Source organism: Erinaceus europaeus, chromosome 2 (assembly GCF_950295315.1).
Source record: "Erinaceus europaeus chromosome 2, mEriEur2.1, whole genome shotgun sequence".
NCBI lineage: Eukaryota > Metazoa > Chordata > Mammalia > Eulipotyphla > Erinaceidae > Erinaceus > Erinaceus europaeus.
In genome coordinates, this window is record NC_080163.1 from 8,296,557 (window position 1) to 8,368,645 (window position 72,089).

Here is a 72,089-nt window from a genome sequence, read left to right on the forward strand (position 1 = left end):
TCTCTCACACCCAGGTTTTTTTTTTTTACCAGATCAGTGCTCATCTGTTAATTATGGTGGTGCGGGGGATTGAACCTGGGACTTTGGAGCCTCAGGTATGAGAATCTGTTTTTGTGACCGTTATGCTACCTAACCACCACCTAAACCCATGGTTTATATTAAGTCATTAACACATTTTGAATGCAGAAATGGTTTCAGGGTTTAAGAGATACCATAATGGTTATGCAAACAGATGCTAGTCTTTATATTTTTAATTTTAATTTATGTCTTACATATTTAAATGAGAGAGGGAGAGACTGGGGGAGCAAAGAGGAGAGAGAAAGCAGACACTAACTTGTTGCATAATAATTATGCTGTTAGATAACCTAATTGTATGAAAGTTTAAGCGTTATAACAAACACAACATTGACAAGACATTTAACTGTTTATGTATTGCAAGAAGGTATTGAATAGTTAAGAACTTCATTATAACATATGAAGTACCAGGAATCTAAATTTGTACATTAGAATTAAAAATTTATACTGCTTGGCTATTTAAAAAATATATTTTTTATTATCTCTCCATCCACACTTTGGAATTTTGTTCTACTTAGTTTTCAAGGTTACTTTACTATCAGATGTGTATCTTTGAGTTAAGTTCCTAAACATTGGATTACCGAGTTTTTAATGACCTTATGAAATGTTGAGAATTTCCCTTGATAGAGGCTAAGAGTTAAATGTGGGTTGGCTCCATAACACAGACATTGTCATCGTGGTTTCTGATGGAAGGGGAAGGCTTACTATTTGTAGTCAGAAGCCCTCAGGACTACAGCTACTGTTACTCCCCTTGGCTCTCAGCCCCTAGATCCTCACCTCACTTTCCAGTGCCGTTAAGTACAGACTTGGTGAACAGGGAGCTCTGGGCAGTCCTGGTGAAAAATGAGCAAATATCTGCACCTTAGTGCTGGGAAATTGTGCAGATGCAGTCACATCTGTCATGTTGTGCCCTCAGGGCACTTTTGATTCCCTGGGATAGTTGGAGTGCTTTGGTTACTCCTCCCCCTTCCCATTCTGGTGAGAGCTATTCCCATAAAAGCCCTTCTTCTTCTGCACCTCATTCTCTTGCCCACCTTTCACTTAGATGATTAGACCAGGGAAGGTTGCTGTGTGAGGCGGCCATTTTTGTTACCTCCACGTGGCCCAAGCTATTTCTCTCTCAACCAACTCTGAGGTACCAGCGCAAATAAAGGACTGAGTTCCCTTTCTGCTCCAAACCTCCTTTTTCTGTGTCCTGCCACTGCAAGTGACACCTCAGGAACATAAATCGAAATTTCTTTTTAATTTTACTATTTCATTTTATCAGAGCATGGCTAAACTCTGGGTTATGGTGGTGCAGGGGATTGAACCAGAAACTTAGAGCCTTAGGCATGAGAGTGTCTTTGCATAACCATTATGCTATCTACTGTAATAATAATAATAATAAACTTCTGGGAGTCAGGGTGTAGTGCAGTGGGCTATGGGAAGGTGGTGCAAAGCACAAGGACCAGCATAAGGATCCCGGTTAGAGCCCTGGTTCCCCACCTGCAGGGGAGTTGCTTCACAAGAGGTGAAACAGGTCTGCAGATGTCTATCTTTCTTCCCATCTTTCTCCTCCTCTCTCCATTTGCATATGTCCTATCCAACAACAATGACAACAATAACTACAAAAATAGAACAACAAGGGCAACAAATTCGAATAATTAAATAAAATAACTATTTAAAAAACTCCTTAGTATAGCTCAAAGATAACCAAAGTATGAGACCTGAGGTCACATGGAAGGGAGGAAGTTCCATTTACTTTAGGTTAACAGGCAGATTCCCACCAGATCTGCACACACTTGGCCCCCAGCACCCAGCTTTTATCAGTTTCACACTGGGTGTGACACAAGCTGATTGGTTAGAAACCATGTCCATCAAGGTGCTGACAATAAAAGAGAAAGCAGGCTGGTTGCCATCACAGTCGACCACTAAGATGCTGGAATGCAGAAATAATCCTCTACCAGGAGCCTATAGATTTTTCTTTTCATCTACCACTGCCTTATTTTTCGTTTCTTTTTCTTTTTTTTTTTTCTCTTGCAGGTATCTATCTTTCTCTCCCCCTCTCTGTCTTCCCCTCCTCTCTCCATATCTCTCTGTTTTATCAAGAAATAACACCAATGATAATGATAACAATAACATCAACAACAAGGGCAAGAACTGGGAAAGGATGGCCTCCAACAGGGAATGGACTTGTAGTACAGTCACCGAGCCCCAGCAATAACCTTGGAGGCAAAAAGAGAAAAAAAAATAATGTAAGGAAATGTGGGAGACAGGAAAAAGGCAACACTCCATTAGGGCTTTGTCAATCCAAGGATGTCGGGAGTGACATGGGAAAGAACATCATGCCTTCTGTTGTACCCACATCATCCTGCTTGTGGCCATTAGCGTCAAGAACACTAGCAAGTGTATCTAGACTCAACCTTGGCTTTTTGCTAGCTACTGAACAGACCAAAACACACAGAGGAGGCTTGCTGATAAAAGGAACTACCTGAACTTTTGTAACTGCTTGCTTATTCTTTAACCGATGATGTGAAGGATATATACATGTATTATTCTAAATAAAGTTTGCTGTGCTGTGTCTTTGGCATAAGCCCTCCCTACCCATCAGCTCTAGTTCCTCCTCCCAGGACCTTTTGTCTTGTCCCCAAGAAGGAATCAGAGACTAGAAGGAAATAAATATGGGGGGGGGGCAGGTTGTGGCACAGCAGGTTAAGCACACATGGCAGGAAGTGCAAGGACCAAGACCTGTATTAGGATCCAGGTTCAAACCCCTGGCTTCCCACCTGCAAGGGTGTCACTTCACAAGAAGTAAAGCAAGTCTGTAGGTATTTGTCTTTATCTCCCGCCTCTCTGTCTTGCCTCCTCTCTCTATTTCTCTCTTTCCTATCCAACAACACTGACATCAATAAAAGCAATAATAACAACCAAAAATTTTTTTTAATTTCTTTATTGGGGAATTAATGTTTTTACATTCAACAGTAAATATAATAGTTTGTATATGCATAATAGTCCCCAGTTTCCCATATAACAATACAACCCCAACTAGATCCTCTGTCATCCTTCTTGGACCTGTATTCTCCCCACCCACCCACCCCAGAGTCTTTTACTTTGTTGTGATACGCCAATTCCATTTCAGGTTCTACTTGTGTTTTTTTTAAAAAATTTTTTTATTATTTATTTATTCCATTTTGTTGTCTTTGTTGTTATTGATGTTGTCATTGTAGGATAGAACAGAGAGAAATGGAGAGAGGAGGGATAGACAGAAAGGAGGAGAGAAAGACAGACACCTGCAGACCTGCTTCATCGCCTGTGCAGTGACTCCCCTGCAGGTGGGGAGCCGGGGGCTCGAACCGGGATCCATATGCTGGTTCTTGAGCTTTGTACTACGTGCGCTTAACCCGCTGCGCTACCACCTGACTCCCAACATGAATTTTTCAAGGTCCATCCAAGATCGGCTGAAAACGGTGAAGTCACCATTTTTTACAGCTGAGTAGTATTCCATTGTGTATATAGACCACAACTTGCTCAGCCACTCATCTGTTGTTGGACACCTGGGTTGCTTCCAGGTTTTGGCTATTACAAATTGTGGTGCCAAGAACATATGTGTACACAGGTCTTTTTGGATGGATGTGTTGGGTTCCTTAGGATATATCCCCAGGAGAGGAATTGCAGGGTCATAGGGTAGGTCCATTTCTAGCCTGCTGAGAGTTCTCCAGACTGTTCTCCACAGAGGTTGGACCAATTTACATTCTCACCAGCAGTGTAGGAGGGTTCCTTTGACCCCACACCCTCTCCAGCATTTGCTGCTATTACCTTTTCTGATGTATGACATTCTCACAGGAGTGAAGTGATATCTCATTGTTGTCTTGATTTGCATTTCTCTGACAATCAGAGACTTGGAACATTTTTTCATGTGATTCTTGGCCTTCTGGATCTCTTCTGTGGTGAATATTCTGCCCATGTCCTCCCCCCATTTTTGGATGGGGTTATTTGTTGTCTTGTTATTGAGTTTGGCAAGTTCTTTATATATGTTAGTTATTAAACTCTTATCTGATGTATGGCATGTAAAGATTTTCTCCCATTCTGTGAGGGGTCTCTTGGTTTGGGTAGTGGTTTCTTTTGCTGTGAAGAAGCTTTCTAATTTCATGTAGTCCCATAGGTTTATACTTGCCTTAGTCTTCTTTGTAATTGGATTCATTTCATTGAAGATGTCTTTAAAATTTATGCAGAAAAGAGTTCTCTAAGTATCTGATAGTTTGTGGTCTAACATCCAAGTCCTTGATCCACTTGGAATTTACTTTTGTATTTGGTGAAATACAGTGGTTCAGTTTCATTCTTCTGCATGTTTCAACCCATTGTTTCCAACACCATTTGTTGAAGAGACTCTGCTTTCCCCATTTAATAATCTGGGTCCCTTTGTCAAAGATTAGATGTCCAAAGGTGTGGGGGTCAGCTCTTGTTTCTAGTGATGTTGGGGACTGAAGCTAGGACTTCAGAGCCTGGGCAAGATAGTCTTCTGAACGACCCATTAACTCTCACATACACTCTCCTGCCACATCACTGGCCTTGCTTCAACAGTCTACATCTAACCTGTTTCTTTTTCTTTTTTTTTATTTAAGAAAGGATTAATTAACAAAACCATAGGGTAGGAGGGGTACAACTCCACACAATTCCCACGGCCCAATCTCCATATCCCACCCCCTCCCCAATAGCTTTCCCATTCTCTATCCCTCTGGGAGCATGGACCCAGGGTCATTGTGGGTTGCAGAAGGTAGAAGGTCTGGCTTCTGTAATTGCTTCCCCGCTGAACATGGGCGTTGACTGGTCGGTCCATACTCCCAGTCTGCCTCTCTCTTTCCCTAGTAGGGTGGGTCTCTGGGGAAGCTGAGCTCCAGGACACATTGGTGGGGTCTTCAATCCAGGGAAGTCTGGCCGGCATCCTGATGACACCTGGAACCTGGTGACTGAAAAGAGAGTTAACATACAAAACATACGGGATGATCTCACTCTCAGGCTGAAGTTGAAAAACAAGATTAGAAAAGAAAACACAAGTCGAACCTGAAGTGGAATTGGAGTATTACACCAAAGTAAAAGACTCTGGGGTGGGTGGGTGGGTGGGGAGAATACAGGTCCATGAAAAATGATGAATGAAAAATGATGAACCAAAACTATTTTAAAAGGGCAACAAAAGGGAAAAATGCCCCCAGGAGCACTGGGTTTGTGTTGCAGACACAGAGCTCCAGCAATAAACCTGGAGGCAAAAAAAAAAAAAAAAGAAAGAAATACAAAGAGAAGAGAGGGAGACTAGAGCTATACTCAGCTCTAACTAATGCTGGTGCTAATGTTTAAACCTGGGACCTTTGGAATCTCAGAAATTTAAGTCTTTTTGCAGACTCATTATGCTATCTCCAATACCTGGAAGGGGGACAGTCTTTAATATCCCCACTATAAGTCAGCCTGTCAAAGGCAAAATTAGGCAAACAGTAAAATAATAGTAGAAGATGAGAAAAGGGATGAACAACAGAATACTTTAACGGAGAAACTAGGTTTGTGTGATGCAGTATCGGCAGGTACATGTGACTGTAGATTTCCCCAAATTCATCGAATTTAAACCTAAAATAAAATATGAATCAGTGGCCTAGGAGGTGGTGCAGTGCATGAAGCATTGTACTCTCAATCACAAGGTCCTGAGTACAGTCATTGGCAGCATGTGTACCAGAGTGATATCTGGTTCTTTCTTTCTCCTCTTACTAAGAAATAAATAAAATAGGGAGGCGGGTGGTAGTGCAGGGGGTTAAGCACATGAGACTTAAAGAACAAGGACCTGTGTAAGGATCTGGGTTCAAGCCCCCTGCTCCCCACCTGCAAAGGAGTCACTTTACAGGGAGTGAAGCAGGTCTGCAGGTGTCTTTCTCTCCCCTCACTTTTTACCCCTCCTTTCTCAATTTTTCTCTGTCATATCCAACAACAACAACAATAATAACTACAATAAAATAACAAGGGCAAAAAATGGAAATAAATTTTAAAAAATTAAAAAGAAAGAAAGAAAATATTTTTAAAAAATGATGCATCAGGAGTGATTATTATGTAGTCATATAGGTTCACCATTTTTTCTTTATTTTTTCCCTCCTATGGCAGTAGAGTTATTGATGTGGCTAAAAGCTGGCACTAAAAAGCTGCAACTCCCAGAAGTCATGCCCGTTTTCCTCTCTCTCTCTCTCCTCTCTTCATTTTATTTTATATGGCAGAGAGAAATTGAGATGTGAAAGATAGGGGATAGTGAAAGACATGTAGGTCAGCTTCACCCCAAATGAAGCTTCTCCCTAAAGGTGGGAAATGAAGGCTTGAACATGAGTCCATGTATAGTGACCTGTGTACTCAACCGGCTTGACCACCATCTGTCCCCCAGACTTATCATTTTCATGAGTGTTTATGTCACTCTGGTATACATGACAGGAAGTTTATGGGGGGTGGGTGGTAGATAACATAATGGTTATGCAGAGAGATTCTAATACCTAAGGATCCTAAGTCTCAGGTTCAGTCTCCTGCACCACCATAAACCAGATTGAGTAGTGCTCTGGGAAGAAAATAAATAAAGAAAGAGAGAGAGAGAGAGAATGTAAGTAAGGAGGGAGGGAGAAGGAGAGAGCATGCAGGTGATAGATGTACATAGCATAGTGGTTATATCAAAAGATTGAGCCTCATGTCTGAGACTTCGAAGTCCCAGGTTCAGTCTACTGCACAACCTTAAACCAGAGCTGCTCAGTGCTCTGGGGGTGAAAAAAATCATTGGACATTTGTACTACAGAATACTTTGCTTTGAGCCTATTTCTGCCTCCCCAAGGGACACTTAACAAGAGGCAAAGCAGGTATACAGGCATCTATCTTTCTCTCTTCCTCTCTACTTCCCATTCTAAATATATCTATCCTAGCATATAAAAAGGGGTAAAATGGCAACCCAGAGCAGTGGATTGATTGTTTTTTAATTTTTTTAATTATCTTTATTTATTAGAGAAATTGAGAGGGAAGGGGGTGATAGAGAGGGAGCAAGACAGAGAGACACCTGGAGCCATGCTTTATCTCTCATGAAGCTTTCCTGCTGCAGGTGGGAACCAGGGACTTGATCCCAGGTCTTTGCACACTATATATGCACTTAACAAGCTGTGCCACCAACTGGCCCCAGCAGTGAATTTATAGTGCCTGCTCCTTGAAAGCAAAAAGTACACAATAGTCTGCAGTGACTCTTCATCTACACTATTCCAGTCTTTAGGTCCATGATTGCTCAACAATTAGTTTGGTTTTGTATGTTAACTCTCTTTTCAGCCACCAAGTTCCAGATGCTAACTTGATGCCAAGGGGACATCCCTGGATAGACAACCCCACCAATGTGTCCTGGAACTCCTTTTACCCAGATTCCCCAACCTACAAGGGAAAGAGAGAGGCAGGCTGGGAGTATGGATGGACCAGTCAACACCCATGTTCAACGTGGAAGCAAATACAGAAGTCAGACCTTCCACCTTATGCATACCACAATGACCCTGGGTCCATACTCCCAGAGGCTTAAATAATAGGAAAGCTGGGAGCCTGGCAGGAGTGCCGTGGGTTAAGCTCAGGTGGTGCTAAAGCACAAGGACCAGATTTATGATCCTGGTTCCAGCCCAGCTCCCCACCTGTAGGGGAATCACTTCACAGATGGTGAAGCATGTCTGCAGGTGTCTGTCTTTCCCTCCCCCTCTCTGTCTTCCTCTCCTCTCTCCATTTCTCTCTGTCCTACCCAACAAGTACAACATCAATAACATCAACAATAACTACAACAAACAATGGGTTGGAACATGCAGAAGAATGAAACTGAATCACTGTTTTTCACCGAATACAAAAGTAAATTCCAAGTGGATCAAGGTCTTGGATGTTAGACCCCAAACTATCAAATACTTAGAGGAATTTATTGGCAGAACTCTTTTCCACATACATCTTAAAGACATTTTCAATGAAACGAATCCAGTTACAAAGAAGACTAAGGCAAGTATAAACCTATGGGACTACATCAAATTAAAAAGCTTCTTCACAGCAAAATAAACCACTACCCAAACCAAGAGACCCCTCACAGAATGGGAGAAGATCTTTACATGCCATACATCAGATAAGAGTTTAATAACCAACATATATAAAGAGCTTGCCAAACTCAACAACAAGACAACAAATAACCCCATCCAAAAATGGGGGGAGGACTTGGACAGAATATTCACCACAGAAGAGATCCAAAAGGCCAAGAAACACATGAAAAAATGCTCCAAGTCTCTGATTGTCAGAGAAATGCAAATCAAGACAACAATGAGATATCACTTCACTCCTGTGAGAATGTCATACATCAGAAAAGGTAACATCAGCAAATGCTGGGGAGGGTGTGGGGTCAAAGCAACCCTCCTGCACTGCTGGTGGGAATGTAAATTGGTCCAACCTCTGTGGAGAACAGTCTGGAGAACTCTCAGCAGGCTAGAAATGGACCTACCCTATGACCCTGCAATTTCTCTCCTGGGGATATATCCTAAGGAACCCAACACATCCATCCAAAAAGATCTGTATGGGAGTCGGGCTGTAGCACAGCAGGTTAAGCGCAGGTGGCACAAAGCACAAGGACCGGCATAAGGATCCCGGTTCGAACCCTGGCTCCTCACCTGCAGGGGAGTCGCTTCACAGGCGGTGAAGCAGGTCTGCAGGTGTCTATCTTTCTCTCCTCCTCTCTGTCTTCCCCTCCTCTCTCCGTTTCTCTCTGTCCTATCCAACAACGATGACAACAACAATAATAACTACAACAATAAAACAACAAGGGCAACAAAAGGGAATGAATAAATAAAACAAAATAAAATATCTGTATACACATATGTTCTTGGCAGCACAATTTGTAATAGCCAAAACCTGGAAGCAACCCAGGTGTCCAACAACAGATGAGTGGCTGAGCAAGTTGTGGTCTATATACACAATGGAATACTACTCAGCTGTAAAAAATGGTGACTTCACCGTTTTCAGCCGATCTTGGATGGACCATGAAAAAATCATGTTGAGTGAAATAAGTCAGGAACAGAAGGATGAATATGGGATGATCTCACTTTCAGGCAGAAGTTGAAAAACAATATCAGAAAAGAAAACACAAGTAGAACCTGAACTGGAACTAGCGTATTGCACCAAAGTAAAAGACTCTGGGGTGGGTGAGTGGGGATAATACAGGTCCATGAAGGATGATAAATGACATAGTGGGGTTGTATTATTAAATGGGGAACTGGGGAATGTTATGCATGGACAAACTACTGTATTTATTGTTGAATGTAAAACATTAATTCCCCAATAAAGAAATAAATTAAAAAAATAACTACAACAATAAAACTACAAGGCAACAAAAGGGAAAAATAAATGGAAAAAAAGAAAGAAAGATGCTACTTAAGGGCAGGAGAGACAGTCTGTGGCTTTGCAAAAAAAAAAAAAACTTTATAAAAAAAGACTAGGAAAGCTATCAGGAAAAGGGATGGGATATGGAGTTCTGGTTTAGGGAATTGTGCAGAGTTGTACCCCTCTTATCTTACAGTTTTCTTAATACCTCCCTTTTTAAATAAATAAATATAATTTTTAACCAGGCTGGTTTTGGTACAGTGACAGGCAAGGGATTCAGTTCAGGTGGCTTAAAATGGGGGGCATTGTGCTCCCTGCACACTGATGGCACAACCACAGTCAGAAGTCCTCTTCTTGCTCAGGATCAGCAAGTTGTCCCTGCAGTTACAGTGCCTTCTGGGAGCCACCAGGGGCAGGCTGCTCCCTGGACTGAGGTTGCACTAGGGGAAATGTGCCTTCAACCCTTAGGAACTGCAATCCTGACACTCAGGAAGGTCCCATTAAGAATACTCCTCTGGTGCTGACACTACAGATGGAGGCGTTCATCCCTCAGTCCTGCTGCCCAGGCTAATGGGCCAGCCTGGCCCATCAGAGCCCGGCTGGTCTCAGATCTATCTTCCAGAGACTCTGTTCCACTTGCCTTGTCTGTGACCTTACTTCTCACACCCAGTTTCTAACACCCAGTTTTTTTTTTAACCAGAACACTGTTCACCTGTGGCTTATGGTGGTGTGGGGGATTGAACCTTGGACTTTGGAGCCTCAAGCATGAGAGTCTGTTTGTATAGCCATTACGCTATCTACCTTCTGCATACACCCAGGGTTTATATTAAATTGTTAACAGATTTTAAATGCAGAAATGATTTCAGGGTGGAAGAGATAGCATAATGTTTATGCAAACAGATGCTAGTCTTTCTATTTTTAATTTTAATTTACGTCTTATATATTTTAATGAGAGAGGGAGAGACTGGGGTACCAAAGTTGAGAGAAAAACCAGACACTAACTTGTTGCATAATAATTATGCTATCTCTTAGATAACCCAATTGTATGAAAGTTTAAGCATTATAACAAATACAATATTGACAAGATATTTATTTATGTATTGCAAGAAGTTATTGTATAGTTAAGAACTTCATGATAACATATGCACTCAGGAATCTAAATTTGTACATTAGAATTAGAATTGATACTGCAAAAAATTGATACTGCATGTGTATTTGGAAAAAAGCAGGGCGGGGGAGATATCATAATGGTTATGCAAACAGATTCTCATGCCTAGGGCTCCAAAGTCCCAGGTTCAATCCCCCACACCACCATAAGCCAGAGCTGAGCAGTGCTCTGATGTTTCTCTCCCCTCTCCATCTCTCTCAAAAATAAAATAAATAAAATATTAAAAAACACAATCATATTTATTCTCTCCACATCCACACTCAAATGTTGTTTTACTTAGTTTTCAAGGTTACTTTCTTACTATCAGATATGTATCTTTGAGTTAATTTCCTAAACACTGGATTACCGAGTTTTTAATGGTCTTATGAAATGTTGAGGATTTCCCTTGCTAGAGGCTAAGGGTTAAATGTGTGTTGGCTCCATAACACAGACATTGTCAACCTGGCTTCTGAGGGAAGGGGAAGGCTTTCTATTTGCAGTCAGAAGCCCTTAAGACTACAGCTACTGTTACTCCCCTTGGCTCTCAGTCCCTAGATTCTCACCTCACTTTCCAGTGTTGTTAAGTACACACTTGGTGAACAGGGGGCTCTGGGCAGTCCTGGCAAAAAATGAGCAAATATCTGCACCTTAGGGATGTCAGGTGAAATTTCTTTTAATTTTATTATTTTATTTTATTTTATCAGAGCACGGCTAAACTCTGGGTTATGGTGGTGCGAGGGATTGAACAAGGAACTTTAGAACCTTAGGCATGAGAGTCTCTTTACATAACCATTATGCTATCTACTGTAATAAAAAATAAAAGAAGGGAGTCGGGCTATAGCGCAGCGGGTTAAGTGCAGGTGGCGCAAAGCACAATGACCTGCATAAGGATCCCGGTTCGAACCCCGGCTCCCCACCTGCAGGGGAGTCGCTTCACAGGCGGTGAAGCAGGTCTGCAGGTGTCTATCTTTCTCTCCTCCTCTCTGTCTTCCCCTCCTCTCTCCATTTCTCTCTGTCCTATACAACAATGACAACAACAATAATAACTACAACAATAAAACAACAAGGGCAACAAAAGGGAATAAATAAATAAAATAAATATTTAAAAAAAATAAAAGAAAAAATTCTAGGAGTCAGCTTTAGCACAGCGGGTTAGGCACAGGTGGCACAAAGCACAAGGATCAGCATAAGCATCCCTATTAGTGAGGGGAGTCCCTTCACAAGAGGTGAAGCAGGTCTGCAGATGTCTATATTTCTCTACCCCTGTCTTCCACCTCCTCTCTCCCCATTCCTCTATGTCTTATCCAACAACAATGACAACAACAATAACTACAACAATAGAAAAACAAGGGCAACAAAATGGAATAAATAAATAAAATTAATATTAAAAAAAAACTCCTTAGTATAGCTCAGTGGTAACTAAAAAATGAGACCTGAGGTAACATGGAAGGGAGGGAGTTACGTTTACATTAGGTTAACAGGCAGATTCCCACCAGATCTGCACACACTTGGTCCCAGCACCCAGTTTTTAACAGTTTCAAACTGGGTGTGGCACAATCTGATTGGTTAGAAACAATGTCCATCAAAGTGCTGACAGTAAAGGTGAAAGCAGGTTGGCTGCCATCAGAGGCCTCCACTCAGATGCTGGAATGGAGAAATGGGCATGGAATAGGAGGCTATAGATTTTTCATTTTATCACCCACTGCCTTATTTTTCTTTTCTTTTTCTTTCTTTTTTCCTCTTGCCAGATCCCTGATCAGCTCTGCCTTGCTTATGGGGGGCAGGTGGTAGATAACATAATGATTATGCAGAGAGATTCTAATGCCTGAGGATCCTACGTCTCAGGTTCAGTTCCCTGCACCACCATAAACCAGATTGAGTAGTGCTCTGGGAAGAAAAGAAAGAAAGAAAGAAAGAAAGAAAGAAAGGAAGAAAAAAAAAGAAAGCAAAGAGGGAGGGAGAGAGGGAGGAAAGAGTATGCTGGCAGATGATAGAAGTACATAGCATAGTGGTTAAGCCAAAAGACTGTCATGTCTGAGGCTTCGAAGTCCCAGGCTCAATCTCCAGCACCACCATAAACCAGAGCTGCTCAGTGTCATGGGGGAGAAAACAAAGCATGCACGGGACATCTGTCCTACAGAATACTTTGTATTGAGCCTATATATGCCTCCCCTGAAACTCTGTTAAAATAATGTGATTGACTGTGTGTGTGTCTCACCTTATAATGCACTTCATCAGAATTAATTCATACTGGGCCAGTCAGTGGCACACCTGTTTCAGTGCACACATTACAGAAATACTTCGCACACATGAAAAAAACACATGCATGCAAAAAGTTCTGTGTATGCCGAAGTCCATGTTCAGCAAAGAAGCAATTATAGAAGGCAGACCTCCCACTTCCTGAACCTCATAATAACCCTGGGTCCATACTCCCAGAGGGATAAGGAATAGGAAAGCTACCAGGGGAAGTGATGGGATACAGAGTTCTGGTGGTGGGAATTGTGTGGAATTGTCAACATTTCCATTTTTTCATTCATTTATTGGGGGATGAATGTTTTACTGTCACCAGTAAATACAATAGTTTGTACATGCATAACAATTCCCAGTTTTCCACATAACAATACAACCCCCACTAAGTCCTCTGCCATCCTTTTCCATGACCTGAACCCTCCCCTCACCGACTCACTAGAGTCTTTTACTTTGGTGCAATACATCCAATATTTTCAATTTATAAATAAATTAAAAAGTTCTGTGTATAACTATGTTCATAGCAGCACAATTTGTAATAGCCAAACCCTTGAAGCAACCCAGGAGTCCAACAACAGAACGGTGGCTGAGAAAGTTTGATCTATATATCCAGTGGAATACTAATCAGCTATTAATCATGAATAGAGACGAGGTAATGGCACACCAGGTTAAGCACACACATTACAGTGCACAAGGACCCAGGTTCAAGCCCTTGGTCACTACTGGCAGGGGAAAAGCATCACAAGTGGTGAAGCAGGGATGCAGGTGTCTCTCTGTCTCTATATCTCTCCCTGCCCTGCCAATTTCTCTCTGTCTCTACCCAATAATAAATGCATAAATAAAATTTAAAAGAATGAATAATTTTAATGAAAAAACAATGAATAATTCTTCACCTCATCTTGTATGGAGCATGAAGGAATCATGTGGAGTGAGATCAGTCAGAAAGAGAATGATGAATATGGGATGATCTCACCCATGGAAGTTGAAACTTAAGAATGAAAGGGAAAACACAAAGCAGAACTTGGAATAGATTTGGTGTATTGCCTGGGACCCTGGGGCTAGGGAGGGGGAGTGTTCATTTCCTGGGACATGATGGTGGAGAAGGACCTAGGTGAGAGAGGAAAGTTACACATGCACCAACTACTGTATTTTAAATACTTTTACTTATTTATTATTGGATAGGGACAGAGAGAAATTAGAGGGGAGATGGAGATAGAGAGGGAAAGAGAAAGACAGACACCTGCAGCCCTGCTTCATCACTCATGAAGCATTTCCCCTGCAGAAGGGGACCAGGAGCTTGAACTTGTGTCCTTGAGCACTGTAATGTGTGTGCCTAACCAGGTGCGTCACCACCTGGCCTCCACAATTAACCGTATTTTACTGTTGACTATAACCTCTAATCTCCCCCCAATAAAGGAAAATAATTCATTAGGAACTTTATGGTATCTTTTTAGCTCTTTCTACTTGTTCCATATCCCCTCCCCTCCCCTGATAGCTTCCCTATTCTGTATCCCTCTGGGAGTATGGATCCAGAGTCCTCTCTTTCCCTAGTGGGGAAGAGCTCTGGGGAGGCAAGACTCTAGGACACATTAATGGGGTCATCTGCCAGGGGAAGTCCGGTTGATATCATGGTAATATCTGGAAGCTGGTGGCTTAAGAAGAGTTAAGCTACAAAGAAGAATATATCATTGACTAATCATGAACTTAAAGGAAATAATATTGTAGATGATGATTTTGGGTCTCTGTTTTGGAAAAAGCTTGTAGGTCTGTTTTAGCTATACTCATAACTGCAGGTGTCTCTCTGCCTCTCTGTCTCACTATCACTCCCTACCCTATCAGATTTTGGCTAACTCTATCCAATAATATTTTTTTTTATTTATAAAAAGGAAACATTGACAAAACCATATTACAAATCTGCTGCATTATGTTTGGGCTTTTGACTACATGCTCAATGTGTCCTTCAGTCCACTGGTCATTTCATTTACAACACTAATAAGAAAGCTGAGGTAATGAGTAACTCTCCATTGTGTAAACAACTACAATTTATATTTTAATCATAATATTAGGAAGTTTTATATTCATCATGTAGGCAAATCAGAACCTAACCATGCCGGAGTCCCTGCTCATGAGTAGAAAGGGACTGATGGCTGGGAAGCACAAAGCCATCATGGCAGCAATGTTCACCAGCAATGCGGAGGGCTGGTTAAGAAGACCCAGAAGAGTCTGGCAGATGGAGGAGAGGAGGTAGAAGAAGACAAAGGTGCTCACCAGGAGGAGGATGGTCCTGGTAGCCCTGGACTCAGGGGAGTGTCTGGAGGAGACCTTGTTCCTGTGAAGGTGCTGGACCCTCTGCTGGTGCCTGTGCAGGATGAGAAGCATGGAGACACTGGCCCAGAGCATGAACCCCAGACACACAGCATCTGTGAGAAACAGCAGGACTGTACACACTGAGTTTGAAGTTTGGCCGTGATAAACATCAGAATAGAATATAAAGACTTTCAAATCTGTGGTGTTTATTTTCTTCAATGAGGCACTCAAATATATGGGAAACATGACATTTATCGGCATTTCAAGGACCCAAGACAGGGAAATGAGGATGCTCATGTACCCGGGGGCTTTGTCCTTAAGCCCTGCCCACCTGGAGGTCCAGGGGCTTATGGTGATGGCCTGGAAGACACTCAGAAGGCAGGTGGTGCATAGGGACACTCCTCTTCCCACTCTGTGTAGATACAAAACAAGTTTGCATTCAATATCGCTGGAAAAATGCCTCCACCCCAAGGCTGCCATAGTGTGGGGCACACCTTTGAAGAGGAGGGTCAAACAGTTGGCAAAGAGTAGGTGCTTCAGGATCAAGTTAGTGGGCCTTACTCTGTGCTCAGTGAGGTGAAGAGAGATATACTGACAGAGGAGAGAGAGGTTCCCCAGGGCTCCTACTGCAACTTGAATGAGGAAGATCACTGCTAGTGCCACATCCCTGCCAATCATCCTCTGTGTTCCCAGGGATGATGCTTCTGTCCTGAGCAACTTCCTGTCTGGGGCAGGTGGTGTGGGCTGAATGGATGCTGTCACCCAGTCCTGTGTCCTCCATTCACCATTGACTCCACCTGGAAACAGAGACAGCATCATATTCTCTGAGGAGAAGTATTGCACGGTTTGAGTAACTCTGGGAAAGCTACTGCATAAAAGGGCAGAATGGCTACTCTCTTCCCTGATCCAGCTTTTTAGTCCTTTTTCCAACTGAGATACCATCTTCCCAGATAATACCCACAAGAAGAATGCCATTTTTTCATAAATGAATCTGTCTGAACTGGTCAAACAAAATGTTGATACCTTGCATAAACTTAGCCATTATATTAAGAATTCCTATTACTCTTTCAGCACTAACTCTTGGTTTTCTTCCCCTCTAACTTCTTGGCTTTTACCTCTTCTAGGACCCTTGATGGCTATTATAGTTCTGTTACTGATTTTCTCCTTGCCTCATTCAATTCCTCAAAAAGCATATGCATGGCATTATCAACGTTTCAGTTCAGAAAATTTCTATTCATCCCTACACTGCTCTTACTATGACAGACATGACATATTTTGCTGACATAGACCCACAGACACTGTTCATTAATAAAATTAAAAAAGAAGAGATGTTGGACTATGTGAAAGCATGGTAGAGCTTAGAGGAGCTCTCCCATCCTTGTATGGAGGTCTGGAAAGACACCCCACTTGTCGTCTCTTGTATAGGGATGAACTAAGAGAGAAGTCTTCCATGACTAAGTTTCCCATTGTTAGTCTCTCAAGCCCACAGAAATCCTACAAGACTCTCACAGTTAGTTTCCCCTGCTAGCAGGCCAAATGGCTGCCTGCTTGAGGTTCACTCAAAGTTTACTATAGTCAATAAAATTTACATGTTCACAATAAGTTCACCTTTTGATCATATAGGAGAACTTAGTGTATCATACACCCTTGCCAGTACCTTGGCAGTGCAACCCCCATATCTATTTCCTTTCCTTTAATATCTATCATTTTCATCATGCCTTGTCTCTTTCTGTTTCATCTCATTCTACTGGTTTAGCCACTATGTTTTTCTTAATACCTTTGGATAATTAAGATGCCATGGAAAACAATTGCCTTGACCTTTTGGTATTGAATCAATTCTTGTCATTCCTACCCCTCTACATTATAGGTGCAAGCTGACCTTTATGAAACCTGTAGATTCTGACATATGTGAAAAATATCCTTTATTTGTTTGCTATAAAACTCTGTGTTCTACCCTAAATAAACAGAGGTTCCTACAAGTATTTCTCCTGGCACTTCCTTTCTTTGTATGTGGTCCCTTGAACCAGTCGCAGAATGCCAGTGGTTTACATCCTGGTTGGAGGCACTCCACATGAATGCCAGCATTATATACTTTTCTTATATTTGGGAGCTACTTTCTGCCCTGGTCCAACTTTTTTTAGTTCTATTTCCAATTCTGACACCATCTCCCTAGACAATACCTTTGGTCTACCTGCAGGATAGCTGTTGTGCTTGGGCAAAAATCAGTAAAGTCATGGGCCCTTGAAATATGCCTAAAATAGACCCACTAGCCATTTCCAAAATAGACATGACAAAACTCATCTGCTATATTCTTGCCTTTAGGTTCCTGGCTATTAAACAATTTGTTATGCTTTGTATCTTAATGCTTTTTCAGACACCAAGTTGCAGATGGTACCATGATGCCAATTGGACTTCCCTGGGCAGTTGAGCTCATGTCCTGGAGCCCCACCACTCCAGATACCTTCCCTAATATGGAAAGATAGGGACAAGCTCAGAATATGAATCAACCTGCCAACACCCTGTTAAGAGGGGAAGCAATTACAGAAGCCAGACCTTCCACCATCTGCACCCCATAGTGACCCCCCATCCATACTCTCAAAGAGATAAAGAATAGCAAACCTTTCAAGACAGGGGATGGAATATGGAACTCTGATATTGGAAACACCCCTCTTGTCCTATGGTCTTGTTTTTTTTTATTTTATAAAGAAAAAAAAGAGAGAAATATATATCATATCCATTGGAAAAAATGTAGTGTTCATGCTGTGGAGAGAGCATTATGATGCAACAATATATGCAATCCTGAGGAACCCAAGATTCCAGTTTCAATCTTCAAGACAACCATAAGCCAGAGGTGAACAGTGATAACTGAAAAATAAATAACATAAAAAAACAAATAAATAAATAGAAACATAGCAGCAGCCCAGACAGTAGACATGGTAGCACCTTCCAAGGAAGTTCTCTGGAATATGGGGGAATGGCAGTGAAGAGAAAGTGGGAGACTAAAGCACTTAAGTCTGGAAGGCAAGTACAGAAACACGTGTCACAGGAACTGTGAAACAAGCCTGTGGGATGGCCTGTGCAGCGGCACACCCATCACAAATGGATGGTAAAGGAGTCTGAGGCAGAAACTAGATTACAATTATATTCAGATGATCTGTTTATACACTTACTGCTCACCAAATGGAAGTGCTGCTATGCGTGGTTAAGTAGACTTACTGGAGTGTACATGGCCGTATGCTAGGATCTGGGGATGTTGTGGATGTGAACACAGTGTAAAATGCTGTCTGTCATAATGTTCACTTCATCAGTTGAAATACCACATTCAGGGAATGATACTGGGAGATTTTCAGGTGTCTGGATAGAACATCAAACATAGCATAGCACCTAGTACCCCTGCTGCCATGCCCCCTCTCACCTGCTAGCTTCTCTGTCTGACTGGGAGCATGGCCTCAGTAGAACTGCCAGACACTGGATGTGTTCAGTGGGGACACAAGGAGTCTCTCTTCACTGCCTGCTCCATCCGGATGCAGAGAAGTCCTCTATTCAAGCACCCCCACATAAGTCACTTCCTGCCCAGGGCCAGGTGTTTCTCCTGGCTGGTGCTGCTCTATAGTACACTCCTGGAGGCATTCAGGCTGCACCTCAGGAACCATGAATATTGAGACTCTGATTCCTTAAGAGAAACTGAACTACAGGTTGGCCTAACCTGCATCCTGAAGCACCTTAAAGTCAGATTCCTTTATCCTGGACCCACTGCCCCCTTCTATGTCAGCAGGGGGACTTCCTGTTGCACTGTGAGTCTTTAGGGATGGCTCAGAGCTCCTCCATCCTCATGGCTACCTGCTAGCCCTCAGGGTCACCACCTCCTCGGTGGCTTTGGCACTAGTCAGGCTAACTCTAGACACTTAGACTTCAGGAGTGTAGAAGGCATTCCTGATGAGAACACCCACCATAATCACCATCTGGCTTTTCTCCAACAAACTCAACATCTCAGACAGAAACAGATCAAACTCACCAGACTCCTTCCCTGCGTCAGGACCGTGGGCTCAGAGCAGTGCTCACTATGGCAGGACATTCAGATGCCGGAGGCAGCCAGACCCTGATATATGGACTTTTGCTTCTGTCCCCCTCCCCTCAGCCCTGCAATTATCCTGTCACCTGTGGAGCCATGGGAATGAGGGCTGGGAGGGAGAACTTTCCTGAAAACTTTCCTCTGAGTTGTTAATTACCTAAATGCAATTACAGCTTTTTGGTCAGCACCCCTTGGGAGGCAGTGGAAGTGTTTGGCAGAGGGACTGTCTTTTCTCTGGTGCCTGGGGTGAGCTGGTCCCTGAGGAGGAGCAGGAAATGCTGAGTCTGACAAGTGAGGGTTGGTGGAGAGTTCATGAGTCTCCCTGGACCTTCCTTTCCCTGGGAGTGCTTCTTCCAACAAGAGAACTTCTCTGAGCACAAGCCAGGGACTGAGCTGTCAGGGAAGTTGCTAGAAGGTTAGTGGAGTGAGACTAAGAACTGGGAGAATAGTACAAGTGAAAAATAAAATGGCGTTTTTCTCTCCTCTCCTCTCCTCTCCTGGATCAACTAGGAATACCAAAGGAGACCACCCAGACCGAAACAAGACAGGACTAGAATGACCACAGGAACCTAGTAAATCACCCGTGAGTACAAACACGCGTGGCTGGTGACAGAGAGGAGAGAGGGGCCTAAGGAGAGATTAAGTAACTGGTAACAGTTGAACAGTTTATCAGTGGAGACACCACCTCCAGTCTGCTCCACCAACAAGGGGACAGCTGAAGGGAGGAAAGGACTCCCCAGAGACTCACCAAGTGCAACTCTCCATTGCTACTACTCTCAGAATATGGAGCAGCAACAGGGAGGGACACCAGGGGACAGAGATCTAACCGGGAAACTCAGGAGAAGACCTATACCTCTGTGGCATAGCTGAGGGGCTGTGAAAGTCTCTTTGCATAACCAATGGATTATCTCTGACACACCCTGCTTTATCTCTTGGTCAGGAGTCAGTGATTAAGCTAAAAAGCCTATTGATAGTTTAAAAGCCCTCAGGCACCCATAGCCTACAGGGAAGAAAAAAAAAGAGGCTTTTACATCACTGAGCTCCAACTCAGGGATTGAAAAAACTGTTAACTTCCACCACGGTAAAAGCTTTAATTAAATTACTTAGCCACAAGTCAATCCAGGCAATAGTGATCAATAATTTGAAAAGTACTGATAAAGGGAACTCATAACATAATATAAAATATATAAAATGGTTAAAACAACAAGAAAAAATATTGGGGACTCGAACCAGGACAAGAGTCCAGCTAAAAGTCCTCCAGAGGGTGAAGCACAAAACAACGAGTTCAACATCCAAACATTAGCTAAGGAAATAATAACAGGAGTGAGTAAAGAATTTGAAAAAATTGTAATCAGAAATGCAGGAACAACAAATGAGAATTTGGAAGAAAATTCTAATAATCTCATGGTTATTAGAGAACTGAAAGCTGAAATCGCTGAGCTAAGAAGGCAACTAGCTGAACAAGCTAAAACAGTATCAGAGCAGGGCAACAAAATAGATGACCTCCAGAAAGCAGTAGAGGGCAGAGAGAATAGAATCTATGAGGCTGAAAACAGAATTAGCAAGATTGAGGATGAATTAGAGACAACTAAAAAATAAGTAAGAGATCTCAAAAAGAGATTAAGAGATGCTGAAAACAACAGAGTCCTATGGGATGACTTCAAAAGAAACAATATATGCATTATTGGCTTACCAGAGGAAGAAAGAGAAGGAGAGGAAGAGAGCATTCTCCAGGCCATAATAGCTGAAAACTTCTCTAGTCTAGACAACTTCAAAGATATAAAGATTCAAGAAGCCCAGAGGGTCCCAAACAGAATTAACCCAGACCTAAAGACACCGAGACATGTTATACTTAGAATGGAAAGGAATAAGGATAAAGAAAGGATCCTCAAGGCTGCAAGAGAAAAACAAAGGAAAACCCATAAGATTAGCAGCAGACTTCTCCATACAAACACTACAGGCCAGAAGAGAATGGCAAGATATCTATCGAGTGCTCAATGAGAAAGGCTTTCAGCCAAGAATACTATATCCTGCTAGACTGTCATTCAGACTAGATGGAGGCATCAAAACCTTCTCAGACAAGCAACAGTTGAAGGAAGCAACCATCACCAAGCCTGCCCTGAAAGAAGTTCTGAAAGGTCTCCTATAAACAACCAGAACACCACAAATAGGACATATATCAAAACACTCTAAAACTCTACAAGAATGGCATTAAAATATCTTCAATCTTTGATATCAATAAATGTCAATGGCCTGAATTCACCTATTAAAAGACACAGAGTAGGAAGATGGATCAGAAAACACAACCCAACAATATGTTGTCTACAGGAAACTCACCTAACGCAACAAGACAAACACAGACTTAAAGTGAAAGGATGGAAAACTATCATACAAGCCAATGGCCCACAAAAAAGAGCAGGAACATCTATTCTCATATCTGACATGATAGACTTTAAAATAGATAAGATTAAAAAAGATAGGAATGGACACTACTTAATGCTCAGAGGATCAGTCAATCAAGAGGACTTAACAATTATTAATATCTATGCACCCAATGAGAAGCCATCTAAATACATCAAACTTCTACTGAAAGAGCTACAGCAATATATTAACAGTAACACAATCATAGTAGGGGACTTCAACACCCCACTCTCTCAACTTGACAGATCATCCAGGAAGAAAATCAGTAAAGACATAAGGTAGCTAAATGAAGAGATAGATAAACTAGAACTATTGGACATTTTCAGAGTCATTCATCCCAAGAAACTGGAATACACATTTTACTCAAATCCACATGGATCATTCTCAAGAATAGACCATATGTTAGGCCACAAAGACAGCATCAGCCTATTCAAGAGCACTGAAATCATCCCAAGCATCTTCTCAGACCACAGTGGAATTAACTAACACTTAATAATCAACAAAAGATTAGTAACAGTGCCAAAATGTGGAAGCTCAACAGTACACTTCTTAACAACTTCTGGGTCAAAGAGGAAATCAAGGAAGAAATCAAAATGTTTCGAGAGTTCAATGAATATGAACACACAAGCTATCAAAATATTTGGGACACAGCTAAAGCAGTCCTAAGAGGGAAGTTCATAGCTATACAAGCACACATTAGGAAACAAAAAAAGGCACAAATAAACAGCCTGATTGCACATCTTAAAGACCTAGAAGAAGAACAACAAAGGAACCCTAAAGCACAGAAGGACAGAAATCACTAAAGTTAGGGCAGAAATAAATAACATTGAGAATAGGAAAACCATACAAAAGATCAATGAAAGTAAATGTTGGTTCTTCGAAAGGGTAAACAAAATAGACAAGCCTTTAGCCAGACTCACAAAACAAAAAAGGGAGAAGACCCAAATAAATCGGATAGTAAATGAAAGAGGAGAAATCACAACAGACACTGCAGAAATTCAACATATCATGCGAGGCTTCTATGAACAACTATATGCCACCAAGCTAGAGAACCTGGAAGAAATGAATGATTTCCTAGATACCTACCAACTTCCAAAACTAAGTAAAGACGAAGTGGATAACATGAACAGGCCCATAACAGCTAATGAAATTGAAACAGTTATTAAAAATCTTCCCAAAAATAAAAGTCCTGGACCAGATGGTTTTACAAATGAATTCTACAAAACTTTATTTTTTTTAAATTAAAAAATTTATTCTGGAAATATGGTAAATCAAATTAATTCTTTTTTTTTCTTTCTTTCCTTTCAACTTATAACAGAGACACTAGGAAAATAAAACCATGTCACCATGGTACAACAGGCAGCAGGCCATGTATGTACCATGGTGAGGGGCACACTTCACCATCCGGTCGGCATGAAGAGCTTTCTGTTCCAGAAATCACCAATGCCTGCTGTTCGTGGTATGCTTTCTCAGCGGAGATGACAGGGGCATAGGTGGTCAAAGGGAAGTGGATGCGGGGATAGAGCACCAAGTTGGTCTGGAATTCTGCCAGGTCAACATTCAGGGCTCCATCAAACCTGAGGGAAGCAGTGGTGGAGGACGCTACCTGACTAATCAGGCGATTGAGGTTGATGTAGGTTGGTCGTTCAATGTCCAGATTTCTACAACAGATGTTAAAGGAGGCTTCATTGTCTATCAAGAAGTCACAGTCACAATGCTCCAGGGTGCTGTGAGTGGTGAGGATGGAGTTGTAGGGCTCCACGACAGCTGTGGAGACCCGGGGAGATGGGTAGATGGAAAACTGGAGCTTGGACTTCTTGCCATGGTCAACAGAGAGATGCTCCATCAATAGAGAGGTGAACCCAGAACCAGTTCCCCCACCAAAGCTGTGGGAAACCAGGAATCCCTGAAGACCTTCGCACTTGTCGGCACATATTTGCCCATTTTCTGTAGTCTTGACTTTTCTTTCTACATATATTATGACTTCCAAATGCCCTTTTTTTCCTCTTCTCTCTCTGGGTTCTGATGGAATTGAAGTGTGACCAAGATAGCCTGCAACCACTGCCTCTGTATAATGGATATAGCAGCGTCTTCCTTGCCTGTGATGAGCTGATCAGGGTGGAATAGCTGGTGGTAGGGGCCATTGCGAATTTCATCAATGACTGGGTTCCAGGTCTACAAACACTGCCCTTGGAACACGCTTGCCAGTGCCAGTTTCACTAAAAAAGGTGCTGAAGGAGTGATTTCCATCCCCAGTGGACCTGTTACTGGGCATCTGGCCATCAGGTTGGATGCTATGTTCCAGGCAGTAGAGCTCCCAGCAGGAATTGCCAATCTGGACACCAGCCTGGCCAACGTGGATAGAGATGCACTGACGCATGACTAGGACATATAAGGCTCGGGAGCACTGGAGAAGGCAGGTGATGTTCTCCCACAGACAAGCTGCCAAGGAATCTGGGAATAGATGCAACCTCTACAAAACTTTCAAAGAAGAACTAATACCTCTACTTTTAAAAGTCTTCCAGAAGATTGAAGACACTGGAATACTCTCTGCCAGCTTCTATGAAGCCAACATCACACTAATACCAAAAGCAGACAGGGACACAACCAAAAAACTAAACTACAGGCCAATATCTCTGATGAACATAGATGTGAAAATATTGAACGAAATTCTAGCCAACCGGATACACCAGTATATTAAAAAGATTGTTCATAATGACCAAGTGGGGTTTATCCCAGACATGCAAATTTGGTTTAATATACGTAAATCAATCAATGTGATCCACCACATCAACAAAAGCAAGACCAAAAACCACATGGTCATATCAGTAGATGCAGAGAAAGCCTTTGACAAAATACAACATCCCTTTATGATCAAAACACTACAAAAAATGGGAATAGATGGAAAATTCCTGAAGATAGTGGAGTCTATATATAGCAAACCTACAGCCAACATCATACTCAATGGTGAAAAACTGGAAGCATTTCCCCTCAGATCAGGTACTAGACAGGGCTGCCCACTATCACCTTTACTATTCAACATAGTGTTGGAAGTTCTTGCCATAGCAATCAGACAGGAGCAAGGAATTAAAGGCATACATATTGGAAGAGAAGAAGTCAAACTCTCCTTATTTGCAGATGACATGATAGTATACATAGAAAAACCTAAGGAATCCAGCAAGAAGCCTTTAGAAATCATCAGGCAATACAGTAATGTGTCAGGCTATAAAATTAACTTTCAAAAGTCAGTGGCATTCCTCTATGCAAACACTAAGTTAGAAGTAATTGAAATCCAGAAATCAGTTCCTTTTTCTATAGCAACAAAAACAATAAAATATCTAGGAGTAAACCTAACCAAAGAAGTGAAAGACTTGTATACTGAAAATTAAGAGTCACTACTCAAAGAAATTGAAAAAGACACAAAGAAGTGGAAAGATATTCCATGTTCATGGGTTGGAAGATTTAACATCATCAAAGTGAATATATTACCCAGAGCCATCTACAAATTTAATGCTATCCCCATCAAGATCCCAAGCACATTTTTTAGAAGAATAGAAGAAGATCTGAAAGGGAAACTAAAAGCAGGACCTGATCAAATTGTAAGTAGGGCACCAAAGTAAAAACCCAGTGGTGAGGGGTAAACATGCAGCTTCCTGGGCCAGTGGGGGGTGGGAGTGGGCGGGAGGGATGGGTCACAGTCCTTTGGTGGTGGGAATGGTGTTTATGTACACTCCTAGCAAAATGTAGACATAATCAGTAGTTAATTAATTAATTAATTAATTAATCAGTAGTTAATTAATATGAGATGGGGGAAATCAATTGTATGTCTCAAAGTTTCCCAAAAGACAAACTGAATCTTTTTAATATATAGGCTATGTATTTGATATGCGGACTCTCTCAAAAGCCTAGACCAAGTAGATTAGAAGCATCCAATAGCACAGCTATATACAAGATACTGGATACTGTACAGCAAACCATAACAAAGGGACTTTTCAAAGTTAACCCAATTAACAAATAATGTGATGACAGTCTTTATTACTAAATTATTAAAAAAAATAAATCTTAATTATTAAAAAAAAAAATGGCATGCCAGCCATTTTGGTTGAATGAGATGGGCCAGAGTACACAGGGTATTCTAACCAGCTTATCAGTCTCACTGCATCAATTCACCCCCCCCTTCTTCTGGTAGGCTTCACCTTCTTTAAGTTTCTATTTCCCTGTTACAGTATCACCATACATATCTTCTCATTGCCTTGCTTTCTTTTTTCTTATAAGGAGATATTGGTTTCATTGTCCAGCTGTGCTGCCTTCCTCTGCACAGTTACCCCTTTAAAACTTGTAACTGAGACAATAAAGTGTTCTGTCCACTGCCATGGTGACCTGAGCTAGTTTGTTGTAGTGTCTGCTGCCATGGTGTGCTTGAAGACCACTCAGTGAGCTCATCCCCTGACACAAGGTCCCCTGCTCTCCGCCCGTCTCTGGTGGCCTACAGACCTGGTGGTGACATGGGAGCTGGGCAGACCCATTCTCTCAAGGAACCTGATACCCCTCCTGCTCCCTCTCCTGGCTTTACAGTCCTGGACCTTGACTCAAACCTCAACACACTAGGGTGATGGGATTTAATTCTGGAGTCTCAGGCCTGGCAGTCCGGAGCTCTACTATTTACTGATTACCTGGCCCTGCCAGTGCACGCTTCTCTTATTCCTAATGATCTTCTACAACAAAGAGAAGTTGTGAATGGCATGCTCACTTCACTACCCTTCAGTGAGATAAAGATTTTGGTCTCCTTTCATTCTTTGGAGAATGCCCTTCACGTGTGTCATCTACACAGGCTGCCCTTGAGTCTAAGAATGAAAGCCATGGTTAGATGACACAAATGAAGGACATTCTCCAAATAATGAGTGTACTTTCTTCAAAATTTTCAGTGTCACTGAAGGGAGAGAAAGAGAGGTATCAGCTCTCATTAAGCAAATTAAAGAGCCAAGCTTACAAATGTGTTGCTTGTACTGTTCCTGGATCCCAGATGCATAAAAAAAAAAAAAGTAGAGTGCAAATTCAGACCTACAGGGATGCAGAGGTCACATAGCCTCCCATTCTGAATATAGGCCCCAGATCAAATCAATAGGGTTTAGAGTCAAAAATATTTATACACCTTTCCCGTATTTGGGAGTTACTCTCTTGCAGATCCAGATTTCTAGCCCTTTTGCCAACCATGACATCATCTCACCAGATAATACCTTGGTTCCACCTGTATACCAGACGTCAAGCTCAGGCAAAAGCTAATGAAGTCATGGGCCCTTTGGAATATAATTAAAATAGACCCACTAGCTTTTTCCAAAATGGAGAGCCCAATCCCCATTTGCAATATTTCAGCCTTTAGGTTGATATTTAGTCAACAATTTATATGGCTTTATATGTAAACTCTTTTTCAGCCACCAGTTTCCCGATGCTACCATGATGCCAACCTGACTTCCCTGGGCAGACGACTGCACCAGTGTATCCTGGAGCTCCAGTTCTCCAGATATGTGCCCCACTATGGAAAGAGAGAGACAGGCTGGGAGTATGGATCCACCTGTCAATGCCCATGTTCAGCAGGGAAGCAATTACAGAATCCAGAGCTTCCACCTTCTGCACCAATGACCTTGGGTCCATACTCCCAGGGGTATAATGAATGGGAAAGCTATCAGGGGAGGGGATGGGATACAGAGTTCTGTTGGTGGGAATTGTGTGGAGTTGTACCCTTCTTATCCTATGGTTTTTGTCATGTTTCATTTTTAAAATTAAAAGTTATATATATATATATATATATATATAAACATTTAGGGCCTGGACAGTGGTGCACCTGGTTGAGTGCACATGTTAGAATGTGAGAGGACCAGGGTTCAAGCACCCAGTCTCCTCTGGCATGGGAAACCTTCACAAATGGTGAAGCAGAGATGCAGCTGTCTCTCTCCCAATCTACTCTGTTTCTGCCATACTTAGTAAAACAATAAAATAGAAACATTTACAATTTTTGTAGAAAAAGTAAAAATTGGGAGTCAGGCAGTAGCACAGTGGGTTAGGCACAGGTGGCACCAAGCACAAGGACCAGCATAAGGATCTCGGTTCCAGCCTCCTGCAGAGGAGTCGCTTCAAAAGTTGTGAAGCAGGTCTGCAGGTGTCTATCTTTATCTCCCCCTCTCTGTCTTCCCCTCCTCTTTCCATGTGTCTCCGTCCCATCCGGAAATGATGACATCAATAAAGACAATAATAGTAACTGCAACAATAAAAAACAACAAGGGCAACAAAAAGGAATACATAAATAAATAATTAAATAAATAAATATTTTTAAAAAAGAAAAGAAAAAGTAAACATTAAAAGAGATACCAGTGGTACACCTCCACTCCACTCCAACCACCAGATTTCTGTGTTTCTGTCTACCTAGATAACCACCATGGTTCTCAGAAGGTCTCAGACTGTTGGGTCTCTTCCTTCCTTCCTTGGAAGTTTGTGTTGTGATTTATATTCCACAAGTGAACAACACCATTTGGTGGTTACATGCTCCTCTGTCCATCAGTTCTGCCCTAAAGACAGAATGCCAGTCTTCTGGTGAGAGCACTACCCTTATCATGTGCCCATGACTTTGTGTGATCATCTGCAGACAGACAACAACAGGTGAGTTGATGGTCTCATATATTCAAGTTGGGAAAGAGCACAGCCTGGGAAAGTGTCAGGGGGAGGACAGCATTTAGAGAAGAGAAACGCACCTTTGTGTTTCCCCCTTCTGCCATCCAGCGATTGTCCAGGTCATTTCTGAGCATGTTGATCTGCTCCTAATTCTGCTTCTAAGACCCTTTCTGTTTTGATCATCACTTTAGGTTCACTTGCAATGCTAACACTGTGGTCTATTTACATAATCACTGTATTGTTTGAGACCCATACTAGTTTAATCCCTACTGGTTTGAGGTCTTACCACTTTGCCAACTCTCGTAGTCACATCCTGTTTTACACCATTTAATCCTCACTGGTTCACATGATTTTTCCTTCTCCCCACCCCCTATCCTACGTATTTCCTCTTCACACCTGACACTTCTGCCTCAGGAGATATAAAGGACAGGATTTTCTAATGAATAGAGATTAGATTGATTGCACTGAATTCCTGCTCATCAATAAAGATTGAACTGAGTTCCCAGCTCAGCAATGAGTCCCTGGTCATCTGTCTCCTGCTTGCAAAGCTAGCCGGCACCTGGTGCCTGAACAAGAGGTGTGTGCTGCTCTGACCCGGAAAGGGGGCGGCCTCCGCCACATGCAGGGGGTCACAGCTCTAGTCATCTGCAGAGTTGTCCTGGGGCTACAGGTTGAGCTGGGCAGATGTTCTGAAAATAGGGAGGAAGAGCGACTCGTTACTGGCAATATATTCCTGAAGTCCTTCATCCTTAGGCTGCAGGAAGTACTGGAAGTGATGACTCTGCACAGGCCTCCAGGCTGCACAATGAGCCCAGGTGGACCTTCTCCAGGACCTTCTACTCTCCCTCCAGGAAGAGAGTCCTGAGCAGGTCACAGAGCTGAGGGGGAAGAGAAAGACTGAGGCCAAGCAGAGGAGACTCCATTGAACTCTTCACCCAGCAGCAATCCTGCCCTGGTTTTGATCTGCAGCTTAGGCTTTCCTGTGTTCTGTGGGTGGAGCTGTGGACACCAGAAAAGGGGTTTTTAGTCTGTGTGTGTTTGTGTGTGTGTGTGTGCAAAGGATGAAAAGCTGAGGACAGACATGTCCTCTGGGGAACTCTGTTGCCCACCAAGTAGCCCTACAGAGGAAACATGGCAGTTATTTTCCCTGATCCCAGAGAGATACCCCACACACTGGGTACCTCTCCTTCGCATGCAAGTCTCTAACTAGCTCCACTCCCTCGCTCCTATCGCATCCTGGAGCTCCAGCCTGAGGGGAGAACTGATGGTTTTGAGATGTGCTGACACTCTGAAATGCTGCTAAGTAGACAGCATAATGGTGACACAAAATAGATTCAGTGTCTGAGGCTACAGGGTCCCAGGTGAAATCCACAGCATGTCCATAAACCAAAGCTGGTCAGCACTGTGGTTGAAAAAGAATATCTGGTTTCATTTCCACTGTCTCATCCTTGTGTCATAAACACTTTCACATGGTGAGCATGTGACCTTGTCATTGAAGACCAAGGTGACAGGGGCAGGGAGCAGCCCCTAAGACACTCCCTCTGTCCCCTGCTCACCTGGGATGGCCCTGAGTGGAGACTTTTAAACATGAGGCCTCAGCTAATAGACTCCACTCAGAGTGGCTGTGAAACACCTCTGAAGGGAGCTCCAGCAAAGAACCAGAAGGAAACAGTCCCCACCTAACCTTCAGGTCTGCAGAGTCACTTCCAGGACTGAGGACATTGAGGACATCTTCTCTGGCAGGGACCAGATGTCTCCTGTCCTCTCTGCAGCAGGGCCTGTCTCCATGTGCATACTTCCTGTCTCTCCACCCTCCTCACTAGAGACCTGAGGCCCCAGAGGCAGAAGAGAGAGACCAGCAGGGAGAGAAATCTGCTCTGCAGGTCAGAGTCCCCAAGTGCCCTGAGTCAGCCCCTCACCTCTCTGTCTGTCCCCATAGTGATGGTCTTCAGTCCTCAGCCTGTGGAACCAATGCCTAGGCACAGGGTGTGAGCTCCTGCCCAGAAAAATCCTGGTCTGGGGAGACCAGGGTGACAGAAGTCCTCACCTCAGATTTTCCAGTGTTGGAAGCTTCTGTGTAGAGAATCTTATAGACAGGTCCAGCTCTTTCTCCAGATTCATGGCATATTCCATCACACTCAGGACTCCCTTCCACTTTTGTGGCTTACACTTCCTGCACAGAACAGAAAGAGAGCTCAGATTTGTCCACTGGGGGTCGGGGGGAACAGGTAGTGGTGCACCTGGTTAAGCACACACAGTACACTGCACAAGGATCTGGGTTGACAACTCCATGCCTATCCAGAGGTCAGCGGGTGTTGGGAGATGAGAAGCCCTCCCCCTCTGCCACAATGATCACCCATGACTGATAGGAAAATGTGTGACCTGTTTAAAATTTTAGATTATCACCTATACCAAAACCATATGGGATTAGTTCATTGATTAGTAAAATAGTGTACTTATCTTGAGATATTTACCCAGTGTTATCTATATCTGTGCTGTGGCCCTAAACTCCTTTCCAGTTGTAGCTCTTATGCTTCTACACTCCTGTCTCCATCAGACAGAAGCTTGTTTGCCACACTGGCCATTCTTAGAATAAACTTGAGTCTTAGAATATTTGTCTATGGGCTGGGATAGATAGCATAATGGTTATGCAAAGAGACTCTCATGCATGAGAATACTAAGTCCCAGGTTTAATCCCCCACAGCACCATAAACCAGAGCTGAGCAGTGCTCTGTTTTTTCTCTTTCTGCATCTCTCTCAAAAATAAAGTAAATAGGGGGGAGGGCTCGAACCTGGGTCCCTATGCACAGTAATATGGTCGTTCAACCAGGTGCACCACCAACCAGAAACTATGATGGCTACTGTTTTTTTTTTTTTTTTTGTAACGGCTATTTGTATACTTAATTTTTCTACTAAATAATGAGCTACTTGAAGGCAAGTCACTACATTTCGATTATCATTTTACATATCAATGAACAAAATGAGTGTTCAATATATACTTATATACTGTTCATTAGTTTAGACTCTCTGAAGGATTTCTTTAGTTTATATGGGCCTCCCTTGGAAATGACCTGCTGCTGTTTTAGTAACCACACTATAATATCATCTGTGGAGTCACCACATCCATTTGTATTTCTAATAAATCTATAAACTACACCTATGGTTATGAGTAGAGGGAAGGATATGGGATAGTGAATGTTGAAAACTTATCTAGAGCCTGGGACCAGAAGCAGCTTTTTTGATTGTTAATTTCCTTACATGTCCACACTGTGTTTTCTTTCAGCTTTGATCCTCCTAATTTATTGCTTGTTCTCCCCTTTTAGTGACAATAAATTGAAGTAAAACTAAAAAAATAATAATAATAAAGTAAATAAAATACTTTTCAAAAAAAAGAGATTTGACCTTTTGTAAAAAATATTTATTTCTTTTGTTGCCCTTGTTTTATTCTTGTAGTGCTTATTGTTGTTGTTATTGATATCATCCATATTGACAGGACAGAGAAATTGAGAGAAATGGGTAAGACAAAGGGGAGAGATGAATATAGACACCTGCAGACCTGCTTCACCACCTGTGAAGTGACTCCCCTGCAGGTGGGGAGCCGGGGGCTCGAACCGGGATCCTCCAGTCCTTGCTCTTTGCGCACAGCATGTGCTCAACCTGCTGTGCAACTGCTTGATTCCCAGAATAATTAGTCTTCTTTGAGTAGCTTTCTTTGAGTTAGCCCGGTGGAGATTTCAGTGTCAAGGACCAGTGGGGTGAGTTCCCACACAGAGGTTTGGGTGTGAGAGTGCAATAGAAATCAATAAATATCAAGAAATTAGTCATTACAAAAAAAATAAGTGACTATACCTATATTGAGGATTTATTTTGTGTGTTATATGAGACACAGACAAGACAGAGCACCACTCTGGTAGATCTGTTGCTGGGAATGGGAGCAGAAGCCCCAAGAATCTTAGCCAGGTTATTTTATCAGTTGAATTCTTGACCTGGTCCTACACCCATATTTCTTGATTAGATTGTCGAATTGGACCTTTGTCAGGTCACCTATTTTGCAATCAGATAAGATTCCTTGCAGCTTTCCAGGTAGAGGCCTGGGGCCTTGACAAGAGCGCATATATATTTTTCAATGAGAGGACCATCAGAGAAATAAGAATATATTAATGAGAGATGAGAAATTATTTTTTTCCAGAACACTGATTTCCTATGGTTTATAGTGGTGTGATGGGATGCATGGGATCGACCTTCTCGTGGTGCATCCCGTGAGTACCCATTCATTGGGGAAACTGACGATCCTTCCTAGCCAACTGAATCCACATGGATCCCAGTCACTTTCAAAGCCAGCAACAAGCAGCTCCTGACAGCTTTCAACCTGACGCTGTTGACTGGCTACGGAAGAAGGGCAAACGCTAGAAGAAGAAGAATGGTGGTGTGGGAGATTGAACCTGGGACTTTGGAGCCTCAGGCATGAGAGTATCTTTGCATAACCATTATACTATCTACCCCACCCAAGATTACTTCATTTTCATATTGGAATGCACTACTGTGTGTCAGAATTCAGGGGAGAGACAGTTGAATGATCAAGGCCACAGCAGTCAAGCTTCCCCAGGGCCAATGACTCAAGCAATATTTCACTGACATCACTTGGTTAATGCACCCATGTTGACATGTAAAATACATGTTTTTATGTAGATATTTATGAGGAAGAAGGAGAAAAGGACCAGAACATGATCTACCACTTATGGCATTGTGGTTCAACCTCAGGACCTCAGTGCTTAAGAGTCCAACACACAGTCTCTGGGGACTAAGTTTTTTTTCCTTTAAATATTCATTGCATTTCTTTTTACCAGAGTAGGGGAAATATCTGGCTTCTGGTGGTGTTGGCTTTTCCATCTACTACTTTGAAACTGGACTCTCCAACAGGAGAGTCTATGCATATATATATATATACACAATATATTTATATATTATATAAAAAATATATATATATATTACCGGAGCTCTTACTTGGCTCTGATTTACAGTGGTGTGGGATACTGAACCTGGGACATGAGAGCCTCAAGATGAGTCTCTTTGCATAACCATTATGCTCTCTAGTCCCTGTTATATTCCCATGAGAGATAAAGAGAGCAGAACTCCTGTTTATGGTGATGCCAGAGATAAGATTTGGGACCTTCAGACCTCAGGCCTGATTTTTCCTTTTTTTTTTTTTTTTAAAGATTTTATTTACTAAAGAGAAAGATAGGAGGAAAGAGAAAAAAATAGACAACAATCAGGTACATGTGCTGTTGGGGATTGAACTCTGGACGTCATGCTTGAGAGTCCAATGATTTATACACTGCACCACCTTCCGGACACCTAATTTTTAAAAAAAAATTTTGTTATTGTATTTATTATTGTTGTTTTTAAAATTTGTTTCTTTATTGGGGAATTAATGTTTTACATTCAACAGTAAATACAATAGTTTGTACATGCATAACATTCCTTAGTTTCCCATTTAATAATACAACTCCCACTATGTTATCTATCATCCTTCATGGACCTGTATTCTCCCCTCCCACCCACCCCAGAGTCTTTTACTTTGGTGTGATATGCCAATTACATTTCAGGTTCTGCTTGTGTTTTCGTTTCTGATCTTGTTTTTCAACTTCTGTCTGAGTGTAGTTATTATTGTTGTCTGTCATCATTGTTAGATAGGACAGGGATAAATGGAAAGAGGAGGGGAAGACACAGAGGGGGAGAGAAAGACAGACACCTGCAGACCTGCTTAATTGCCTGTGAAGTCACTCCCCTGCAGGTGGGGAGTTGTAGGCTCGAACTGGGATCCTTATGCTGATCTTTTTGCTTTGTGCCACCTGTGCTTAACCCCCTGTGCTACCACCTGATTCCCCATAACTTTATTTATTTGGATAGAAACAACCATAAAGCAAGAGAGAAGGGGAAATAGAGAGGGAGAGACACCTGCAGACCTGCTTCACCACTTCTCATATTTTCCCCCTGCAAGTGGGGACTGGAGGTTTTAACCTGGTTCCTTGTATATTGTAACATATGCACTCAATCAGTTGACCCAGCACCTGGCCCCTATGTTTAAGATTTCACCAAAAAAATCTGTAGCCCCTGGCTAGAAACCTGCAGAGGAATCACTTCACAGATGGTGGAGCAGGTCTGCAGGTGTCTATCTTCCCCCCTTTCTGTCTTCCTCATCCTCTCATCATTTCTCTCTGTCCTATGGACAACAGTAATAGCTACAACAATAGAACAACAAGGGCAAAAAATGGAATAAAGTAAATATTTTAAAAAGTCCTTACTATAGCTCAAAGGTAACCAAGAATTGGAACTGAGGTCACATGGGAGTAACAACTACTTCAGGTTAACAGGCAGATTCCCACCAGATCTGCACACACTTGGTCCCCAGCACCCAGGTTTTATCAGTTTCAAACTGAGCATGGCACAAGCTGATTGGTTAGAAACACTGTACATCAAGGTGCTGACAGTAAAGGAAAAAAGCAGGTTGGATGCCATCAGAGCCCACCACTCAGATGCTGGAATCTAGAAATGGGCATGGAACAGGAGCCTATAGATTTTTCATTTCATCTACCATTGCCTTATTTTTCATTTCTTTTTCTTTTTCTTTTCTTTTCTTTTTTTTTTTTTTTCTTGCCAGATATCTGCTCAGCTCTGCCTGGCGATAGTGCAGGGAACTGAACCTGGAACTTTGAAGCTCCATGCATGACAGTCTCTTTACACAAGCATTATGGTGTCTACCCTTGCTCTCAATTGCAATATCTTATTGTAACATGGGGTGTCATTCTTTCCCTAAAAAATGAATTTTGGAGGTCAGGTGGTAATACTGCAGGTTAAACGCACATGGCACCATGCAAGAACCAGAGTAAGGATCCCAGTTCGAGCCCCCAGCTCCCCACCTGCAGGGGAGTCGCTTCACTGGCGGTGAAGCAGGTCTGCAGGTGTATATCTTTCTCTCCCCCTCTCTGTCTTCTCCTCCTCTATCCATTTCTCTCAGTCTTATCCAGAAACAACATCAATGATAATGATAACAGTAACAGAAAAAACAAGGGTAAAAACTGGGAAGGGATGGCCTCCAGGAGCAGTGGATTTGTGCTGCAGGCACAGAACCCCAGCAATAAACCTGGAGGCAAAAAAGAGAGAAAAAAGAATTTAATGTAAGGAAATAAATATGGGGTGCCAGTGGTGGCCCAGCGGGTTAAGCGCACATGGTGGGAAGTGCAAGGACCAAGACCTGTATAGAGATGCCTGTTCAAACCCCTGGCTCTCCAACTGCAGGGTGGTCACTTCACAAGAAGTGCAGCAGTAGGGGGGGAAGGCAAAAAAAAAAAAAAAAAAAAAAGAAGTGCAGCAGGTCTGTAGCTGTCTGTCTTTCTCTCCCGCCTCTCTGTCTTGCCTCCTCTCTCCATTCCTATCTTTCCTATCCAACAACAGTGACATCAATGACAGCAATAATAACAACCACAACAATTCTTCTTCTAGCGTTTGCCCTTCTTCCGTAGCCAGTCAACAGCATCAGGTTGAAAGCTGTCAGGAGCTGCTTGTTGCTGGCTTTGAAAGTAACTGGGATCCATGTGGATTCAGACGGCTAGGAAGGATCGTCAATTTCCCCAATGAATGGGTACTCACGGGATGCACCACGAGAAGGTCAATCCAATGCATCCCAACAACAACAATAAAAAAAAAGGGTAACAAAAGAGAAAAATGGCCCCCAGGGGAACTATGTTTGTGGTACAGGCACATAGCCCCAGCAATAACCCTGGAGGTAAAAAAAAAAAAAGACAGAAAGAAAGAAATACAAAGAGAAGAGAGGGAGACTAGAGCGATGCTCAGCTCTAGCTAATGCTGGTGGTATGGTTTTAATCTGGGACCTTTGGAATCTCAGAAATTTAAGACTTTTTGCAGACTAATTATGCTATCTCCCCTACCTGGAAGGGGTACAGTCTTTAATATTCTCACTATAAGGCAGGCTGCCAAAGGCAAAATTAGACAAAGAGTAAAATAATAGTAGTTGAGAAAAGGGATGAACAACAGAATACTATAGCCCAGGTAATAGCTCTGTGTGATGCACCCAACTCCTCTCCAGGGGGACCCATTTGGGTCCTGCCTCCAACTAAACCCATGAGCGGACTGAGTGTGACCCCCTCCCACGTTGCAGGCCCACATGCCCACGGCCTTCTGTTGTTAAAATTTGGAGGCTCCAGCTGGCCAGGCTAGCTTCACGGGCAGGTAACAGAGATGACCAGAGACATACGGAGGTATCCATCAAATTCTTCTGAAGGTTTTCTCCAAATTGTCACATCTTTCATTTTCTTAGCAACTCGCCACTTGTCTTCCTCAATGCTGTGGTATTGGATGAGAGTATTTTTAAGTCTAGTCGCAAAGTATTTTTAAGTCTAGCTGCAACATCAGACAGGCCTTCCATCTTTTCTCTGACTCCACGCTCCCGACGCCCTCCGGCTCCTTCCGATCTCCCATCACTCCTGCGGCGTTGGGCGCCTCCACCCGCAGTTATGCCTGCGACGTGAGAAGCCGCAAGATGCCGCGGCAGTTTGGACACACTGGGTCTGTCAGCACCACACTTGGCTTTCAGCTACACCAACCCGTCCGGCCCACACCTAGGGTGTGTCTCCATCTTGAATGGGTGTAACAAAAGGTTAAAAGACGTTGTTGATATGTAAAAGTCTCAAATTCCTTCTCTATTAGAAACGTTGGATCGTGCAGTAGATATGCTAATAACAAGTTTTGTTTCATAGTAAGTTGCAGCCAGCTGCCTGTGGGACTCTAGGCCGTTCCCCGCCTCCATGCAAATGCCCGTCGAGGCAAGTAGCCCCCTAGAGGCAAGAAATTTTTTTTTTCAGATATGGCCCCCTCAGGCCTTCCCTTGGCAACATGCTGGTTTTTGTTATATATGTTTCTGTTCACCCCACACCCTTGATACTATAGTCATTTAGTTAAAAAGAAAAGGGGGAATTGTCGTATGCTTTACATTGGTTTGTTCTAGCCCTCCCCCGCCAAGAGAATTGGATGAGTCCTGTTAATTTCGCGGGCCTGCTTGGCCCCGCCCCAAGGAACCCCGGGAGAGGGTTCCTGAGTTCGAGTGTGCCAGAGTTTCAGAGGGCTCTCAAGTACGAGAGTTCCAGAGTGCCAGAGTTGGAGAGTTCCTGAGTTCCAGAGTAAGAGAGAGAGTGCTTGCGCCGCCACAAAGAGACAGCAGAGTTCTGTTTGGTGATTAGTTTGTCTTAGTTTATGAATCGTTGTTCCTGAATAAAGAAGTACAGCTTCCCTGCCCAGCCGTATGTCTCTGGTTGTCTCTGTTACCCGCCTGTGAAGCTAGCCGGGCCAGCAAGAGCCGCTGAAAATTTTAACAACAGCCTTCCCCTAATACAGGGAAGCCAGCAGGGAGACCCTCTGCACCAAATACTCCTCCATAAAGTCAAGACAGGAGCCCGCAAGGCCTTGTCTCAGCACACTGTTCTCTCAACACTGTCCAAGGCGTTGAGAACCTACAAGCAAGGTGTGATATCATGTGACCTCCCAGAATGAGCTCCAGGGCCCTGGCACCCTGGGAAGGCATCCACTCCCACCCTCCGCTGCCTGCAGCCTGGGGCTGTGTGTGGAACTTCCCTAAACTAGGGCATAAAGAGGTCTCTGGTCTGGATTTTACAGGGCAGCCTAATGGCCACACCCCCTATCCCATGGATTGGCTGGAGGCTCCCTTGTCCCTACTTGAGGCCCCACCCCAGCAGTTGACTTTGTCTGCAGAAGCTCCAGGTCTTCAGAGCAACAGAACTCAGCATCTCCTGCTTCAGTTCCCTGGGGGCACTTCCTAGAGGTCTTCCAGAGCAATGTTTGGAAGCAAACTTCACAGCTGCTCTGCTAAGAACCTGTGACCAACAGCCATGTTACCAAAGATAAGTGACTTCCACCTGTTCCTCTGGAAGCCCACACAAGACCTCATGGCCCTGCAGTACCAAGCCTTCTTCACCTACTCCTCTGTGGTAAGTGTCACCATGGCGCCCCTGTCTCTTCCCCACTTGGACCAGCCTGAAGGGGTCTCCCCCATGCATCACCCCCACCCTCCCAACTGCTCCCACAGGGTCTGCAGATGCTGGAGGATGCTGATGCCCTGGAGGAGGTGGGTATATTCTTCTGTAAGTTGTCGGAGGAGAAGCTGGAGTTCTACTGCCGCCTGGTAGAGCTGAATAGGAGGAGTTACCATTACTGCGATCTGACCTGCGGCAAGCCTGTGAGTAGCAGGGGTGGCCAGGGAGGAAGGCCCAGCAGTGCCTGGGCACTAGGAGAGCAGCATGCAGGGCTCCTGTGCCCACTAAGGGGGTAGTTCAGGCAAACTGGATGGCTTTCCCACTCAACCTAGGTCTGTCACTGATGCATCATTTTATTTATTTAGTTTTTAATTTTTATTTATTTATATTCCCATTTGTAGCCTATTTTAAGTTTGTGGTTAATATTGTCATCTTTGTTGGATAGGACAGAGGAAAATGGAGAGAGGAGGGGAAGACAGAGAGGGGGAGAGAAAGACAGACACCTGCAGACCTGCTTCACTGCTTGTGAAGCGACTCCCCTGAAGGTGGGAATCTGGGGGCTAGAACTGGGATCCTTACTTGGGTCCTTGCACTTTGCGCCATGTGTTTTTACCCCTCTGCACTACAGCCTGACTCCCGAATTGTTTTATTTTATATTGCATTTTTTTTGTCTTTATTTATTTATTGGACGTTGACAGTCAGAAAACGGGAGGGGAGGGGTGATAGGGAGAGAGACAGATACCTGCACCCCTGCTTCACCACTCACAAAGCTTTCCCCTTGCCCATAGGGATCAGGGTACTAGAACTTGGGCCCTTGTTCAGTGAAACATTTGCACTTAAACAAGTGCACCACCAACAAGCTCCCATATTTTATTTTATTTTTTTTAACCAGTGACCTGCTCAGCTCTGATTTATGGTGGTGTGGAGGACTAGACGTTGGAGCCTCAGGCATGAGAATCTGTTTGCATAATCATTATGCCATCTACCACACCCTCTGATTAAACTTTAAAAGAGATAGAGACACACAAAGAGGTTGTCAGTGGATAAACCTTTGGACTCTCAACCATGAGGTCCTGAGTTCAGTCCCCGGCAATACATGTACCAGAGTGATGTCTGGTTCTTTTGCTCTCTCTCCTTCTATCTTACCAATAAATAAAATATTTAATAAATTTTTTTTAATTTTTATTTATTCCCTCTTGTTGCCCTTGTTGTTTAATTGTAGTTGTTATTGACGTCATTGTTGTTGGATAGGACAGAGAGAAATGCAGAAAGGAGGAGAAGACAGAAAGGGGGAGAGAAAGAGAGACACCTGCAGACCTGCTTCACCGCCTATGAAGCGACTCCCTTGCAGGTGGGGAGCTGGGGGCTCGAACCGGGATCCTTACGCTGGTCCTTGCACTTTGCACCACCTGCGCTTAATCCGCTGTGCTACCGCCCAACTCCCAAATAATTTTTTTTGTTATTTATATATCTCAAATAGGAACAGCCAGAAAAGGAGAGAAAGGGGATGATAGAAAGGGAGAAAAAGAGACACCTACAGCTCTCCTTCACCATTTGCAAAGCTTGACTCCTGCAGGTTGGGACAAGGGGTGCTCACCCAGGTCCTTGAAAATTGTTGACATGTATGCTCAACCAGGTGTGCCATCACCGAGACTTAGAGAGATTTTCTAGATGGGTCACAATGGTCTGAGATAATTAAACTGTTTCTACCCACAGATACAGCTCCAAGACCCCAGACTGTATATGTAGGGGTGAGCAGATAAGCATCTTGAGTGAGGAAGCAGTGCTGCAGGTCTCCCCCTACCTCTCCTACCCCTCACAATTTCTCTCTATCCTATCAAAAGAAAATGAAAAACATGACACCAGAAGAGGAGGATTCACTGGGCAGGAGGCATGGAGGGAGTCTTACAGGTCACAGGGGGCACTTCTGACCTGTCTTTTTGTTCTGTGCAGGATCTTGAGCTACCTAGTTGGGAGACACCACTGGGGGCCGTGGAATTTGCATTAGAGCTGGAGAAGAGGCTGGAATCGTCCATCAAGAACCTCTACAGTAAAGCTTACAAGTATGGGTACTCTGAGGTAAGTGTTTCCATCACCCCATACTACCAAACCAGGATTCCCCCCAGGAGCTCACGTCCTCTGCCTGGGCCTTGGATCCACAGGCTGTGGACAGAAGACAGTCACTGTGGGGACAGGCAGGCAGATGAGGGGCTGACTCAAGGCTCCAGGGGACCTTGACCTGCAGAGCCCCATATTTCTCTCCCTGCTGGTCTCTCCCTTCTGCCTCTAGGGACTCAGGTCTCTAGTGAGAAGGGTGGAGAGACAGGAAATTTGCACAATGAGACAGGCCCCCCCTAAAGATAGGAGAGGAGGCATCTGGGTCCCTGCCAGGGAAGATGTCCTCAACCTCTGCAGACTTGAATGTCAGGTGGGGACAAGTTTCCTTCTGGTTCTTTCCTGGAGCTCCATGCAAAGGTGGTACAGGACTGGGTAGGAGAGCTTCACAGCTGAGCTGTGTGGGGTCTGTTAGCTGAGGCCTCAGGTTGAAAAGTCTCCATTCAGGGCAATCCCAGATGATCACGGGACAGAGAAAGTGTCCTTCAGCTCTCAGGATGGACTCCTGGGTCTGCTCCCTGACCCTGTCACCTTGTATTCAATGCCAAGGTCATGCGCTGACCACAGAAAAGTGTTCATGTGACATGAGCACAGCTCAGCTTTTGATTCTGGTGGAGCTGGGTTTAAACCTGAAACCTTGGCCTTTTTCTGTCATTTTTTGCTGTCTTCATAGCCCAGAAAGACTGCTTCCAGGTGCCCACATTCAAGTACCATAGCAGCCACACATCTCAAAGCCAATCTTTGCCCCCTCAGGCTGGGGCTCCAGGATACCAGAGAAGACATGGAGGGACACTGGGGCAAGGGAGGTGTGCAGGTGAGGGGAAGGAGCCAGCCCCTTGGAGGGAATCTCTCTGGGACCAGGGCACATTACTGTGGCAGGCTAACATAACACACACTCACACAAACACACACACAGTGAAAACCCATTTCCTGGTGCTCTGAACTCCACCCACAAAGCACAGGAACACCTGAAGTGGAGGCCATGGCCAGGGCAGGGCTGTTGGATGAAGAGTTCAATGGAGTCTTTTCTGCTTGGCCTCAGCTTCTAATACCAGCTTTTCCCTCTTCCCTCTCAGCTCTGTGACCTGCTCAGGATTCACTTCCTGGAGGAAGAACAGAAGGTCCTGGAGGAGATGCAGGCCCACCTAGGCACTGTGCTCAGCCAGGAGACCCAGCAGGAGCAGAGTCAGTGCCTCAGGTTTTCCACATTAAGCCTGCCCCCCCCTGCTGAGTGGCATGGCTATTGTCAATTTAAATCACTGCTTTCCCTGTGACCCACCCTGCCTACAGGGCAATGATCTAATACTTAATGGTTAGATGGAAGCTTTCTACTTTCCCATTCTTTTTCCCTACCCCCTATAGCATAATGGTTATGCAAAGAGACTCTCATGCCTGAGGCTCCAAAGTCCCAGGTTTAATCCCCCATATCACCATAAACCAGCCTTGAGCAGTGGTCTGGTGATTTTCTTGATCTTTCTCTCTCTGCATCTCTCTCAAAAAAATAAAATACTTTTCAAAAAAGAATATTTGTCCTTTTAGAAAAATCATTTATTTCCTTTTGTTGGCCTTGTGTTATTGTTGTAGTTATTATTGTTTTTGTTGTTATTGATATGCTTGTTGACTAGGACAGAGAGAAATGGAGAGAGATGGGAAAGAAAGAGAGGGGAAATAAAGATAGACAGACACCTGCAGACCTGCTTCATTGCCTGTGAAGTGACTCCTCTGCAGGTAGGGAGCTGGGGGCTCCAACCAGGATCCTTATGCCAGTCCTTGTGCTTTGCACCACCTGCGCTTAAAGACCAACGCTACCGACTGATTCCCCATAACTATTTGAATAGAGACAACCATAAAGCAAGATAGAAGGGGGAATAGAGATGGAGAGGCGCCTGCAGACCTGCTTCATCACTTCCCATGTTTTCACCCTGCAAGTGGGGACTGTAGGCTTGAACCTGGGTACTTGTATATCGTAACATGTGTACTCAGCCAGGTGACCCAGCACTTGGCCCCCATGATGAAGTTTTCACAGGAAAAATCTATTTAAAAAACTACCTCTGGGTTCAAACCCGAGATATCCACATACAAAGGAAAAGCTTTGGGAACTCGAAGTGGGTTTCAGGTATCTTTCTCTTCCTCCCCGCTCTCTCCCCCTCTCAATTCTATCAAATAACATATATATTTTAAAAAATATAGACAAACAAACAAACTGAAAAAAGAAAAGGAGGGCAGCTGATGACAGCACACACATAAGGAAGCACAAGGATTCAGATTTGAGCTCTTGGCTCCCCACCTGAAAGGGGGACACTTCACAAGAGGCAAAGCAGGTCTACAGGCATCTATCTCTCTTCCTCTCTAATGTCCCTTCTTAATTTCTCTATCCTAGCAAATAAAAAGTGGGGAAATAGCCACCCAGAGCAGTGGATTGATTGGTTGATTTATTTACTGATTTTTGATTTTTTTAAATTATCTTTATTTATTGAATATAAACAGCCAGAAATCGAGAGGGAGGGGGTGATAGACAGTGAGACAAAGAGACACCTGCATCCCTGCTTTACTTCTCATGAAGCTTTTCCCTTGCAGGTGGGGACCAGGGGCTTGAACCCAGGACCCTGCACACTATGTATGCACTTAACCAGCTGTGCCACCACCTGGCCCCAGCACTGGATGTATAGTGCCTGCACCTAGCCCCATTGATAAAACTTGGAAGGGAAAAAAATCTGCCAGGACTAGAAGTAGCTACAGAGTAGGCTGTCTGTCTGTCTGCATCCCTCACTTCTAGCGTTTGCCCTTCTGTAGCCAGTCAACAGCATCAGGTTGAGCCTGATGTAAAGTTTCGAGACCTCCTTTGAATCTGGGGAGGTGGAAGTCATTGACTATGTGGGTCATAGTCTGTCTGTAGCCGCAGGGGCGGTTCGGTTCATCTCTGGCTCCCCAGCGATGGAACATAGCGGCGCACCGGCCATGGCCTATTCGTTAGCGATTGAGGAGGGCCCAATCATAATGTGCTAGGTCAAAGCCGGGTTGAAGCTTGCAGGGGTCTGTGATGAGGTGACTGCCAACTTTGTTTCCAAGAGTCTGGAACAGAGAAGTTCAGTGTAGGCATAGGGGACCAGATTGGGTGACGAGATGTCAAGCATTGGACAGGGTGGGCAAAGATAATCCGCGTATATGGGCAGGTCTGGTCTAGTGTAGACGTGGGAAATGAACTTAGATGATTCCACATCCTGACGAATATCTGGCGGGGTGATGTTACTAAGAACTGGCAGCCATGGAACCGGGGTGGAACGGATGGTTCCAGAAATGATCCTCATGGAGGAATATAATTTGGAATCGACCAAGTGGACATGGGGGCTACGGAACCATACTGGGGCACAGTATTCTGCAGTGGAATAGCATAATGCCAGAGATGATGATCGTAGTGTGGAAGCACTCGCGCCCCATGAGGAGCTGGCCAGTCTTGCAATGATGTTATTCCTCGTGCCCACCTTTGCTGCAGTTTTTATGAGATGTTTGTGAAATGACAGAGTGCGATCGAGAGTAACGCCAAGATAGACTGGCGGGGCTTCATGCCGGATTCTCTTATCGCCAAGCTGCACATTAAGCTCACGCGAGGCCGAGGCATGGTGTAGATGGAAAACAGATGATACCGTTTTTTGCAGTGCTAGGGATTAGTGGCCATTTTTTACAGTAATCAGATAACAGAGACATGTCTTTCATGAGTGTCTCCTCAAGGATGTCGAACTTTGATGCCTGAGTTGCACAGCAGATGTCATCGGCGTAGATGAACTTCCTTGAAGAAGTTTCTGGGAGGTCATTGATGTAAATATTAAATAGTATAGGAGCCAGCCCTCACTAAAAAAAAAAAAAAAACAAACAGGCTGAAGACAGCAGGAACAACACATTTCCACTACAGAGGCTGTACTTACCCAATCCTGGGGCCTTAGGGTGGGGCACACATTCCTGCATTTTTCCCTATTCATACCAAGTAATATTGCACGCGCGACCCCAACCTAATCGACCCAATGAGTGCCACCTCAGCATGCTTCATTTCAGACTGTGTCCAGAGACTTCCAGTGTGGAAGAACAATCCTTCAGCTACATTACTTGGGTGAGAACTTTCTTTGCATAGAATTCTTTAATTCCATTCCAGGCGGTTCCTTCCTAACAAAGTCTCAAATCCTAGATATAGACCAGGTCCTGTGAGATAGAGCATATGTTCATAAGTATCCATAAACTAGGGCAAAATATATACCTTAAAGCAAAAGTACACAATAATCTACAGTGAGGACCCCCTCAACTCTTCATCTGCACTATTCCAGCCTTTAGGTCCATGATTGCTCAACTATTTGTTTGCCTTTTATGTTAACTCTCTTTTCAGCCACCAGGTTCCAGATGCTAACATAATGCCAAGGATATTCCTTGGACAGAGAACCTCACCAATGTGTCCTGGAGCTCCACTTCCCCAGATCCCCACCCTACAAAAGAAAGCGAGAGGCAGGCTGGGAGTATGGATCGACCAGTCAATGCCCATGTTCAGCAGGGAAGCAATTACAGAAGTCAGTCCTTCCAACTTCTGCATCCCACAATGACTCTGGGTCCATACCAGAGGCTTAAAGAATAGGAATGCAAAGACATGCTAGTCTTTCTATTTTTTTAAAGAATTTATTTATTTTTTAAAGATTTTATTTATTTAGGTGAAAGTTAGGAGGAGAGAGAAAGAACCAGATATCACTCTGGCACATGTGCTGCCAGGTATCAAACTCAGGACCTCTTGCTTGAGAGTCCAAAGCTTTACCACTGTGCCACCTCCCGGACCAACACAGTCTTTCTATTTTTAAAAAATATATTTTATTTATTTATTTATTTATTTATGAGAATCATAGGAACAATGAGAAAGAGCCAGACATCACTCTGGTACATGTGCTGCCTGGGATTGAACTCAGGACCTCATTCTTGAGAGTCTAATTCCTTAACCACTGCGCCACCTTCCGGCCCACAAGTCTTTCTATTTTTAATTTTAATTTATGTCTTATATATTTTAATGAGAGAGGGAGAGACTATTGGAGCAAAGTGGAGAGAGAAACCAGACACTAACTTGTTGCATAATAATTATGCTATCTCTTAGATAACCTAATTGTATGAAAGTTTAAGCATTATAACAAAGACAACATTGATAAGATATTTATGTATTGCAAGAAGTTATTGAATAGTTAAGAACTTCATGATAGCATATGAACTTCCAGGAATGTAAATTTGTACATTAGAATTAAAAATGATACTGCATGGCTATTAAAAAAAACAGGACTAGGGAGATAGCATAATGGTTATGCAAACAGATTCTCATGCCTGAGGCTCCAAAGTCCCAGGTTCAATCCCCTGCACCACCATAAGCCAGAGCTGAGCAGTGCTCTGGTGTTTCTCTCTCCCCCTGCATCTCTCTCAAAAGTAAAATAAATTAAACATTTAAAAAACACAATAATTTTTATTATCTCCCCATCCACTCATGAATATCGTTTTACTTAGTTTTCAAGGTTACTTTCTTAGGATCAGATATGTATCTTTGAGTTAAGTTCCTAGATATTGGATTACTAAGTTCATAAGTTTGGTCTCATGAAATGTTAAGAATTTCCTTTCTAGAGGCTAAGGATTAAATGTGGGTTGGATCCATAACACAGACATTGTCATCCTGGCTTCTGAGGGAAGGGGAAGGCTTACTATTTGAAGTCAGAAGCCCTCAGGACTACAGATACTGTTACTCCCCTTGGCTCTCAGTCCCTAGATTCTCACCTCACTTTCCAGTGTTGTTAAGTACAAACTTGGTGAACAGGGGGCTCTGGGCAGTCCTGGAAAAAAGTGAGCAAAACTCTGCACCTTAGGGATGTCAGGTGAAATTTCTTTTAATTTTATTATTTTATTTTATTTTACCAGAGCACAGCTAAACTCTGGGTTATGGTGGAGCAAGGGATTGAACAAGGAACTTTAGATCCTTAAGCATGAGAGTCTCTTTGCATAATCATTATGCTATCTACTGTAATAAAAAAAAGAAAAACTTCTGGTAGTCAGCTGTACCACAGGTGGTTAATTGCAGGTGGAACAAAGCACAAGTACCCACCATGAGGATCCCGTTTAGAGCCCTGGTTCCCCAGCTGCAGGGGAGTTGCTTCACAAGAGGGGAAGCAGGTCTGCAGATGTCTATCTTTCTCTACCCCTGTCTTCCTCCTCCTCTCTCCATTTCTCTATGTCCTATCCAACAGCAATGACAACAATAATAACTACAACAATAGAAAAACAAGGGCGGGCAGGGGTAGATAGCATAATGGTTATGCAAACAAACTCTAATGCCTGAGGCTTCCAAGTCCCAGGTTCAATCCCCTGCACCACCATAAACCAGAGCTTATCAGTGTTCTGGTAAAGAAAATAAATAAATAAATAAAATAAATAAAACAAAGAAAAATAAGAGCAACAAAATGGAATAAATAAATATTAAAAAAACTCCTTAGTATAGCTCAATGGTTACCTAAAAATGAGACCTGAGGCCACATGGAAGGCAGGGAGTTACATTTACATTAGGTTAACAGGCAGATTCCCACCAGATCTGCACACACTTGGCCCCCAGCACCCAACTTTTAACAGTTTTAAACTGGATGTGGCACAAGCTGATTGGTTAGAAACAATGTCCATCAAGTTGCTGACAGAAAGGTGAAAGCAGTTTGGCTTCCATCAGAGCCTGCAACTCAGATGCTGGAATGGAGAAATGGGCATGGAACACGAGCCAATTGATTTTTCATTTCATCTACCACTGCCTTCTTTTTCCTTTCTTTTTCTTTCTTTTTTTTCCAGTTGCCAGAGCCATGCTCAGCTCTGCTGGCCTTGTTGCAGGGAATTTAACCTGGAACTTTGGAGCACCAGGCATGGCAGTATCTTTACATAACCATTATGCTGTCTACCCATGCTCTCAACTGAAATATCTTATTATAACATAGGGTTTCATTCTTTCTGTAAAAAATGAATTTTGGAGGTCAGGTGGTAACTCAGTGGATTAAGGGCACATGGAACCATGCAAGGACCAGAGTAAGGATTCCTGTTTGAGGCCCCAGTTCCCCACCTGCAGGGGAGTTGCTTCACCCTAGGTGAAGCAGATTTGCTAGTGTCTTTCTCTCCCCCTCTCTGGCTTCCCCTCCTCTCTCCATTTCTCTCTGTCTTATCCAGAAACAACATCAATGATAATGATAACAATAACAGCAACAACAAGGGCAAAAACTGGGAAAGGTTGGCCTTCAGGAGCAGTGGATTTGTAGTGCAGGCACCAAGCCCAATCAGTAACCCTGGAGGCAAAAAAAAAGAGAGAGAGAGAGAAAAGAATATAGTGCAAGGAAATAAATACGGGCAGCCTGGTGGTGGTCCAGCGGGTTAAGCACACATGGCCAGAAGCGCAAGGACCAAGACCTGTAAAAGGATTCTAGTTCAAACGCCTGGATCCCCACCAGTAGGGGGAGTCACTTCACAAGCATTGAAGTAGGTCTGTAGGTGTCTGTCTTTCTCTCTTGCCTCTCTGTCTTGCCTCCTCTCTCCATTTCTCTTTCCTATCCAACAATAATGAGAGCAATGACTGCAATATTAACCACAACAATAATAATAATAATAAAACACAGATGCAACAAAAGGGAAAAATGGCTCCCAGGATCACTGGGTTTGTGGATCAGGCACCGAGCCCTAGCAATAACCCATGAGGAAAAAAGAAAGAAATACAAAGAGAAGAAAGAGAAACTTGAGCTGTGCTCAGCTTTAGCTAATGCTGGTGCTAGGGTGTGAATATAGGACCTTGGAAATCTCAGAAATTTAATTCTTTTTCAGACTCATTATGCTATCTCCCCTATCTGGAAGGGGGACAGTCTTTAATATTCCCATTATAAAGCAGTCTGTCAAAGGCAAAATTAGGGAAACAGTAAAATAATAGTAGAAGTTGAGAAAAGGGATAAACAACAGAATAGTTTAGCCCAGAAAATAGCTCTGTGTAATACAGTATCAGCAGATACATGTGACTGTAGATTTCCGCAAATTCATAAAATTTAAACCTAAAGTAAAATGTGAATCAGTGGCCCAGGAAGTGGCACAGAGGACTCTAAATCACTCTAAAACATGAGGTCCTTATTATAGTCACTGGCAACATGTGTACCAGAGTGATAGCTGGTTCTTTCTCTCTCTTCTTACTAAGAAATAAATAAAATATGGAGTCAGGCTGTAGCACATCGGGTTAAGCTCACATGGTACAAAGAGCAACGACCCACATAAGGATCTGAGTTTGAGCGCCTGACTCCCAACCTGCATGGGAGTTGCTTCAAAGACAGTGAAGCATTTCTGCAGGTGTCTATCTTTCTCTCCACCTTTCTGTCTTACATTCCTCTCTCCATTTATCTCTGTCCTATCCAACAACAATAACAATAATAACAACAATAATAAAACAACAAGGGCAACAAAAGGAAATAAAAAAAATAATAAACATATATTTTTTTAAAAAAGAAAGAGTCCTTGGGGTAGATCTCCAGGAGAGGAATTACTGAGTCATATGGAAGTTCCATGTCTAGCCTTGTGAGAGTTCTCCAGACTTCTCTCCACAGAGGCTGGACCTATTTACATTCCCACCAGCAGTGCAGAAGTGTTCCTCTGTCCCCACAGCCTCTCCAGCTTTTGTTGCTGTGTCCTTTTTGATGTATGCTATTCTTACAAGAGTGAGGTGGTATCTCAGTGTTGTCTTTATTTGCATTTCTCTGACAATCAGTGACCTGGAGCAGTTTTTCATTTGTTTATGAGCCTTTTGGATCTCCTCTGGAGTGAATGTTCTGTTCATATCCTCTGCCCATTTATGGATGAGGTCATTTTTTTGTTTTTGTTTTTTGTTTTTAAGTTTGCTGAGTTCTTTATATATTTTGGCGATTAGTCTCTTGTCTGTTGTATGGCATGTGAACATCTTCTCCTATTCTGTGACGGGTCTCTTTGTTTAGGTGATAGTTTCTTTGTCTGTGCAGAAGCTTTTCAATTTAATATAGTCCCATTTGTTTGTTTCTGCTTTAGTCTTCCTTGCAATTACCCCAAGGACTCCATAACACCCAACTAAAAAGAGGTGTGTACTCCTATGTTCATAGCAGCGCAATTAATAATAGCTAAAACCTGGAAGCAACCCCGGTGACCAACAACAGATGAGTGGCTGAGAAAGCTGTGGTATATATACACAATGGAATACTATGCAGCTACAAAGAACAATGAACCAAACTTCTCTGACCCATCTTGGTCAGAGGTAGAAGGGATTATGTTAAGTTAGCAAAGGCAGAAAGACAAAGATGAGTATCCAACAACAGATGAGTGGCTGAGAAAGCTGTGGTATATATACACAATGGAATACTATGCAGCTACTAAGAACAATGAACCCAACTTCTCTGAACCATCTTGGTCAGAGGTAAAAGGGATTATGTTAAGTGAGCAAAGGCAGAAAGATAAAGATGGAGATTCGACTTCCGGAGGCAGAGCTACGAGCAGCAGATTGCTTTCTCTCCTCTCCTCTCCTCTCCCGGATCAACTAGGAATACCAAAGGAGACCACCCGGACTGAAACAAGACAGGACTAGAATGACCACAGGAACCCAGTAAATCACACGTGAGTACAAACACGCGTGGCTGGTGACAGAGAAGAGAGAGGGGCCTAAGGAGAGATTAAGTGACTGCTAACAGTTCAACAGTTTATCAGTGGAGACACCACCTACAGTCTGCTCCACAACAAGGGGACAGATGAAGGGGGGAAAGGACTCCCCAGAGACTCACCAAGTGCAACCCTGAGTCTCCATTGCTACTACCCTCAGAATCTGGAGCAGTGGCAGGGAGGGACACCAGGGGACAGATATCTAACCAGGAAACTCAGGAGTAGACCCATACCTCAGTGGCATAGCTGAGGGGCTGTGAAAGTCTCTTTGCATAACCACTGAATTATCTCTGCCACACCCTGATTTATATCTTGGTCAGGAGTCAGTGATTAAGCAAAAAAGCCTATTGATAGTTTAAAAGCCCTCAGGCACCCATAGCCTACAGAGAAGAAAAAAAAAAAGGCTTTTACACCACTGAGCTCCAACTCAGGGATTGAAAAAAACTGTTAACTTCCACCACGGTAAACCCTTTAATTAAATTATTTAGACACAAGTCAACCCAGGCAATAGTGATCAATAATTTGAAAAGTACTGATAAAGGGAACTCATAACATAATACATAAAATGGTTAAAACAACAAGAAAAAATATTGGAGACTCGAACCAGGACAAGAGTCCAGCTAAAAGTCCTCCAGAGGGTGAAGCACAAAACAACGAGTTCAACATCCAAACATTAGCTAAGGAAATAATAACAGGAGTGAGTAAAGAATTTGAAAAAATTGTAATCAGAAATGCAGGAACAACAAATGAGAATTTGGAAGAAAATTCTAATAATCTCATGGTTATTAGAGAGCTGAAAGCTGAAATCGCTGAGCTAAGAAGGCAACTAGCTGAACAAGCTAAAACAGTATCAGAGCAGGGCAACAAAATAGATGAACTCCAGAAAGCAGTAGAGGGCAGAGAGAATAGAATCTATGAGGCTGAAGACAGAATAAGCAAGATTGAGGATGAATTAGAGACAACTAAAAAAGAAGTAAGAGATCTCAAAAAGAGATTAAGAGATGCTGAAAACAACAACAGAGTCCTATGGGATGACTTCAAAAGAAACAATATATGCATTACTGGCTTACCAGAGGAAGAAAGAGAAGGAGAGGAAGAAAGCATTCTCCAGGCCATAATAGCTGAAAATTTCTCTAGTCTAGACAACACCAAAGACATAAAGATTCAAGAAGCCCAGAGGGTACCAAACAGAATTAACCCAGACCTAAAGACACCAAGACATGTCATACTTACAATGGAAAGGAATAAGGATAAAGAAAGGATCCTCAAGGCTGCAAGAGAAAAATAAAGAGTCACCTACAAAGGAAAACCCATAAGATTAGCAGCAGACTTCTCCATACAAACACTACAGGCCAGAAGAGAATGGGAAGATATCTATTGAGTGCTCAATGAGAAAGGCTTTCAGCCAAGAATACTATATCCTGCTAGATTGTCATTCAGACTAGATGGAAGCATCAAAACCTTCTCAGACAAGCAACAGTTGAAGGAAGCAACCATCACCAAGCCTGCCCTGAAAGAAGTTCTGAAAGGTCTCCTATAAACAACCAGAACACCACAAATAGGACATATATCAAAACACTCTAAAACTCTACAAGAATGGCGTTAAAATATCTTCAATCTTTGATATCAATAAATGTCAATGGCCTGAATTCACCTATTAAAAGACACAGAGTAGGAAGATGGATCAGAAAACACAACCCAACAATATGTTGTCTATAGGAAACTCACCTAACGCAACAAGACAAACACAGACTTAAAGTGAAAGGATGGAAAACTATCATTCAAGCCAATGGCCCACAAAAAAGGGCAGGAACAGCTATTCTCATATCTGACATGATAGACTTTAAAATAGATAATATTAAAAAAGATAGGAATGGACACTACCTAATGCTCAGAGGATCATTCAATTAAGAGGACTTAACAATTATTAATATCTATGCACCCAATGAGAAGCCATCTAAATACATCAAACTTCTACTGAAAGAGCTACAGAAAAATATTAACAGTAACACAATCATAGTAGGGGACTTCAACACCCCACTATCTCAACTTGACAGATCATCCAGGAAGAAAATCAGTAAAGACATAAGGGAGCTAAATGAAGAGATAGATAAACTAGAACTGCGTCGCCCCGTCACGACCACCAGAGAGACTGACAAAGTCATCTCCTCTGGACCTGCATTCAGACTTCAAAGAAGCTGGGCAGAAGGACGGGAATGGGTCGATGCATTCTCCCCCCGTTATTGCTACAAACAATTATACTGTCACAATTGATTAATAATGCTTTGGCAGTGCCTGGTGGGAATGGAGAGTCAGAAGCACCCCCTCTCCCTTACACAGGAGCATATTTGAAAGTTACATTATTAAAAGTGGAGAAGGTGGGTCAACATAGAGGGACAAAACAAGTCATGTTATGACTTGCCCCTCATAGAAACAATACAGAGATTGAGGCCTCCCAGGTACAAGTTGACTTATTGAAACAAAGAAAGATTAATAGTTAAACTGTCCCAGACCTAGATGAGCAGTGGTCCATGACTAGGTAAAGATCTGTACGCCCCCATAGAAGATTAATGGTAGAGATAGCCCTCAGCAAAAGTCTAAAACAATTCTGGGTATGACCTCCCCTGAAAACAGAACAATACAAAGTATTGTACCCATTCTTTACAGTTATGGGGGAATAACATGTAGCCTGCCAAAGCCACAAGACTATTGTTACTTCTTTATGAGCTGGTTGCTTAGACAACCTGAATGTAACCTGAAAAAAGTATAAAAGCTAATGCAGTTTCACTATTAAAACGAGTCCAGATTCACCCTCCAATAGAGTGTGGTGTCTATCTGTTCTCCCTCACCGACTCCTGACCCACTTGGGAGGTTGCCTTCAAGACCCCTGACCCTCCTGCTGCTTGTCCACTGAGTGGTCCACGGCATAGAACTATTGGACATTTTCAGAGTCATTCATCCCAAGAAACTGGAATACACATTTTACTCAAATCCACATGGATCATTCTCAAGGATAGACCATATATTAGGCCACAAAGACACCATCAGCCTATTCAAGAGCACTGAAATCATCCCAAGCATCTTCTCAGACCACATTGGAATTAAACTAACACTTAATAATCAACAAAAGATTAGTAACAGTGCCAAAATGTTGAAGCTCAACAGTACACTTCTCAACACCTTCTGGGTCAAAGAGGAAATCAAGGAAGAAATCAAAATGTTTTGAGAGTTCAATGAATATGAAGACACAAGCTATCAAAATATTTGGGACACAGCTAAAGCAGTCTTAAGAGGGAAGTTCATAGCTATACAAGCACACATTAGGAAACAAGAAAAGGCACAAATAAACAGCCTGATTACACATCTTAAAGACCTAGAAGAAGAACAACAAAGGAATCCTAAAGCAACCAGAAGGACAGAAATCACTAAAGTTAGGGCAGAAATAAATAACATTGAGAATAGGAAAACCATACAAAAGATCAATGAAAGTAAATGTTGGTTCTTCGAAAGAGTAAACAAAATCGACAAACCTTTAGCTAGACTCACAAAACAAAAAAGGCAGAAGACCCAAATAAATTGGATAGTAAATGAAAGAGGAGAAATCACAACAGACACTGCAGAAATTCAACATATCATGCGAGGCTTCTATGAACAACTATATGGCACCAAGCTAGAGAACCTGGAAGAAATGAATGATTTCCTAGATACCTACCAACTTCCAAAACTAAGTAAAGACGACGTGGATAACATGAACAGGCCCATCACAGCTAATGAAATTGAAACAGTTATCAAAAATCTTCCCAAAAATAAAAGTCCTGGACCAGATGGTTTTACAAATGAATTCTACAAAACCTTCAAAGAAGACCTAATACCTCTACTTTTAAAAGTCTTCCAGAAGATTGAAGACACTGGAATACTCCCTGCCAGCTTCTATGAAGCCAACATCACCCTGATACCAAAAGCAGACAGGGACACAACCAAAAAAGAAAACTACAGACCAATATCTCTGATGAACATAGATGAGAAAATATTGAACAAAATTCTAGCCAACCGGATACAGCAGTATATCAAAAAGATAGTTCATCATGACCAAGTGGGGTTTATCCCAGGCATGCAAGGTTGGTTTCATATACGTAAATCAATCCATGTGATCCACCACATCAACAAAAGCAAGACCAAAAACCACATAGTCATATCAATAGATGCAGAGAAAGCCTTTGACAAAATACAACATCCCTTTATGATCAAAACACTAAAAAAATGGGAATAGATGGGAAATTCCTGAAGATAGTGGAGTCTATATATAGCAAACCTACAGCCAACATCATACTCAATGGTGAAAAACCGGAAGCATTTCCCCTCAGATCAGGTACTAGACAGGGCTGCCCACTATCACCATTACTATTCAACATAGTGTTGGAAGTTCTTGCCATAGCAATCAGGCAGGAGCAAGGAATTAAAGGCATACAGATTGGAAGAGAAGAAGTCAAACTCTCCTTATTTGCAGATGACATGACAGTATACATGGAAAAACCTGAGGAATCCAGCAAGAAGCTTTTGGAAATCATCAGGAAATACAGTAAGGTGTCAGGCTATAAAATTAACATTCAAAAGTCAGTGGCATTCCTCTATGCAAACACTAAGAAGAAATTGAAATCCAGAAATCAGTTCCTTTTTCTATAGCAACAAAAACAATAAAATATCTAGGAGTAAACATAACCAAAGAAGTGAAAGACTTGTATACTGAAAATTATGAGTCACTACTCAAAGAAATTGAAAAAGACACAAAGAAGTGGAAAGATATTCCATGTTCATGGGTTGGAAAAATTAACATCATCAAAATGAATATATTACCCAGAACCATCTACAAATTTAATGCTATCCCCATCAAGATCCCAAGCACATTTTTTTGAGAATAGAAAAATGCTACAAATGTTTATCTGGAACCAGAAAAGACCTAGAATTGCCAAAACAATCTTGAGAAAAAAGAACAGAACCAGAGACATCACACTGCCAGATCTCAAACTGTATTATAGGGCCATTGTCATCAAAACTGCTTGGTACTGGAACATGAACAGACACACTGACCAGTGGAATAGAATTGAGATCCCAGAAATGAGGCCCCACACGTATGGACATCTAATCTTTGACAAAGGGGCCCAGACTATGATATGGGGAAAGCAGAGTCTCTTCAACAAATGGTGTTGGAAACAATGGATTGAAACATGCAGAAGAATGAAACTGAATCACCGTATTTCACCAAATACAAAAGTAAATTCCAAGTGGATAAAGGACTTGGATATTAGACCAGAAACTATCAGATACTTAGAGGAAAATATTGGCAGAACTTTTCTCCGCATAAATTTTAAAGACATTTTCAATGAAACTAATCCAATTAGAAGGAAGACTAAGGCAAGTATAAACCTATGGGACTACATCAAATTAAAAAGCTTCTTCACAGCAAAAGAAACCACTACCCAAATCAAGAGACCCCTCACAGAATGGGAGAAGATCTTTACATGCCATACATCAGATAAGAGTTTAATAACCAACATATATAAAGAGCTTGCCAGACTCAACAACAAGACAACAAATAACCCCATCCAAAAATGGGGGGAGGACTTGGACAGAATATTCACCACAGCAGAGATCCAAAAGGCCAAGAAACACATGAAAAAATGCTCCAAATGTCAGAGAAATGCAACTCAAGACAACAATGAGATATCACTTCACTCCTGTGAGAATGTCACACATCAGAAAAGGTAACAGCAGCAAATGCTGGAGAGGGTGTGGGGTCAAAGGAACCCTCCTGTACTGCTGGTGGGAATGTCAATTGGTCCAACCTCTGTGGAGAACAGTCTGGAGAACTCTCAGAAGGCTAGAAATGGACCTACCCTATGACCCTGCAATTCCCCTCCTGGGGATATATCCTAAGGAACCCAACACATCCATCCAAAAAGATCTGTGTACACATATGTTCTTGGCAGCACAATTTGTAATAGCCAAAACCTGGAAGCAACCCAGGTGTTCAACAACAGATGAGTGGCTGAGCAAGTTGTGGTCTATATACACAATGGAATACTACTCAGCTGTTAAAAATGGTGACTTCACCGTTTTCAGCCTATCTTGGATGGACCTTGAAAAAATCATGTTGAGTGAAATAAGTCAGAAACAGAAGGATGAATATGGGATGATCTCACTCTCAGGCCGAAGTTGAAAAACAAGATTAGAAAAGAAAACACAAGTCGAACCTGAAATGGAATTGGAGTATTACAACAAAGTAAAAGACTCTGGGGTGGGTGGGTGGGTGGGGAGAATACAGGTCCATGAAAAATGATGAATGAAATAGTGGGGGTTGTATTGTTAAATGGGAATCTGGGGAATGTTATGCATGTAAAAAAAAAAAAAGAAGTAGAAACACAAAGCAGAAATTGACTGCGTTTGGAGTATGGCACCAAAGTAAGAAAGCAGAAGTATACTAGAGTTTGCAGTGAGTACCCTCCCTAACACTTCCTTTCCACTATTCCAAGCTTTGGGTCCATGATTTCTCAACAATTTGTTTGGCTTTGTATGTTAACTCTCTTTTCAGCCACCAGGTTCCAGATGCCATCAGGATGCCGGCCAGGCTTCCCTGGACTGAAGACCCCACCAATGTGTCCTGGAGCTCAGCTTCCCCAGAGACCCACCCTACTAGGGAAAGAGAGAGGCAGACTGGGAGTATGGACCGACAAGTCAACGCCCATGTTCAGCGGGGAAGCAATTACAGAAGCCAGACCTTCTACCTTCTGCAACCCTCAATGACCCTGGGTCCACGCTCCCAAAGGGATAGAGATGGGAAAGCTACTGGGGAGGGGGTGGGATATGGAGATTGGGTGGTGGGAATTGTGTGGAGTTGTACCCCTCCTACCCTATGGTTTTGTTAATTAATCCTTTCTTAAATAAAAAAAAGAAAGATAAAGATGGGTATGGGATGATCCCACTCATCAACAGAAGTTGATAAAGAAGATCAGAAAGGGAAACTAAAAGCAGGATCTGACTAAATTGAAAGTTGGGCACCAAAGTAAAAACCTTGTGGTGAGGGGGAGGATGGACATCAGCTTCCTGGGCCAGCGGGGTGTGGGCGTGGGAGTGGGGACACAATCTTTTGGTGGTTGGAATTGTGTTTATGTACATACCTCTTAAGTTGTAGTCATATAAATCACTAATTATAATGAGGGGGGGGAAATTGATTGTATGTCTAACAAAGGGACTTTTCAAAGTTAACCCAATTACCAAATAATGTGATAATAACAATAACTATCCATTGTCTGCTTGAACCCTACGATAGCAGGAACTTCACATTTCCACTATACAGCCTTAACTTCCCCCATCCTTGGACCCAAGGGTAGGGCCCACTTTCCTGTATGCTTCTCCCAATTCTTATCAAATAATATTTGTTGTTTTCACCGGGCTGTCTTCACGGGCAGGTAACAGACGACCAGGGACTCATGGTTGAGCTGTAGGCAGTATCTCATGCAGGACACAGCACAATCTATACCAAGCTAAGCTAAACTAAAAACTACAAACAATCTTGTCCTTATAAATATACTAGCCCAGTAGGGTGGGAACAGGATGCGATGCAGAGAGGGTGGAGGGAAAAGTGACTGGTGAAAATCAGGGTATGACAAGGAGAGGGGGCAGAGCAGGTAAGAATTCTACCACTAAACCACCAATGCCCTGGAGGGAAGATGGTGCTTGTTAACAGAGGTTATGTAAATAGAATACAGTGTTATGTAAATAGAATGCAGGGGGGATTAAACCAAATGAAACAGAAGGGGTTTTCAAAGCATACCAACAATTCCCCCTTTCTTTCTAACTAATGGCCATAGTATCAGAATTGTGGGGTGAACAGAAACCTATATCATACAGGCGTTTTCAAAAGAACTGGCATAAGACATGGAAAACAAAATAGGCAAGCAGCAATAACCAGTGTGATGCCAGGTCACATCATTGGTTTCCGGGGGTGTGTTGTAGTCATTCCATCTTGTGGGAGATGTCAGAGAACAGGAGTCCAAATGGATTTCCGGGAATTCCATTTGAGTAGATGCTTTTTCATGTGAAGACCTGACAGCTGAAATTCACTTACTTGTCAAACAAAACTTGTAGCAGATTAGAAGTTTATTATAATTGATAACTCAATTATAATTGGAAGTCCTTTCTAGTATGATTTTAAGGTTGCTTAAACAATTTAAACTCAATATAATGTGGAAAGGTAAACAGAAAAATCACAGTTAAAAGCCTCAGGCATGAGAATAATTAACATAATCATTCCACTATCTGCCCTGCCCATAACTCATAACGTTTCAGGATTAAACGTTTCAGATTTATGCCAAGACATAAAAAAGAAATCAAAGGAGGGAAAAAACAATTTTTGGGATTGTTTCTGGATGTCTCTAGAAATCATGGCTGTGTCCAGCATTTTTTTTAAGTCAATGTCAAACAAAAATTCAGTCATTCAAATCACTCTCTTATGAAACAGATCTCACCATGTAGCATCAAGAGTCCCCAGAGGGCATCCTAGTCCAAAAGGCTCCTCGAAATTCCATTTAGGGTGCTTCTGACTGTTCCTGCTGGATTGCTTCAGGCACCCATTTAAAAGTGTCTTTCCATCGAAGAAAGAATCCAATCAGGAGAGTAGAACTAATCACGTTTCTCCAATCTTGGGGACTGCCATGGTACTGGAGAATGTTCCTCAAATTAGAGTAGACCTTCTCCATGGGAAACATTCAAGAAGTCCAGAAAGTCCCAGGGGAAATCTCCAAGCATATCCTAAGGTCTATGACGGTCATAGAGAACCAAATTGTGGCCCGGAGCAAAATGTAGTCCTTTTCCTCAGGAAACATGGGAGAGGGAATCCAGAAAGTCCAAGGAGAAATCTCCATGCATCTCCCAAGCTCTATGGTTAGGGTCACAAGAAACCAAAGTTCCCTGTCAGGGAAACAAAGTGTGGCCCAGAGCAAAATGTTCCAGAGACAGAGTAACTGTCTCATGATGAAACAGTAGAGGCTTTGACAAACCTCTTCGTAAGTAGAAGAGAAGACCATAGTGCATAGGTAGGCAAAGTCTTCACTTATCTGGGAGTTGCGCAGGTCCGGTCACACGTTGTTTGTTGTTTGTTTGGCGCCATTATGTTGTTTTCCCCGGGCTGGCTTCACGGGTGGGTAACAGATGACCAGGGACTCATGGTTGAGCTGTAGGCAGTATCTCATGCAGGACGCAGCACAATCTATACCAAGCTAAGCTAAACTAAAAACTACAAACAGTCTTGTCCTTATAAATATACTAGCCCAGTAGGGTGGGAATAGGATGTGATGCAGAGAGGGTGGAGAGAAAAGTGACTGGTGAAAATCAGGGTATGACAAGGAGAGGGGGCAGAGCAGGTAAGAATTCTACCACTAAACCACCAATGCCCTGGAGGGAAGGTGGTGCTTGTTAACAGAGGTTATGTAAATAGAATACAGTGTTATGTAAATAGAATGCAGGGGGGATTAAACCAAATGAAACAGAAGGGGTTTTTAAAGCATACCAACAAATATTGCATCTGCTGATCGCAAACTAATCAACCCAATGAGTGCCAACTCAGCATGCTTCACTTCAGACTGTGTCCAGGGACTTCAGGTGTGGAAAGACAACCCTTCAGCTTCATCACTCCTATGAGATCTTTCCTTTCATAGTATTCTCTAACTCAATCCCAGGTGGTTCACTTCCTGACAAAGTCCCAAAACCTAGATATAGACCAGGTTCCCAGAGATAGAGCATATGTCCACACGTATCCATAAACCAGGGCAAATATATAACTGAAAGCAGTAGTACACTCGAGTTTGCAGTGAGTACCTCCCAACACTTTATTCCACTATTCCATCCTTTGGGTCCATGATTCTTCAACAATTTGTTTAGCTTTGTATTGTTAACTCTCTTTTCAGCCCCCAGGTTCCAGATGCCATCAGGATGCTGACCAGGCTTCCCTGGACTAAAGACCCCACCAATAATTCCTGGAGCTCAGCTTCCCCAGAGACCCACCCTACTAGGGAAAGAGAGAGGCAGACTAGGAGTATGCATCGACCAGTCAATGCCCATGTTCAGTGGGGAAGCAATTACAGAAGCCAGGCCTTCCACCTGCTGAAACAAACAACGACCCTGGATCCATGCTTCCAGAGGGATAGAGAATGGGAAAGCTAGTGGGGAGGGGATGGGATATAGAGATTGGGTGGCAGGAATCATGTGGAGTTGTACCCCCCATAAACCATAAACCTATGATTTTGTTAATGTCACCTTTCTTAAATAAATAAATAAATAAATAAATAAAAAGAAAGGAAATATGTTTTAAAAAATATGAATCAGGAGTGATTATTATGTAGCCACATAGGCTCACAAATTTTCTGTCTTCTTTTCATCCTATGGCAATAGAGTTATTGATGGGGCTAAATGCTGGAACTAAGTATAACTATGTTCATAGCAGCACAATTTGTAATAGCCAAAACCTTGAAGCAACTCAGGTGTCCAACAACAGAAGGGTGGCTGAGAAAGCTTGATCTATATATTCAATTAAATAGGTGAATTCAGGCCATTGACATTTATTGATATTAAATATTGAAAATATTTTAACACAATTCTTGTAGAGTTTTAGAGTGTTTTTGATATATGTCCTATTTGTGGTGGTCTGGTTGATTATAGGAGACCTTTCAGAACTTCTTTCAGGGCAGGCTTGGTGATGGTTGCTTCCTTCAACTGTTGCTTGTCTGAGAAGGTTTTGATGCCTCCATCTAGTCTGAATGACAGTCTAGCAGGATATAGTATTCTTGGCTGAAAGCCTTTCTCATTGAGCACTCAATAGATATCTTCCCATTCTCTTCTGGCCTGTAGTGTTTGTAGACCTGGAGAAGTCTGCTGTTAATCTTATGGGTTTTCCTCTGTAGGTGACTCTTTGTTTTTCTCTTGCAGCCTTCAGGATCCTTTCTTTATCCTTATTCCTTTACATTCTAAGTATGATATGTCTTGGTGGCTTTACGTCTGGGTTAATTCTGTTTGGGACACTCTGTGCTTCTTGAATTTTTATATCTTTGAAGTTGTCTAGACTAGAGAAGTTTTCAGCTACTATGGCCTGGAAAATGCTTTCTTCCTCTCCTTCTCTTTCTTCCTCTGGTATGCCAATAATGCATATATTGTTTTTTTTTTTTTTTGAAGTCATCCCATAGGACTCTGTTGTTGTTTTCAGCATCTCTTAATCTCTTTTTGAGATCTCTTACTTCTTTTTTAGTTGTCTCTAATTCATCCTCAATCTTGCTAATTCTGTCTTCAGCCTCATAGATTCTATTCTCTCTGCCCTCTACTGCTTTCTGGAGTTCATCTATTTTGTTGCCCTGCTCTGATACTGTTTTAGCTTGTTCAGCTAGTTGCCTTCTTAGCTCAGCGATTTCAGCTTTCAGCTCTCTAATAACCATGAGATTGTTAGAATTTTCTTCCATATTCTCATTTGTTGTTCCTGCATTTCTGATTACAATTTTTTCAAATTCTTTACTCACTCCTGTTATTATTTCCTTATCTAATGTTTGGATGTTGAACTTGTTATTTTGTGCTTCACCCTCTGGATGACTTTTAGCTGGACTCTTGTCCTGGTTCGAGTCTCCAATATTTTTTCTTGTTGTTTTAACCATTTTATATATTATGTTATGAGTTCCCTTTATCAGTACTTTTCAAATTATTGATCACTATTGCCTGGATTGACTTGTGTCTAAGTAAGTTAATTAAAGGGTTCACAGTGGTGGAAGTTAACAGTTATTTCAATCCCTGAGTTGGAGCTCAGTGCAAGGAATAATTCTTCACCTCATGCCACGCCCCTCTCAACTCCAGAATGATGGGTCTGACAGGGTCAGCACCCAGGAAAACTCTCTTTAAGGAAGAAGAATTCTGGGAGTGGGTCTTGGCATCCTGAGCAGATCTAGATTGGAAACTCTGATTATTGTTTTCATTATGTACATTGTAATGATGCCGTGTAGTCAGGGATGAACAGTCCCTGTTCCCAGATTAGATACAGATGAACAGGAAATGAGGTGGATGAAGTTATGGGTCATCAAATACATAAAGTTTTAGGAAAAATTCTTAGTAATACTTACTCACCTCCTCTTATGAAATATGTTAAAACTCTACACAAAATACTATCTGCTATATATATTACTCAGAAATATATCACCCCATGAAGTACAACATTTCTGTGGAAAACTGCAAGGCCATCTAATCAAGAAATGAGCTTTACTTTCTGTTCCAGATATTTTTTATGTAAGACTGAAAGATACATAAACTTTGACTGGCTGAATAAAAATGGAGTTCAGATTCACCCTCCTAAAAGTGTGTGATGTATTCTGTTCTCCCTTGCACAAACTCCTGACCCACCAGGTGGTCACCTGCTGAGTTCCCTGATCCTTCCTGCTGCTCTTCAGCTGTAGGACTCTGTTGCAACCTCATCTTGGATGGAGCTTGAAAAATTATGTGAAGTGAGTTCATTCAGAAAGAGAAGGATGAATATGGGATGATCCCACTCATGGAAGTTGAAAATTAAGAATAAAATGGAAAACACAAAGCAGAACTTGGACTGGATTTGGTGTATTGAATCAAAGTAAAGGACTCTGGGGTTGGGGAGGGGGAGTGTTCATTTCCTGGGACATGATGGTGGAGAAGGACCTAGGTGAGAGAGGAATGTTACACATGCTCCAACTACTGTATTTTAAATATTTTAATTTATTTATTATTGGATAGGGACAGAGAGAAATTAGAGGGAAGATGGAGATATAGAGAAAGACAGACATCTGCAGCCCTGCTTCATCACTCATGAAGTTTTCCCCCTGCAGGTTGGGACCAGGGGCTTGAACTTGGGTCCTTGAGCACTCTAATGTGTGCACTTAACCAGGTGTGCCACCACCTGGCCTCCCCAATTACCATATTTTACTGTTGTCTATAACCTCTAATCTTCCCCAATAAAGGAAAATAATTCATTAGGAACTTTATGGTGTCTTTTTAGCTCTTTCTACTTGCTAGCTTTACTTATTGACTCACTGCAAACTATTCTGCACTTTTGCTTTCAGATATATATTTTGCCCTTATTAAAGATTTTTTTATTAATTTGAAACATAGGTGGAGAAAGAGAACCAGATATCAAGGTGGTACATGTGCTGCTAGGGATAGAAATTGTGACCTCATACTTGAGAGTCCAAGGCTTTATCCACTGCACCACACATCCCATGCCACTATGTTTAGGGCTTTTCATGAGCTACAACAAACACTGGAAAGTAAAAAAGCTGTCAGAATACAAAGAAGCTCAAGAAAATAAGATCCTAAAGAATAAAGCAATAGACAGGGCACTTATAATTCACCACAAGTACTGAAGCAGCAATAGAATCTTGTGTTTACAACTTGTTATGTTATTAAAATATTTCATGTCCTGACAGTGAGTCACTTTACATTCAAGTATTAGTGTGGAGAGGCTCATTTATATTTCTTACACAAAGAAAAATGACTATATTATCTTGTTGAAATGTCTTCTTTGTCTCTTAAAGATAAACTTGCAAGAAGCATTCAATAGTTAGTAAAACACCAAGTTAAAATAAAAGTGAATGACTTTTCCCTATCAGTTTAAGTTTCTTCAAAAAGAAAAAAAAAACTACTACAGTCATATGCCCCTTGGAATATAACTAAAATAGGCCTATTAACTATCTACAAATATCTTCAAAGCAGAGATCCGCAAATCATCATCTGCTATATTCTAGCCTTTAGGATCATGATTACTCAACAACTTGTTTCTCTCCATATTTTAACTCTTTTTTCAACCATCAGGTTCCAGTTCCTTACTTGAGGCCAAGCAAATTTCCCTAAGCAAAGGACCCCACCAATGTGTCTTGTAGATTTGATTCCCCAGAGCCCCACCTCATTATGGAGAGAGAGAGGCAGGCTGGGAGTATGGTTCCACCTGCCAATGCCCATGTTCAGCGGAGAAGCAACTACAGAAGCCAGACCTTCCAGTTTCTGCATCCCACAATTACCTTGGGTCCATACTCCCAGATTGTTAAAGAATAGGAAAGCTACCAGGGAAGGGGAGGAGAGATGATAATCTGGTGGTGGGAATTGTGTGAAGTTGTACCCCTATGTCTTATGGTTTTTGTTAGTGTTTCATTTTCTTTTTAAAGATTTTTAAATTTTATTTATGAGAAAGATAGGAGGAGAAAGAAAGAACCAGACATCACTCTGGCACATGTGCTTCAGGGAGCTTGGACTGTCATGCTTGACAGTCCAAGCCTTATCACTGTGCCACCTCCCGGGCCACTAGTGTTTCCTTTTTATTAATAAAATATATAGATAAATGAAAAGTTACTTCCAATCTCATAGGAAATATGAAGTCACTGTTCAAAATGTGACTACTCCCTGCCCCGTTCTCACTAATGCAAACTGTCCCCCATCCTAAACTGTGCAAGCATTTCCACCATCCTAACCCAGAGGCTTCCTACACAGAGACCTAGATCCTGGTATCATGCCCAGAGGCTGGCCTCCACTAGTTACTGCTGGATTTGTACACATCTAGCTAGCTAGCCGGCCACAAGCAGGTGCTACAGTTCAGGATTAGGTGGCCCTAGTCAGTTACATAGCCGCATCTTGTCATTTTCAGCTCAGGACCTCCCCTGCAGGGTGTGGTGGAAAACACACCTGCAGCCCTCCAGGTCACAGCATAGCTTCTATTCCTCCACTGACTGGAGAGAGGGAAGAAGAAGTGATGGCATGTGCATTGTCATTTTAAAGATGAATGTATTAGGTTATGTGAGAGAAATCAGAGCATCAGTTTTCATATGATGCTGGGGCTTACACTCAGGACTTCTTACTTGAACACCCAGTGTTTTATCCAGTCAGCCACCTCCTGGGCTTATGGATAGTCTCCTTTCAGTAACACTCAGAGCTTAGTGTGTGAATGGCAACATGAGGAGGCCTGAGAACAGTTAGAATGAGACAGTGTGTGTGTGGGGGGGAGATAGCACAATGGCTATGTAAAAAGACTTTCATTCCCCAGGCTCCAAAATCCCAAGTTCAATCCCAACATAAAAGTGAGCTGAGCATTACCCTTATCTAAAAAAGAAAAGGGCGGGGAGAGATCATAATAGTTTTGCAAACAGATTTTCCAGCCTGAGGTTCCAATTTTCCTGGTTCAGTGCCCCACACTACCATAAGCCAGAGCTGAGCAGTGCTCTGGTAAAACAAAAATATATATTAATTACAATAAATAAATAAACAAAAATATTTCATGTCCTGACAGTGAGTCACTTTACAAAACAAGAAGCTTAAGGGACGGGTTCTTGATGGAGTGGAAAATTGCATTCTAGTATTGTTTTGTTTTTCACAAGTTTGATTCTCTTTTTTTTATTTCTTTATTGGGGAATTAATGTTTTACATTCAACAGTAAATACAATAGTTTGTACATGCATAACATTCCCCAGTTTCCCATTTAACAATACAACCCCAACTATGTCATTTATCATCCTTCATGGACCTGTATTCTCCCCACCCACCCACCCCAGAGTCTTTTACTTTGGTGAGATATGCCAATTCCAGTTCAGGTTCTACTTGTGTTTTCTTTTCTGATCCTATTTTTCAACTTCTGTTACAAGTTTTATTCTTAACACATCAACTGGTGTTAAGTTCTCTTTCATTAATAACATCTTTTTTAAGAAAGTGTAGAAGTGGGTATCCCCAAGATAGAAGAGACCTCGTGGCCACAGTGGAGTGAAGGTGGAGGTCACCCAGCAGACACAATGTCACCAAACTCCTCTCCAGGGGGACCCATCTGGCTCCTCCCTCCAACTATCCCCATGAGTGGACTCAGTGTGACCCCCTCCCACGTTGCAGGCCCACCTGCCCACGGCCTACCCTAGTCCCCCTGACCCCGAGGAGCCAGCAGGGAGACCCTCTGCCCCAAATACTTCTCCCTGGAGTCGGAACAGGAGCCTGGAAGGCCTTGTCTCAGGACACATTGTTCTCTCACCAGTGTCCAAGGCATGGCATGAGAAACTACAAGCCAGGTGTGATATCATGTTACCTCCCAAAATGAGCTCCAGGGCTCTGGCACCCTGGCAAGGTGCCCACTTTCACTTTTCCATCCCTGGGGCTGTGGGTGGAGCTTCTCCAAACCAGGGTGTGGTGAGGGCTCTGCTCCGGATTGGACAGGCAGCCTAATGTCCATGCCCACTCCCCCTGGATTGGCTGAAGGCCCCTTTGTCCCTCCTTGAGGCCCAGCCCCAGCAGTCACCTGGGTCTGCAGAGCCTCCAGGTCTTCAGAGCATCAGGACTCTACACCTCCTGCTTCAGTTACCTGGGGGGCACTTCCTGGATCTCTTCCAGAGCAGTGTTTGGAAGCAAACTTGACAACTGCTCTGCTGGGAACATGTGACCTGCAGCCTTGTTCTCAAATGTACCTGACTTTCTCCTGGCCCTCTGGAAGCACACTGCTTCCTCTTGACATGCTCCAAACATGTGAGTAGGAGGGGAGGCAGGGGAGGAAGGCCCAGCACTGCCTGGGGACCAGGGCAGCAGCAGGCAGGGCTCCTGTGCCCTCTGGAGGGGGGATTTCAGTCAGAAAGGGTGGCCTTCCTCACTCAACTTAGGTCTGTTTCTGATCCATCATTTTATTTATTTAGTTTTAATTTATATTTACTTATTCCCTTTTGTTGTCCTTGTTTTATTGTTGTAGTTTATATTGTCGTCTTTGTTGGATAGAATGGAGAGAAATGGAGAGAGGAGGGGAAGACAGAGAGGGGGAGAGAAAGAGAGACACCTGTAGACCTGCTTCACTACTTGTGAAGCAACTCCCATGCAGGTGGGGAGTCGAGGGCTTGAACCAGGATCCTTACTCGGGTCCTTGCGATTTATGCCACGTGTGTTTAACCCTCTGCTCTACTGCCTGACTCCCGAATCCTTTAATTTTATATTACATTTATTTTTTGTCTTTATTATTTGACAGTTACAGTCAGAAATCTGGAGAGGAGGGGATGATAAGGAGACAGAGACAGACACCTGCACCCCTGCTTCAGCACTCACAAAGATTTCCCCTTGATCGTAGTGACTGGAAACTGGGCCCTTGTGCAATGAAGCATTTGCACTTAACCAAGTGCTCCACCACCAAGCTCCCTCATTTTATTTTTTTAACCTGTGAGTTTCTCAGCTCTGATTATGGTGGTATGGTGTTTAGTCCTCATTAAATGTTGGAGCCTCCAGCATGAGAATCTGTTTGCATAACCATTATGCCATCTACCCCACCCTCTCTGATTAATCTTTAAAAGAAACAGAGACACACAGAGAGACTGTCAGTGGATAAAGCATTGGACTCTCAACCATGAGGTCCTGAGTTCAGTCCCCGGTAGCACAAGTACCAGAGTGATGTCTAGTTATTTTGCTCTCTCTCTCTCCTTCTATCTTTCCAATAAAAAAATCTTAAAAATTTTTTTATTAATTATATTTATCAAATAGGAGCATCCAGAAATTGAGAGAAAGTGGGTGATAGAAAGGGAGAGAGACACCTGCAGCCCTGATTCACCACTTCTAAAGCTTCCCCCCTTCATGTGGGGACAAGGAGAATTCACATTCTGGTCCTTTCACACTGTTCACATGTGCGCTCAACCAGGTACGCCAACACCCAGCCTTAAGAGATTTTCTAGATTGGCCATGATGCTCTTAGTTAATTGAACATGTTGCCACCCACAGCTCCAAGACCCCAGACTGCATCTGTAGGGGTGAACAGATAAGCATCTTGAGTGAGAAAGCAGTGCTGAAGGTCTCCCCCCACCTCTCCTACCCCTCACAATTTTTCTCTATCCTATCAAAAGAAAATGAAAAACATGACACTGGAAAAATGAGGGTTCAGTGTGCATGCACAGACCCCCTGGATTAACTCTGGTGTAAATAAGAAAACAGAAAGTAAAAGTTTGATATATCTCACAGGACTCACTCAGTAGGCAGGAGGAATGGAGGGAGTCCTACAGGTCACAGGGGCCACATCTGACTTGTCTATTTGTTCTGTGCAGACTTTTGAGCTACCTCGTTGGGAGGAACCACTGGGGGCCATGGAATTTACATTAGAGCTGGAGAAGAGGCTGGAATTTTTCATCAAGAACCTCTACAGTAAAGCTTACAACTATGGGTACTGTGAGGTGAGTATTTCCATCACCCCATGCTGCCAGACCAGGATTCCCGCTGGAGCTCATGCCCCCTGCCTGGGCCTTGGATTAACAGGCTGTGGACAGAGACAGTCACTGTGGGGATGGACAGACAGATGAGAGGCTGACTCTAGGCTCCAGGGGACTCTGACCTGCAGAGCAGCACATTTCTTTCCCTGCTGCTCTTTATGTTCTGACTCTGGTGCCTCAGGTCACTGGTGAGGAGGGTAGAGAGACAGGAAATGTGCACATGGAGACAGGCCCCCTCTGAAGATAGGAGAGGAGGCATCTGGGTCCCTGCCAGGGAAGATGTCCTCAGCCTCTGCAGCCTTGAATGTCAGGTGGGGACAGTGTCCTTCTGGTTCTTTCTTGGAGCTCCCTGCAGAGGTGGTACAGGCCTGGGGAGGGCAGCTTCACAGAAGAGTTGTATGGGGTCTGTTAGCGGTGGCCTCAGGTTGAAAATTCTCCACTCAGGGCTATCCCAGGTTTGCAGGGGACAAAGGGACTGTCCTTCAGCTCTCATGAGAGACTCCTGGGCCTGCTCCCTGCCCCTGTCACCTTTGTCTTCAATGCCAATATCATGAGCTGACCGCAGGAAAATTTTCACATGTGACATGAGCAGAGCTCAGCTTTGGATTCTGGTGGTGCTGGGTTTGAACTTGAAACCTTGACCTTTTTCCATCATTATTGTGCTGTCTCTATAGCCAGAAAGACTGCTTCCAGGTGCCCACATTCAAGAACCAATAGCAGCCACACATCTCAAAGCCAATCTTTGCCCCCTCAGGCTGGGGCTCCAGGATACCAGAGAAGAGAGGGAGGGGCACTGGGGCAAGAGGAAGTTTGCAGGTGAAGGGGGGAGTCAGTCACTGAGGAGGGAATCTCTCTGGGACCAGGGAAAATTACCTAGCCAGGCTAACACACACACACACACTCAGTGAAAACCTTCCCTGGTGCCCACAGCTCCACCCACACCGCATAGGAACACCTTCAGTGGAGGCTGTGGGCAGGGCAGGGCTTCTGAGTGAAGAGTTCAATGGAGTCTCCTCTGCCTGGCCTCAGCCTCTAAACCAGCTTTTCCCTCTTCCTCCTCAGCTCTGTAGCCTTCTCAGCACTCACTTGTTGGAGGGAAAGCAGAAGATCCACAATGAAATGCAGGCCCACCTGGGCACTGTACTCAGCCTGGAGGCCCAGCAGGAGCAGAGTCAGCACCTCCAGTGTTGGACGATACGCCAGCTCCCCCATGATCCTCTGCATTGCTGTGATCGATACACATAATCACTGTTTTGCCTGAGACCCATCCTCCTGAAGGGCATTGGTTTAATTCCCACTGGTTACATGGAAGCTTGGTACTTTCTTGCTCTTTCCTTCTCCCCACCCACTATCCTACCCACTTTCTCTTCTGACCTGCCACTACCACTTCAGAAGACATAAAGCCAGATCAATGAAGGCAGCACTGTACTGTGTTCCCTCTCCACAAGTCCCAGAGTCTCTCCTGCAATGCTAGAACGGCACGAGTTCTGATCCCTCTCTGGCACAGCAGCCTAGGTTGGCTCAGGACTCGAGTTCCCTCCAACCCAGAGAGCACATGCCCAGGAAGAAACACCCTCAGGCTAGCCCGCACCATAGTACTCCCTGCAGCCCAAGGACTGAGGGCACCAGGAACCTGAAGCCGGGGGTGGGAGGGCAGAACCTCTGCACCCCTGCTCTCAGGGCATCTGTCAGCCTGTCCCACACACCCAGGACAGCTCCTCAGCCTCCAGTTCCCTGTCTCTGACTGGGAAAATGTGAGTAAATGTCAGCAAGTTCCAGAAGCAGCTCTGGTGACTGTGGGAGCCCTTACAAGGTGAAGGGCTGCATTTTCTCAAATCTCCCCCAAGCTGGGCTGGTGGGGACAGGAGCCTCCCATCTCTGGGACTGCTCTTCCTCTCAGGTGAAGGCCCATCTCGTAAGGAGAGCCAGAGCCATAGAGAGGACATGGACTGAGGGCCCACCACCCCACTAGCCTGTCACCTGGAAACCCAGCAAGACACCTAGAGCTGTAGCCCACTGCATGTGGCTGAAGCTGCCCCCTTTGCTGAGCCTCGGCCAGGGCTGCAAACAGGACTCAGGCCCTGCGCAGCAAGGACCTGGACACTCACAGATGAGCTGGGAATTCAGGTAAAGATAAAAGGAGTTTCTCTCTAGACCTGCCCTCCTGGATTCAGTCCTGGGCCATGTATGTCTGCCTTTCCTGACTAAAATCTGAGCCCAGACACCCACCCACTGCTACACCTCAGCAAATGTCTCTGTACAGGAGCCAAGGGACACACAGGCAGTGGAATAGACTCTGCAGTGAGGAAAAATGCTGTGTCATTCAGGATGGATGAATGGAGCCCAGGTGAAACCAATGCAGCAAGGAGGGGGGTGACAGATAACTGCCAGGTGCTTCACTCACATGTGTAACATAATTAGCAGAAACACAGACTTGGAAATTAAAAAGGAAGCAGTCAAGTTTTTTGGGTCTCTGTGACAACATTGATGGTTATCTGTGTGGCCAGGGGAACAGAAATTTGGCAGTGGGACTAACAGATCTGTTATTTTATAAACTGTTAGTAACTCATTAACCAGTAGAAAGGAAGAAATTATGAACATACTGATATTTTTAACCTTTTAATTTATTTTTGTTTTTATTGATTTTTTAAATTTCTTTATTGGGGAATTAATGTTTTACATTCAACAGTAAATACAATAGTTTGTACATGCATAACATTCCCCAGTTTCCCATATAACAATACAACCCCCACTAGGTCCTCTGTCATTCTTCATGGACCTGTATTCTCCTCACCCATCCACCCCAGAGTCTTTTACTTTGGTATAATATGCCAATTCCATTTCATGTTCTACTTAGTGTTTTCTTTTCTCACGCCCTTGTTGTTTTTCATTGTTGTTGTAGTTATTATTGTTGTTGTTATTGAGCACACATGTTACAAAGTGCAAGGACCCTGGTTTGAGCCCCCGGTTTCCACCTCATGGAAAGCTTTATGAGTGAAGCAGTGCTGTGGGTGTTCCTCTGTTTCTCTCCATCTCTATCAGCCCTTTTCCTTTCTGGCTGTCTCTATCCAGTAAACAAATAAAGAATTTTTTTTAATTTTTAAGAAAGACAGATAGAAAGAAAGAAAGAAGGGAAAGTAACTGAAGCAGCCAAACTTCCTCCAGTGCAGTGGGGCCAGGCTGAGTGTAGCTTCTACTAGCTCTTGCTTGGCTAATGCACCTACTGGACATAGTTCATGGTCCTGATATTACTTTCATTATTTTCTCTATTTGGAGATTAATTTGAAATATGCTTATTTGTATATATTTGTGAGAAAGAGGGAGAAAAGGAGTAGTCAGAATGTGAGTCTGGCACAGAAGAACATGGAACCTCAGGCTTGAGAATCCACCATATCCCCCATATCATAATCATCTTGTCAGTGAGATTCATCTTTCTTTTTCTTCCCTTTTTAATGTTTTATTTTACTTTTCTTTGTATTTTTATCCGATCAGGGTCCAGCTATAGCTCCTGCTGATGTTGGCTTCTGAGCCAGGGGCTAAAAGTTTGCAAAACCATTCTGGTGTCTCCCACACTTGTTCTGTTTTGTTATTATTTTCCTTTTAGTACGGATACAAAGAAGAGCCATGACTTTGTTCAGATCTGTTTTATGTCAGTGGAGCGA

General features: G+C 43.0%; 1 protein-coding gene across 1 annotated transcript; it reads right to left on the reverse strand.

Moving 5' to 3' along the window:
- Window positions 1-14,929: 14,929 nt before the first annotated feature.
- On the reverse strand, window positions 14,930-23,481 carry LOC103123634 (vomeronasal type-1 receptor 4-like). Its single transcript, XM_060171008.1, has 3 exons — window positions 23,077-23,481; window positions 18,111-18,141; window positions 14,930-15,729 (listed from the first exon to the last, which is right to left on the reverse strand). The coding sequence occupies exons 1-3, from the start codon at window positions 23,479-23,481 to the stop codon at window positions 14,930-14,932; spliced, it is 1,236 nt and encodes a 411-aa protein (XP_060026991.1).
- Window positions 23,482-72,089: the final 48,608 nt, after the last annotated feature.

Bases quoted from the DNA above. Each gene is read 5' to 3' on its own strand.
- LOC103123634 (XM_060171008.1), bottom strand. From the start codon at position 23,481: ATGGAGCATCTCTCTGTTGACCATGGCAAGAAGTCCAAGCTCCAGTTT. The intron at 18,142-23,076 runs GTGATTTCTGGA...TAAGTGCTTTAG, and splicing joins ACCACGAACAGCAGGCATTG to TCTCCCACTTTCTCTTCACT. The intron at 15,730-18,110 runs ATATTCCAGAGA...TCTGTCAGTATA, and splicing joins CTCTTCACTGCCATTCCCCC to TCTCTCTTCACCTCACTGAG.